General features: G+C 44.7%; 1 protein-coding gene across 1 annotated transcript; it reads left to right on the forward strand.

Annotated features, from left to right (window-relative positions):
- The first annotated feature begins 10,639 nt into the window (after positions 1-10,639).
- LOC135223963 (methyltransferase-like protein 17, mitochondrial) lies at positions 10,640-56,253 on the forward strand. The gene is made up of 8 exons (XM_064262885.1): positions 10,640-10,871; positions 14,157-14,525; positions 16,656-16,675; positions 17,403-17,583; positions 19,114-19,245; positions 29,438-29,573; positions 43,088-43,228; positions 52,903-56,253. The coding sequence occupies exons 1-8, from the start codon at positions 10,640-10,642 to the stop codon at positions 53,732-53,734; spliced, it is 2,043 nt and encodes a 680-aa protein (XP_064118955.1). The 3' UTR covers positions 53,735-56,253.
- Positions 56,254-65,373: the final 9,120 nt, after the last annotated feature.

The following is a 65,373-nucleotide window of genomic DNA, read 5'->3' on the forward strand; positions in this document are numbered from 1 at the left end:
TCGGTCACACTCCCCTATCCTACAAAGAGCAACTTTGCAGAGACGACAGAAGAACCGGGTGTCTCTCCTTCTGCCAATTCATATGGCACCACCCGGCACCGTTTCTGCCTTCGCCCTTCTAAGGCCTCCAGTAGTGTGTTCCCACTGGCTGCAGCCGACACGCAGGGTCCACTACCCGACGAGAAAGCGGTGATGGCTGGGCCGGCAGCAAGAGGGGTCGTCGTCAGCAGGGGCGGCGGCAGCAGGGGCTGGGCGGCGGCAGCAGGGGCGTCGTCAGCAGGGGCGGCGACAGCAGGGGCGTCGTCAGCAGGGGCGTCGGCAGCAGGGGCGTCGTCAGCAGGGGCGTCGTCAGCAGGGGCGGCGGCAGGTCGAGCGAAGTTGGCCCTCCTATCTGCCCTTTCCTCTAGGGGCAGATCTGCAGCTCGGGGCAGGGGGTCAGTTATGGAAGGCCACTCATCAGGATCGAAGTTGATGAGGGCATTCCCGGCTACCTCTAGGAACTGTATGTGGGTCAAACCTCGGAAGATTGTCCCCGTTGGTACCCACAGTACAGTATGTAGGCATTTTGGAGGGCCAACTGAAGGAGTATTTTGAGGAGCTTCTGTGTCCACCTTCTGGTTCTCCTGGCGAAGGGATAGTACTGATGAGCTGATCAAAGAGATCAACTCCTCCCATGTGCCTGTTGTAGTGCCCAATGACAGTAGGCCGCTCGGTACGAAACTCCTCAAACACAACTCGGCCCTGTCGACGTGTCTTCTTCCGCTGTACGATCTCTTCTTGGATGGGTTCATGACTCGTCGTAATCATGGGGACGAGTCGGACACCCTTCAACAGATGACGAAGACAGCGCCCTTTCGCCGCCACTCTGTCTCTCCTCTTGCCAGGTGTTGCGGATGACTAGCGAACCTCTGAGGACATTCGGGGCCCCACGCACCAACCAACCGAAGGGTATACCACTGACGTGAACACCTGCTTCATACAGTTCCTGGGCCAGGGATACTGAGTTTATAATAATTATCCATAAACAGGTGATATCCCTGGTTACGGAAACGTCCCACAAGGTTGAATACAGTGTCACGCAGCGTGAGAAGACCCCAGGTATACACTGAAAAGTCCACAACGTATCCAGTGTTGGCCTCGGTAATGAGAAAGAATTTCACACCATATCTTTGGCATATTCTTGGCTTCTTGGGGTTATACACTTTTATACTAAGACGTCCTTTGTAAGGCATCATCCCCTCATCCAAAGACAGGTTCTTTCCAGGAAATCACGAGATTACTACACCGCTCACGGATATAATCCAACACTGTACGCACTAAAATGAGGCGATCACTGTTATTCCGGGGTATGGCCCTTCGGTTGAAGGCGTTGAAGTACCTGTCCAACGCCAGGAATTATCACGGGACATAAACGCCAGGCACATTCGGCATACATAAAAAATAAATTTCTCCTCCAATATTGTCTGACGTCGACAGCAGGTGTCATACCAAAATAAATGTGAGCCCCAAAAAAATGGGCCATGTCAATGAGGTTGCAACCCCGCCAGTTAATACGACAAGGTCGTCCTCAGCTCATACCGGCAGTAACCGAGCGTAGTCCACCGTCTCGTGTACCAGGTATTCCAGCAATTCCCGCGTTCAGGAAAAGCTGGATGAACCCAAAAAACAGTCAGGGGTACTGGTACGGTCATCCCAGGGGTTGCCGTGTAAGGGTGCATGTTAGGAGGGGTGGGGTCCTCCGTCCACCCCTCGTCACTCTCCGACGCGACCTTCACCTTGGCTGGCGCGACGAGCCGACCTTCTACGTGCCCATGCGCGCGCACGCGCACGGGTGCGGGCACGATGCACACTACCCACCCCCGTTGGCCCATCACCCTCACTTAGGCCCTCACTTTCTGTATCGTCCTCTGCGATAAAGCTTGAGCCCGTATCCCCACCTCCCCCTCCTCCTCAGATTCCCCCCTCGTAAGCACTGAAACCCACTGAATTCGAGCTCACTTTCGGGATGTGAGCCTCGACGGACATTGGGGGCAAATATTCATCCTCACTTTCATCGGGACTGAGTCCTCATCACTCGATGACCATAACCGCCATCAAAATGAGGACTTGCGACATGTTCCCGATCAAGCTCCGAAAGATACTCGTCTATGTCCCTTGGTTGGAGGCCTCCCAAATGCCTACGAATGCCCCTAAGGACGCCCACATGCTTCCTAGGGGTAACCAAAGGCATACGATGTGTTCCTTAAACACTTTCAGCCACACGTGGCCGCACAGAATGCCCTTGAGGCGCGGGGTCATGCTGGGTGCTTGGCCCCTCGCCAGCATCCAGGTCCAAAACTCGCCTTACACGATCCCTTCCGACAGGTAAAACGCGCCTTTCACGGTTCACACATCGTTGAGACATATCTATGAATGTCCTGTAGCAATACAAATGCTCAAAGTCTCGCACAAGTCCAGAAAAACACGCTTTTCACGAAAGATCGCTCTCGGATGGTGCGCTACTGATGCTGGCTGGAGCGAGAAGAAGGGATATCGCGCATGCGCACCTGGGTCACGCTTCAAAACAAAACAAGGCCTTGATCCGTGAACTCCCAGCATCCCCCAAGGCGCGTGATTCAAAAGTTTTAGGCTGGTAGGCCTATAAGTATTTTTCAGCGAATTTAAAAAAAAACTTTCGTATGTCGACGTAAAATACGTCTAGTCGGCGTTTAAGGGTTAATGAGTTATCTGTTGAGGTAAGTGATGTCCCTAGTGTTATAGTGAGTTCGTCTCGGAAGCCGACGCATGGACCCAGCCAAGACAGGTTAGTTGGGGTTTCGGGCTGTTTGGCTGCAAACCTTTCCGTTAATTTTAGTGGGGAAGGGGCCTTAGAGGAGCCTGCACATCCTTCTCGTCATCGGTCTCCGTTGCCGGAGCAGGAGGAGGGAGACACGCAAGAGTTTTTGTCTTCCATTTCGGAAGTTGTTGATCTCATTCGTGGATTTAACAATTTGGAAAGTGGGACTCAGGCTCAGTCGTCTTACACTCCTTGCTGGGAGCCTTGGTGGGAGCTACTCAGGACCCCAAATCATCTCTTCAGCTTCCTTTGTCGGGGCACATTCAGTCGGTCTTGCAGAAGGTTAACGCCTCTCTTTCAGACCGGGACGGTTCGCTTCGCTCTAGGGGCCATACCAAGCTACTACCCACACCTCTCAAGAGACACAGGAAGTACTATACTACGAGCTCTGCTTTTTTGTTGTCGCGCCATCTGAACCCAGATGTTATTCGCCTGAAGCCCGGATTGACTTTGGAGCAGGTGAGGTCAGTGGCTCCATCCTTGTCTCCGCAAGATACCTCAGCATTGGAATCTTCGGCGGCCTCCATGTTGCAGACGGTTTCCTGGATGGACTTCTGGTCTATGGTTATTGCCAAGAGAGCTTCTGAAAGGTTCCCGGAAGGGTTGGTGAGTGCATCCTCGCTTGTCAGTCTGTTCCAGTCCAGGGGCAAGGCGTTTTCATATATGGCTCACCTCAGTGCTAATTTATGAGCTAACCCTCTTCTGGTTAGAAGGAACGCAGCTTTGTCTAGGATGGAGAGATCGCTCAACACCGAGTCCTTGCTGGCATTGAGGAATGGAGATCTGTTGGAGTCCCAATTTTTGTTTCCTCGGACAGAGCTCAAGAATGCGATTGACAGATGCCGGGCTGACACCAAAGACAGACTGATGCACCAGGCCGTGTCTAAGTCGGAGTCTCGTCCTCGGGTAGCTTCTCCTCCTCCCCCTGTCCAGCAGCAGTCAAGGAGATCGTCGCCTGTTAGGCCGTCGAGGACCTCAAGTTCAGTAGGGCCTTCCCGTTCGACTCAGCCCAAGTCAGAAGATCAACGCCCGTTTCGCTCTCGTTCCTTTAAGCCAAGAAGGGGCTCAAGGGCCAGAGGTAAAGTGGGCTGTCGGTAGGTTAGGCGCCTCTCCCTCTCCTGTGCCATAGGTGTGGGGCTGCCTGGCGGGCCATTGGGCCAAGTGGCAGAGTTATGGGGCGGAGAAGTGGGTGGTAGATGTCCTTCGGGTGGATTACCTACTGCCATTCGACTTCTCTCCTCCTCTGTCAGACAAGCCGCAGCTCAGGAAGGAAGTGCAGAAAATGTTGGACAAGGATGCGATAGAGGAAGTGGTGCGTCTGTCCCCGTGGTTTTACAGTCACATCTTCTTGTGCCCAAGGCGTCGGGAGGATGGAGGCCTGTGATCGACTTATCCACCTTGAATCACATCATCAGGAAGACACAGTTCAAGATGGTGTTGGCAGCCGTGAGGGAAGGCGACTTCATGCTGTTGATAGACTTAAGGGACGCATACTTCCAAATCCCTGTTCATCCCACGTCCAGGAAGTTCCTTTGCTTCTCTCTTGGGGACAAGGTCTTTCAGTTCAAAGTCTTGTGCTTCCGGCTGATGACAGCCCCTCAAGTGTTCACTAGGGTCTTCTCTCTTGTCAAGTTGGGCCCATGCTCAGGGGATCCGTTTGCTGAGGTACCTTGATGATTGGTTAGTCTTGGCAGTTTCCAGGGAAAAGCTGCAGCAGGACAGGGATCGTCTACTCCGGTTCTGTCTGGAACTGGGTATATTAGTCAACCAGGAAAAGTCAAACCTTGTACCCAGTCAAAGGATTCTCTACCTGGGCATGGTCATCGATACGACAGTGGCAAAAGTTTTCCTGTCGGATCAGAGATTGGAGGTGGTGGTGCGCAACTTCCTGTCAGAGTCACATCAGTCAGCCCATCAGTGGCAGGTTCTTCTGGGAGTGTTGTCTTTCCTGGAGAAGCTGGTCCCTCATGGGTGTCTTCATCTTCGGTCTCTGCAATGGAGACTGGGAGAATTCTGATCTCCGGCGAGGGACTCTCCCCTGTTAATGGTTCCTCTGTCTCTGGAAGTGATAGAAGACCTTCGTTGGTGGTTGGACAACCAGAATCTGTTGAAGGGTGTCCCTCTGCATTCTCTTCCACTGGACTTCCTTCTGTTCTCAGACACCTCCCTCGCAGGTTGGTGGGCTCATTTAGGCGGCCTCATCGCTTCAGGCGTTTGAAGTTTGGAGGACAAGCAGCAACATATCAACATCTTGGAGCTGAAGGCAGCTTTCCTGGGTCTGAAGGAGTTTTGGAGGAAGGTAGAAGGTCATTCTGTTGTTCTCATGTTGAACAACACCACGGTGGTAGCCTATGTGAACAAACAGGGAGGCCTGGTTTCATGCCAACTTCACACTTTGACCGTCGAGCTTCACCAGTGGGTAGTCAGCAATTCGGTAGAGCTCTCAGCCAGGTATATCCCAGGAAAACGGAATGTGGGTGCGGACAAACTCAGTCGCTGGGAACAGATCCCAGGCACAGAGTGGTCCCTTCATCAAGTGGTGGCAGACAACCTTTTCCAGATTTTGGGGAGACCCATACTGGACCTTTTTGTGACTCGCTTCAACAGGAAGCTGGAGATGTTCTGTTCAGTGGTTCCAGATCCTTTAGCATTGGCGGAGTCGCATTCCAGCATCCCTGGGACAACCTGGAGGTGTATGCCTTCCCTTCGTTTTGTTTGATCCATCAGGTTCTGAGCAGGCTAATGAGTTCACAGGGTCTCAGGATGACTTTGGTGGCCCCCCTGTGTCCTCAGGCGGAATGGTTCCTAGATCTGCTGTCGTTGTTGTCTGAGGTTCCGAGGGAGATTCCCCTTTGGCGATATCTCCTGTGTTAGCCCCCTGAGGAAAGGTTTCACCAGTCAGTAGAATCCCTGTCTCTTCACGGTTGGAGGCTATCAAGTATCTCCTCCGAGTGAGAGGCTTTTCTCAGAGAACAGCTGGGCATATGTCCATCAGTCTTAGAAAGTCAACCTCCACAGTTTTCCAAGGGAAATGGGCGATCTACTGTGATTGGTGTCGTAAACGGGGTGTTTCTCCAGTCGCGACCTCTATTCAGCGAATAGCAGACTTTTTAACATTCCTCAGAGATGAGAAACGTTTGTCCGTTTCTGCCATTAGAGCCTACAGGGTGGCCCTGAGTTTGGTGTTATGCCTTAAGGATATCAACATCTCTTCCTGGGAACTTTCCCTGCTAGTTAAGGGGTTTGAGCAATCGAGTTCTCCTAAAGAGCTCAAGCCTCCAATGTGGGATGTTTCCTTGGTTCTTAAGAGCTTCACTAAGAGCCCATATGAGCCCTTGCGTCATTCATCTGACAGGAACCTGATGCTCAAGACAGTTTTCTCTCTGGCTTTGGCATCTTCCAAGAGGATAGGAGAGCTCCACGGTCTGAGCTATGAGGTGAAGCACACCAGGGGTTGGGGGTCGATGTCCTTCAAATTTGTCCCGGAATTTGTGGCCAAGACCCAAAATCCCTCTGTGCATAATGACAGGTTCACTTAATTTTCCATTCCATCACTGAATGACTGTTGGTGGTGATGCTCAAGAGCTTTTGTTGTGCCCTGTCCAGGCCCTGCATTGCTATCTTAAAAGGACTTGGCACCCTAGACCAGGCTGCTGCAGACTTTTTGTTAGCTCAGGCCATACAAAGAAAGAGGTGTCTAAGAATACTATCTCTTTTTGGATACAGGAAGCCATCAGACAGGTATACTTAACTCTTGATGATTCCACCACCTTGTCTGTGCAGGCTAGAACGCATGATGTTAGAGGTATTGGTCCCTCTCTGGCTTTCAAAAAGAACTTGGCTGTACATAGAGTGCTGAGCGCTGGTACTTGGTTACGTCAGTCCACGTTCACCTCCTTCTATCTTAAGGATGTTGCCCACAGATCTGCAGACACGTTTTCCCTGGGTACTGTGGCGGCTGCCCAACTGGTTGTGTAACTTATGGTTGCCCTTAACAGGGCACTTTTGTATCTTACCTAAGATGATTGTGTGGATGAGAGAATGAGTGAGTTGGCTGGTCTCCTTTCTCTTGTACCTTTCCTTCTTCCTTCAGGCGGTTTAAGGAATAGACACGTCATTTGCTGGACTGGTCTAATACAGGTGAGTAAGGTAGTCATACTGATAGTGTGTCATGTAATATACAAATATCTTACCTGCTATTTGGTAGCATATGCTCCACTCCTTGGCAAGGAGGGGCTGGAAGTAATACAATTCCTGGTGTCTAGGTTTGTTATTGGACAGTCAAAGTTTCTCTTTGGTTCTCTATAGTACAATGGTTATCCCATATATCATTGTACATCACTCAGGTTCTCAGTGGTTAGATATCAATTTATCTAGCTTCTCAATGGGCTTCAGTCCCTCTCCAGAAACCATTTCTTTTGAGAGCTGGACTGGTGGGTAGACCCCCAGCCAGTCTAGAATGTCTTATACTTCCCTTCAAGTATGTATGAGTCTATCCTATTGTTAAGACCAAAGGTTGTTCGTGTATAAACAAATGACACATTTCTTAAGACGATTTGTATTTTCATAGCTACAAACCTGAGGTCTTAACGTTATACTGCCCGCCTCTAGCCCTCCCTCTGTTTGTTAAGTCATCCTGAGTTGGGAAAGACTGGCGTAGCGACGTGGTCCTTGACCACTCCTCACCCGAGCTATGCATGCGGTGCCAGACATCACAAGATTCCTTGATTTCATCTGCTTTTTAACCGGATCCAGTTAGGCGCTAGAAATTATCCTATTGTTAAGACCTCAGGTTTGTAGCTATGAAAAATACAAATTGTCTTAGAAAATTTGGCATTTTTTAAAAATTTTACTTCATATAACATACTGTTTTATTGTTTTACACTCTTAATTTAGCTTATGAACACATTTATAATAGAAAAAAATGTGAAAAGGGGGGAATTTGGGTTGGCTGGAATGAATTACCCTGATTCCTTTTGTTGCCCATGAGAATATTTGTTTCATACTTTGAAGAAATCGTATTTCGAACAGCCTTCTGGAACGGATTAAGCTTGAAGTCTGAGGTACTAGTGTACATGTTTTTTCTAATTGATAAATGTATTTTATTTTATAAAATTATAATTACAGCCCACACAATATCATAACAGATAAGAACTAAAATCAGTAACAAATTCTAAGTATATTTGTTGTAAAAATTTACGTAAATTTACGGAGATCAAAGATGCAGTAACACTTTTGGATATGCATGTCTTTTCTAATATTGCTTTGCACTTTTCTTGATGAAATTATAATTATAACAGACATACTATCGTGAAAGATAAGAACTAAAACTAACAGCAACCCCTGGGTATATTTATGAGCTAATGTATAAAAAGACATCATGTGAGAGAGAGGTAGTACATGCTTCCTTCAAGTCAAGATCACAGCTAACTTTCATGAGCTGACCACTTGATTTTAGCCAGTCTAAAAGGCCTCATACACTGAATGATTGTATAAATGATTGTCTGAACAATTGTCTGTATCGTTTGCAAATACATTGTGTGTGGGCTTGTCTGAATGCATAAGTGGCCTGAGTTTGGTGGTTTGAATGATCTCAGCGGAAATCTGTCATGACCAGGTTGCTGGCTTGCGACTTATGTGTCATACACAGGTCGTTCAATGTATGCATTTGTCTGCCGATACAACATTATCGCGCATGTCTCTTCTTGAGATGATGCCATGTCTTCCAGAGACAAAATCTCTGTTCAGACTGAAATCGATGCAGAGATCGTTCTTAGTGTCTGAATAGTTTGTGTGTTTGTCGAGAACGACCATCGTTCAAAGAATCACTAAGACAGTCGTTCAGTGTATTGGGGCCGTAAAAGTTCGCACGTAATATTGATGCTCACATGAGTGGATCCGTCCACCACCCAAAACCTGTTATTGCTACTCATATGAGGGGATCTGTCCATTAAGAGTTAAGTATATCTGCCAGTGACATTTCCTGCTTTCTTTTCTCCTCCTACTCCTTTGTTACTTGCTTATGCATTTCCCATGGAGGCACAGTCAGGGGATTCTATGAAGCTCCCCATGGTAGTTCTTTCTTCATCTGCCAGGAAAGCCCTGAGTAAGACTGACGGTTGGCTTTTGGAAAAGAGGGATGAGGGCAAAACCATTTTTTGCTTCCAACCTTCCAGACTGTCTGAGAAGGAGACACCTGTTTTACGGCATTGGGGAAGCTCCTTCTCTGGGACTGTGCCTCCTTCCAAGGGGATTTCTCTTGGCTAATATACTTTTCTAAGAGGTCAACCTTTTCTTTAGCAAAAGTTATCTCTCAGCGCCGCTGGTGACGTCACTCCCAGTTTTCTCAGTGTCGTCTTTCCCTGCTACATTGGCGTTGTCGGCTCTGTGCCGTCATCGTTTGCTCCCGTGATGTCATCACTGTCATCCATGTATCCTCTTCCTTCTGTGTGGTCTGCGTCCCCTCTTACGGATCCATCCGAGGCTTTATGTCAGGCGGTTATTAAGAGATTAGACTCTGCTTTGGAGGATAGCTTTGCTGTCTTCTCTGCTGAGAAGGCTGTGAGCAAATGTGTTGCATCGCCTCCCCCCTCTCCTGTCAAGAGGGCGTGTAAGGAAGGAGTGGTCTTCCTCCCCTCCATCACCCCCATCTCCGCCGCGTTGGCATGTCAAGCGTTGGAGCTTTAAGGACTTTGCCTTTGCTTCGTCAATGAGTGAAGAGGGTCACGTCCATGTTCCTGAGAGTGTTAGTGTTTCATCCCCTGTGCAATCTGCTGTGGCTGTGTCGTCCTTTTCTTCGGGACACGAGTGTGTTAGAACCTTGCATGTACGTGCGCATGTTTTTTATTTATCTACTACTTCTGCTCCGGTGCCTATTCGTCGTTGTGAGGACCTTACAGCCCCTGTGAAAAGATTGAAAGTTGTGAATGCAGAAGTGGTGCAGCTGGGGTGTGCCTTCCCCTCCCATGGATGCTGTTCAGGGTTCAACTCCGAGAAATTCTCATTCTGCGTCAAGAGTTAGAGATGCTTCTCCGGTTGTGATTGTTTCGTCACAGGAGTTGGCACATGGCCCCAGTCCAGACAGGTCTTTGGTGTCTGTGTTGGCTGGCACTTCAGGTCCTTTGGCTGCAGGGTCTGCAGATGGTTTGCATGAGGAAGGTGTGTTGGATAAGCATGCATCTTCTTCTCGTCGTCAGTCTCCATTGCCGGAGCAGGAGGAAGGAGACACAAGAGTTTTTGTCTTTCTTTACCGAGGTTGTTGATCTCATTTGTGGGTTCAACAATCTGGAGAGTAGGACTCAGGCTCGGTCGTCTTTCACTCCTACTTGCCTGGAACCCTTGTTGGGGCTTGTTGTCGGTCTTGCAAAAGGTGAGCACTTCTGTGTCAGATCGGGACAGATCTCATTGGTCAAGGGGTTCTTCCAAGTTGCTTCCTCCACCACTCACGAGGCATAGGAAGTATTATGCTACAAACTCTGCCGGCTTTTTGCCTCAACATCTTAACCCAGACGTTATGCATCTTAAGCCAGGGTTGACTTTGGAGCAGGCGAGGTCATTGGTGCAGTCCTTGTCTCCGCAGGATGCCTTGGCTTTGAAGTCTACGGCAGCCTTCCATGTTCCAGTGTCATGGTTAGACTTGTGGTCGACAGCCATTGTCAGGATTACATCTGACAGGACTGCAGAAGGGTTGGTGAGTGCTTCTTCTCTTGCCAGTTTGTTGCAGTCTGGGGGCAAGGCATTTTTATATCTTGCACATCTAGTATCAATTTGTGGGTTAACCTTCTTCTGATCAGAAGAGACATGATGACAAGATCAGTTGGCCCTGAGTCCTTGTTGGGTCTCAGGAATGGGAATCTCTTGGATTCTCAGTTCCTGTTTCCTTGGACTGAGCTGGAGGACGCAATAGACCGGTGGCGAGCTGACACGAAGGACAAGTTGGTGCACCAGGCTGTGTCCAAGTCAGAGTCTCGTTCTTGGAGACGTCCCCCTCCTCCTCCTCCTCCTGTTCAGCAGCAAATGCAGAAATTGTTGCCTAGTTAGCTGTCTAGGAGTATGGTTTCGGCTGGGCCCTCTCATTCGTCATCTCAGCCTAAGTCGGTGGACCAACGCCCCTTTCGGTCTCACTCTTACAGGTATTTGGGTGGGGGCTCCAGGGGTACAAGTAAGGGGGTTGTCGATAGGTTGTGCGCCTCTCCCTCTTATTTGCCATGGGTGGGGGGCTGCAGTGAGCCAAGTGGCAAAGTTACGGGGCAGAGAAGTGGGTAGTCGATGTCCTTCAGGTCGGGTATCTACTACTGTTTGACTTCTCTTCCCCACTCTCGGACAGACCGCTGCTCCGAAGTTCTTAGCTCTCCAGGAGGAAGTGCAAAAAATGCTGGACAAAGGTGCGATAGAGGAAGTGGTGCGTCCTTCTCCGGGGTTTTACAGTTACATCTTGGTGCCAAAGGCGTCAGGGGGTTGGAGACCAGTGATTGACCTGTCCACCTTGAATCTTTTTGTCAGGAAGACGAGGTTCAAGATGGAGGCCCTGCGATCGGTGTTGGCAGCCATGAGGGAAAACAACTTCGTGCTGTCAATAGATCTAAAGGATGCATACTTTCAAATCCCTATTCATCCGTCGTCCAGGAAGTTCCTTCGCTTCTCTCTCGGAGACAAGGTTTTCAAGTTCAAAGTCCTGTGCTTCGGGTTGACCACGTCCTCTCAGGTGTTCACAAGAGTCTTCTCTCTCGTCTCGACTTGGGCTTATGCTCAAATGATCCATTTGCTGAGGTACCTCGACAACTGGTTGGTCTTAACAAGTTCCAGAGAGAAGCTGCTGCAGGACAGAGATTGCCTGCTTCAGTTTTGTCTGGAACTTGGCATCTTAGTGAACCTAGATAAATCAAATCTCGTACCCAGTCAAAGGATTCTTTATCTAAGTATGGTCATCGATATGGCATCTTTGAGGGTTTTCCTGTCAGGTTGGAGAAGTTGCAAGTCGTGGTTCGCGACTTCCTGTCGCAGCCGGATCAGTCAGCTCATCAGTGGCAAGTTCTTCTGGGGATTTTTTATCTTCTCTGAACCAGCCCAAGAAGAGCTGTTGTTAAGCTCAGAGGTCTGTATAAACTAATCCTTTATAATAATAATTTTGTCTTCTCTGGAGAAGCTGGTCCCTCATGGGTGACTTCATCTTCGGTCTCTGCAATGGAGACTAAGGGTGAGGCCACACCAAACGCGGCGAGCGTGGAGGTTGGAGGGAAGAGGTTCCCGCGGCAGTTTGAATCATAGGTATCTTATGCGGGTGGCCACACAAGACTAGCGGGACGGCTCGACCCTCTGCAGTTGCCGCCAGGCGATGTAACATGTTTTAAAATACCGCGGCGGTTCAGGCGTCTTCAACCGAAACAACCCCATTTTCTATATGATTAGGGAGGGACTATGTTACTTGAATGGTTACTTCCCTTTATTGATTATATTGATAACTATGTTGTGAAGTTAGTTCCCGTATTAAGGAACTTTCATTTGTAACCTAGAAATTGTTTAAAGCATATTATCATTGTTAAGTAACTGATATTAGCATAGAAACGATTAAGTTTTAAGCGACTACATTTATTATCTATTCAGTAAAATATCGAGTTAATTATTCCATATCTGTAATGCATGCGTTCCTTTTAAATTACGCAGTTATTTCAGCACCTCTCATTTGTGTACTTTCAGAATGCGTTCAATGAGTTCTTATATAGTCTGAATACTTTCCCAGGGATGAGTTCATCACTGAATTTAAAGTGAATATAGAAAAAGGACCACACTACGTAAATATACCCTCCGACTTGACATGGTCACTAACGTGCAGATGAACTGGCAATCAGTTGCCGAAGTGTCACCTGTTCAGCGGTAGTGGGCTTACTAGAATCATTTAATTGGGGGAGGTGTTTCGGAAGAGAGCTTGGTGGGATCCCTGTGATCCATTCCCAATAAAATTACTTTTTTTCAAGAAATGGATAGGAGTAGAACAAGTGGCCCTCAGATGTTAGCCATCGGTGTCATGCATTCGACCCCCAAAAACTTAAAGGTGCCAACTATTATGCACTCGCCACACAAATAATCCTTGTCCAGCTGCATAGACTTGATAACTATACGAATCCTCAGTGCAGCAGTATCACTTATTTATGAAATATTCGTGGTACTTTGTACTTTCTTTATTAATGTTAACAATGAAGCAAAACTGATTTTTCCTTGTGTTACTTTCTTTTATGTAGTTTCCATTAAACTATTTTGTTTTAAATACCGGTAAATTGTTTTATTTCAACATAATTCAGACAATAATCAATTATACGTCTTATATAATTTGCAATTAATTCTCGCTCTTTTGTTTTTCTAAGTATCTTTAAGGAAGTAACCCTATATGCTGTTAGTTTTGCAATAATGAAAAGTTAAAATCCACATTTTCTTTTCACTTCCCCTAAAGTAATAACTATATGGGAAGTAAAAAAACATATATATGGATTTTAACCTTTTATTATCACAAAATTCACTGCCAAGCAAAGAACCAAAAGACCTTTGGGTTATACGTACTCTATCGTCAAGTTTGACACTTACGATTTCTATTAAAGGCAATTTCCTATCCAAACGTTACTTTGCAAAGAAGTATATCTTAGACTGCTGAGAGTGACGCGCGGGAGGGAAGGAGGGAGGGTGGCGTTTCTGGTGTGGCCATGTGTAGTTTTGACGCTGCTCTCCCGCCCGAGACGCGCCTGCAACCTCGACGCTCCCCGCGCCCGGTGTGGCCTCACCCTATGGGACTTCTGGTCTTCGGCGGGGAACTCACCCCTGATAAGGGTACCTCTGTCCCTAGAAGTGAGAGATCTTCATTGGTGATTGGACGATTAGAATCTCTTGAAGGGTGTTCCTCTGCATTCTTTGCCACTGGACTTCCTTCTGTTTCCAGATTCCTCCCTCACAGGTTGGGGCGCCCATTTAGGCGGCCTCATTATGCATTTGGAGTTTGGAGAACAAACAGCAACATATCAATGTCTTAGAGTTAAAGGCAGCCTTTCTGGGTCTGAAGGAATTTTGGGAGACATGAGAACAACATTCTGTTGTTCTCATGTCGGACAACACCATGGTGGTCGCTTATGTGAACAAGCAGGGGGAACTGGTTTTGCATCAACTTTACGCTTTGGCAGTCGAGGTTCACCATTGGGTGGTCAGCAATTTGGTGGAGCTCTCAGCTAGGTAATATCCCAAGCAAAAGGAATGTGGTCGTGGACAAGCTCAGTCATAGGGATTCCTAGGCACAGAGTGGTCCATTCATCAGGTCATGGCGGACTGGCTTTTCCAGGTTTGGGGGAGACCTATGCTGGACCTCTTTGCGACCCAGTTCAACAAGAAACTGGAGATATTCTGTTTGGTGGCTCCAGATCTGGCATTAGTGGAGGATGTGTTCCAACATCCCTTGGACAACCTGGAGATGTACGCCTTCCCTCTGTTTTGTTTGATCTGCCAAGTGCTGAACAGGACGATGAGCTCACAGAATCTCAGGATGACAGTAGCTCCTCTGTGGCTGCAGGCGGAATGGTTTCCGGATCTTCTGTCATTGTTGTTGGAGGTGCCGAGGGAGATTCCCCTGTGGCAGCTGTCAAGTATCTCCTCCGAGCAAGAGGCTTTTCTCAGAAGACAGCAGGACATTTTTTCCAGCAATCTCATACAGGTGGGTTGAGGAATAGACACATCATTTGATTGACTGGTCTGATTCAGGTGAGTAAGGTAGTCATACTGGTAGTTTGGTTGCTTTGTGTTCAAATAGTCAAACCCTCTATTCAGTAGCATATACTCCACACTCTAGCAAGGGGGAGTGTGGAATGATAACGAAACCTGATGCATTGGTTTGTTATTGAACAGTCAGAATGTCTCTTTAGTTCCCTATTGCAATGAATCTTCCCATATATCATTGTATGTAACCCAGTTGGCTGAGTTGTTGGATATCAGTTTATCTAGCTTCTCATGGGCATTAGTCCCTTTCCTGTAGATATTTCTTTTGGAGCTGGACTTGTGGGTTGGCCCCCAGCTGGTTTAAGATGTCTGTATCTCCCACCAAGTATAAGTATCTTATTGTTAAGACCAAAGGTTTGTTTGCGTATGAAAAAGACAATTTGTATTTTTCATAGGTACAAACCTGAGGTCTTAACGTTTTACTGCCCACATCTAGCCGCCCCTCTGTCATTTTATGACATCCTGAGTTGGGAAAGACTAAACGCGATAGCAAGAGTGCGTGGTCTTTGACCAGTTTTCACTTGATATACGCATGCATTGCCAGATCTCACAGATTCCTTGCTTTTCAATCTCTGATTGTTTAACCGGATCCAGCTAGGCACTAGAAAATTACCTATTGTTAAGACCTCAGGTTTGTAGCTATGAAAAAACAAATTGTCTTAGAAAATTTGTCATTTTAGTTCCATGGAGTTAGCTCACTTCCCCAAGAGTGTTTTCAAAGTATTTGAGGTGCTCAGCTTCCTTGTTTGGGCAGTGGGCACTTCTGCACGTGAAGTTAAGGACAGTCCCATTCTTCCTGATGGTAGTTCTGGCAACTGGTTGGGAGACCTCTCGTATCGACAATGGGATCATAGATAGATCTCATTAATTAGCCTCTCGGTATACGAAAGATGTACTGAAGAAGAGGGAACTTTAACTGTGTACTGAAGAAGAGGGAACTTTGGTGTTCCTACACCATATATCTCAAGCAAAAATTATATTTTATAATAACATGAGGTTTTATACATATTTACCTAGTAATTACATATCAGGAACAAATATCGATGATCTAGTGGTGAGAAAAGAAGGGTCAACTTCTAAGAGGTAGTTAACCCCCATAAGATAAGGGGGTTAACTACCTCTTAGAAGTTGACCCTTCTTTTCTCACCACTAGATCATCGATATTTGTTCCTGATATGTAATTACTAGGTAAATATGTATAAAACCTCATGTTATTATAAAATATAATTTTTGCTCAAGATATATGGCAAGGACAATGGAACCCAATAAGTGATAAAAAAATGAGAAAAACTTCAAAGGTAATATCACTTTAGAAGCTTAGCAAAATGCCCATACTATGAATATTTATGTAACATGATTTTTTATAACAAGTGATTACCAACTATAGTGTGATGATTACCTGGTCCTGTTGACAGTGAGAAATTTGTCAATTAAATACCCTAATCTAGGGAACCTTAGAAGTGCTTTTCTTCAAGGTTCAGAGTGAGAATGGCAGTTGCAGTCTTGCCAAGTTCCTCAAAGAAGTTGTGTATGATACCAGCAGCATTCTTTAATATACTACTTCATAAGCTGGGTCAACTGCAAAAGATCTAATTTTTTTATATATTTAGTTGTTGCCCTTTAGTTGACATGTGTTATTAACCACTGGCAATATGTCACTAGACAGTAGAAAACATAATTATTCATTCATGTAGATGTAAAGTGCAGTACAGTTAATAAAAATTTCCATGACCCCTTTTGCTGTACCTGTTAAGCAAGTGTGGGATGTGCTTGGTTAGTTTACTCTGACCATTGTGTCCTGTTTTCTGGTTGATCACTCTATTGGACGGCCCCTCTTGTCTACAGAAGACAGGATCCGGAAGTTGTCCTCATTGATGTAGTCTCTGTAAGTTTCAACTGCTTCTGCTCAGTTGGAGCTTTCCTGTATGCTTTTCCTGTTAGATTTTGGTGGGACACGTTATCAGTAGTCAGCCCACTGGAATCGATTGCTGGTTCCTAAAACCTTCTTAATTTTAAGGTAGGCAGATTCTGGCTTTATTCCTAGTCCTCCTTTCTGTTGTGTTTTCAGATGATATCCTTCATCACATGGTTAGTCAGATGCATTTTCCTCAGTGCAGTGGTGAGTACAGCTGTATTCCATGTTAAATCTGGGTTTTGACCGTGCTGCTCAACTCCTTGTTCACTAAGCTTTGGAATCCTTGCTAGTTTAAATCTCAATATTTGAATTGTGCCACTGGTTCCATTAACCTGTCTGGATTGTGATGCTATTTTGGTTTCTTATACAGCAAATGTATTTTTTTTTTAGATAAATTTCTTTTTTAATACAGGCTCAAAATTAATATTGTCCTGCTGACCAGTTCTGTTGAATGCTTTCAGTTATCACCTAGACTACACAGAAAGTAAGGTATCTTTCTTATCAGGAGCCCTTATGGTACATGTGCAGTTGTATCTATCCAGCGAATAGAGATTCTTTTTTTTTTATTTAAGAATTATGTATTTAAGATTCATGAGGACTACCAATGTTGGCTAATATGAATGGTGTGTTTTTATTTGTTTTATAATTACTTATTTCCTATTTGGTACAAAAACTGTTATGCATATGAAGTCTTACTTCCCAACTCTCAAGACGGAATTTGGACCAAAACAGTAGTTTTCAGAGCCAGTTTGGTAATGAGACATTCAAAACGGGACCCTCTTGGGCTAACACCAACAACATGGAGCCAGTGGCCATTATGTGATTGACTGCCTAATCAGTTTTGGTTGTTTTCCAATAAAAGACTTTCCCTTTGTTTTATTATTAAATCTTTTTTTTCAGGGTATAACCTCCAAAGTAAAGAGACCCTTGGCATCAAAATTTGCTTTTGATCTTGACGAAGATGTCGGCAAGGCTATGGAATCTGGATCCCTAAAAGCACGTCACCATCCAGGCCAACAGACTGTGAAATGTGTTTCACTTCCATCCGAATTACTGAAAGCAATGTCTCATGTTCTTGCAGGTTAGGATTAATTGACTAGAGATTTGCTTTTCTTTTGTTCATTCACTTGAAGAAAATTATTAACATAGTTTTAAATTATGTTTGCTTTGGTATATTTCTGTTCAAAACAGTCACTCAGCTGTTATTACATATGACTTTCAAGTATGATGTTGACTAGGTTTTAGTTTAACCCTTACAGGCCAGGCTAAATATATACAGTAACAATAACCTAAATCTGGCAAACTAAGGTCAGCTAGTTAAAATAAAAAAAAAAAACACTTGAAAGAGGATGATATGCAAATGCGCATGTTATAAGAAAAAATAAGAAAAATTCCCATGTCTTCCCCAGGAAGTTGAAAGTAAACATATCCAGTCCAGTGCTGGGTCTCTTTTCCAAGACACTCATTAAGATACACTAATTTTTTGCTAGTTTTACATGTACTTTGTAATATTCTTTTTACATACTTTATTCTGTAAAATTAAATCAGGAATAGTCCCTGAGTATACTTATGGACAAATATTTACAAGATTTACTGGTATGGGGGAGATGTTGCACCTTTTAGTGAGTTATACATGTTTTTTCTAATATTTCTTGTACTACTTTACATTGCAAAATTACAATTACAGTTGACATACTATTGAGAAAAATAAGGACTAAAACTAGCAACAATCCCTCATTATATTTAAAGGCAAATATATATGAGATGTACTGGGACGGGGAGGTGTAGTGCATTTCCCCATGAAATTTCAAGTCAAACCATTCTCTCTTGTATCCTGAGCTGAGGTGTAGGTAATGCCATCTAGTCATTCATGGCCCATTCAAGTACTAATTTGAACATTTTCTCGCAAAAGTTGTTCAAATATTTTGCTGCAATATATTAATTATCATATGATAGAAACTGCTTTACCACTCATGCAATTTTTACTCATCATGGGATGTATGCCACTGCAAAAGGGGTTAAACTAAATGTGTAGTGGACTTTGATCATAACTGCTTAGGATTAAATATATTGGGCTTATCCATATCTGAGATGCAACAGTTTAGGCTTCATTATGTAATTTTTGTGTTAGTGGATACAGAAACTTTTAAAGATGTTTATCATCTGATGTTTTTAGGTCACCAATTCTATATACAGGCAGTCCCTGCCATATGACGGGGGTTCTGTTCTTAAGACCTTGCTTAAGCCAGAAAATCATAAAAAATCCAAAAAAAAATTTACTTTTAATGGTTTGGGTGTATTAACAACTATGTAAATTGCATTTTTATTGCATTTTTCATCCAAAAAACCTTCAAATATTGGTTATTTTACATTTTTTTAGTCATATTTCTTCCGTCAGATTGGCATCATAAGCATCATAACCCTAGAACATGCGTCGTAAACCTGGAAATAATTTCTGGTGAATATAATTGAAAAGCGTCATAACCTCGGAACATCATAAGCCGAGGACTGCCTGTATAGAACAGAAAGGGTCCATATCTTCATTTTGTAATGAAAATCCTTGATCTGATGTTAAATTATTCATGTAATATGACTGGTGTTAAATTTTCAGATTATCCAGGAAAACTGCTTGAATTTGATGCTGCAAAACTATCGAGATACATTTGGTCTCGTCAGCTTCCGTTAGAAGGTATCGAATATGATGAAAAATTAAAACAGGTTAAAGAAATGGTAATCAGTCAAGGTAAGGAAAGTGTGCTCTGGATTTTAGCTAATAAGTGTAGACTAGATTTTATAAAAAAAAAAAAAAAAATTTTCTCATTTTTTAAAAAATCATTGATGCGCGCGCGTGTGTGTGTGTACACGTGTTTGTGAGAATTTTTGAGGTGAAACTTACCCTCTATCATTTGCAACTACTTTGCTGAGGTTTGACAAAGTGTTGAAATTGAAATAACTGTTAACTAATGCTCCGTATAGTTACCCCTATTTTTTGGAAAGTAGGGGTAAGACAGCGATAAAACTGGCCAGTTGTGTGGACAAGTGCTTTGAATTTTGGATTGGTTTTTCTTTTGTTAGGGGATTGGATCATCTGGATTTTAGTTTATTATTGGGATTATGGATTCTTCGTCTCAATCTTCTTTGTCTAAATCTGTTAGATTTTCTAAGATAAGCAGTTATAAGACCAAATTATGTTCATTGAAATGTGATTTGTTTGAAATATTCATTGACCATCGAGGTGTAACCATTTTTATCATTGCAAAAGTTGGTGTTTGGAAGAGATAGAGAGAATTAATATTTAAAGAATTAAACGAGAGAACAGACTTAGAAATAGGTAAAGACAACAGCTAGTCTTGAATTTAGGTCTTCTTTAGAATTAACACTTGGTCAAGACAACAGAGAGATTGGTCTGTAGATCCTTCTCTAGTGAATATACATCCTTTTGCCCCCCAAAATTTCTGGAAGCCCATATTTTCTATAACTATCCTTTTCATGGAACTGTACTTACAAAATAATAAATAATTATTGTTTTTTGTTAAGTCAAAGTATATAACATAAATAACAAATAAAGTAATATGCATGTTATTGTTAACATAAATGAATCAATCGATAAAACTGAAGAAATATTCTTGAATTTCAGTGCAAACTTTAAACTTAAAGTAAAATTCTGTTAACCAAAGTTATTACTTTGAATAACATCTAATCAGGTAGAGGGCATAGATCATATACCCAATTTTTCATCTTAATATAACCAAAATAACATTTTCTAATATTTCATCTTGTGTATACCTATATATGCAATGACATTTATTGAAGAAAAGATCCAGTTTTGGGGAAAACAACCCTCCCCCCCATGAGTAGATGTAATGCTGTCAGATATTTATTTGATTAAAATTAGAATTTATTTTCTTTAACAAATTTGAGTCTTGCAAGGAATGTGTTTAGTGCTTTGGCAGGGACAGTGTCCCCTTGTTCCTTTGGCCACTCCATGGATGCAGCCTTGCTTACCATCTTGGTGCTCCCTACTGACAGGCCTGCTAATCCTGGGATTTCCAGACAAGGACTAACTTCTCAGAATTGAGATTGTGCCCTCTGTTGCCTGCCTTTGTGGACAAGTATATGTTGCACTTGCCTAAGAACAGATGTGGTAGTGTGAAAAGGTGTAGACCATCATGTTTGACCCTATTGTCCCGCTGCTATTATGTAGATTTGTATGAGCTAGGTAATCAGTCACAATCTGTAGTGTCATTAAGGCCATGGGAGTTGCTGAAGTCACATGAGAAGGCATCATCGAGGCCTTATGAGAAGGCATCATTGAGACCATGTGAGGTGTCACTGAGTCTGCATGAGGTATCATCGAGTCCACGCTAGGTGTCGGTGCGTACAGTATCATTGAGGCTGTGCAGTGGAGTGCATCAAGTTTCTCCAGTTTCAGAGGTTAAGTCACCAAGGAATAAGGTTTCTCACCTGGCATCTGCTAATTGTACTCCATCCCATTTTGAGAAAGAGATTTCAACTTATAAGTTTCTACAGGGTGGATTACGACAACTTTAGCTCCTGGTCTTGCAAGACAATCTGGTTCTAGGACGACTACGGTCTCCTAAGAGGAATACTCTTATAGGGCCGGTTCTTTCCGTCACTGTTCTCCTTCACCTCCTCTACAGGGTTTGGATAAGGAAGAGGAACACTTGGACTCTTTCCTCTTAAGTTTTTAAGGGACTGGTTCAGTTGTGAGTGGACATATATCCACAGTTCTTTTCAGTTGAGCCTTTTAAGATGCTTTACTCCTAGTATCCTCTAGGTTGGGGCCTGACTCTTTGCCTCTCCTGTCTTTTTAGCTGTCAGATTTTGTACATGTGAAATATAAATTGATCATAAATGTTTTACCTAAGAAAATCTCTTAAGGGTCTCTTTTGTCTCCCAACCTGCCCACTAGGAAGGCTGTGGTAACCAACATAGGACGGTTGAGTTTTTCTCCGTTTCTCCTGTGGATGGTTCCTTGCTGACCATGATTTTTCCTGCCAGGAGAGATGTAATTGTGTCAGGTAAGTTACATTTCTCAATTTAAGTGGCTGAGAATATGTATGAGAGATTGGCTAACACCTTCAAAGCATGTCTTTTAGTGGAATCATGCTGAACACTGTTGATCAAGGGTTGAAGGAGTTTGATCATTTTGACCAGTGATCCTTTTGATAAGGACTCAAGGTTTTTTGCTTCCATAGACAAGGTATTTGATGTGATAGGGGAATTCTCATATCAATATTGGCATCTTCAGTCTCCCTCCTTAACAAACCATTGTTAGTTTTAGTTCCTGCCATTGGGAAGATGGTAGATGACAAGCAATGCACATCTCAGTGTGTAATAGTACTTGAAGTATGTATGTATGTTGGTACTCAGTGTCCTTTAGTTATGGTCAGTAAAAGTTAATTATTGTGTCCGAGTATTGTACTAAAAGTTAATTTTGTACATGCAACTTCCCCGGCAGATATATACTTAGCTTATGTCTCTGACGTCAGCTAAGTATATATCTGCCGGGTAAGTATGTACAAAACTTTATTGTATTCTAACAATATCATTTTTGTGTTAACCACCGGTTATATAATTTTAGTAATGATATGCATATCAGCAATTCTCAATAGCATATGATAGGTTTCGAGGTATGCCGGTATCGTGGTATCATGTGTGATCTGTTGATGGTAATGGATTAATTGAACTAATTACAATTTTCCTTGCAGAGAACTTAAAGTGTAAGAGAGAGAATTGTGCTTAGTATTTTGACTTGCTGTTTTGAGTTTTGTTCAAGGTTGGAGAACAGTTTGTGATATAAGCACCTAAACAAATGTATATTGCATATAAAAAATATGTATATATTGTGAAAATTTCATTTATTATGCTACTAGCACTCCTGCTGCCCAGCTGGCCTGTTGCCAACTCTCTCCCCACACCAATTTTCTGTCCTTCTACTGGCCCTCATTAATTTTTTCTCCACCTGCTCTTGCACATGGCTCCCTTGCTTCCTTCCCATGCCATTGCCAGTCTTGTGTCTGGGGTAACATGTTAACCTTGTAACTAAGTGAAGTGTTGTGTAGTAGAGAAGATGCTTGCTCGTCCCTCAATTCTCCTAGACAAAGGTCACTGTCATACTCCCGTAAGGTCTAAACCTGGGAGGAGACATACCAGAAGTCCAAGGGAGGTCAGGTGTTTACACAGGTAGGCACCCCCCCTCAGTCGAGCTTGTTGCTGGTTCCAGGCATCGACACAGTCACTGGAAAGGCGTCTTAATGGATGTGTAGTGGAGGAGGTCGCTATCTGGCCCTATCAATTCTCCTAAACCCAGTCCCTGTCAGACTCCCCTAAACCAGTGAGGAGATGTACTGTGGGTCCATAGGAGTCCAAAAAGGATTAGCCCCTGGATAGCTGCCCCTTAGTTGAGCCTGCTGTCTGCAGGTGCCAACAGACGACCATTGGAGAGGTATCCATAAGGATGTTCGTTTATTCGAGTGACACTCCAGTGTAAACAAAGCACTGATGGTGCTTTTTCTAGTGAATCTCAGTCGTTGAAGAGGCATTTTTAGAGTTGAAAATGAGTGCCTGAGCTCTGAGAGCAACCGCTAGTGCCCAAGCCTCCGAGAGCAGCCGCTAGCGCCCTAGCCTCTGAGAGCGGCTGCTAGCGCCCAAGCCTCGAAGAGTGGCTGCTAGCTCCCGAACCTCTTAACACGTCATGGAATGCGGTGCGTGGTCGGTGACCAGCTCCCACCTCATATGTGCAGGAGTTGCCAGATCTCACAGACTCCTTGCTATACAATCTTTGATTGTTTTAACTGGTTCCCAGCTGGTGTGTTATGATTGATTATCCTATTGTTAAAGCCTCAGGTTTGTTAGCCATGAAAAACAAATTGATTTAAAATTTTTCATTTTTTATCTGTTTCAGCTTTGCATAGAGTTATAAACGAGCCGAATTGTGCCCTTTTGTGTCGTCAATGAGTGTCTCACATGACTGGTCTTTGCAGACAGGGATTTTGGTGGATGAATTATTGAAAGCTGTCACCTCTATGGGGATTTGGGAGCCTGACTGTTATTTTTTTAGGAGAAAGACGAATGTTTTCTGTTACTCCCTCTGATGTTTAGACAGAATAGTCCTCCTGGTTGAAGTTCTTGTCAAGATTTTGGAGTGAGATCTTTTTGTCTTAATATCAGGAGCAGGGGCTAAGAAATAGGAGTCTTGCAAATGTTGCCAGCCTCAGCCACCTAACAAGAGAATCACAGCTACTTTCAGAAGTTATAGTATATGCTCAGTCATTATGTCCTTAAGATTGATGATATTTTCTCTCCTGAATGCTCTTTATGGATAGTCTTTCTTGAGCTCCAGACTGAAGGGTATTGAAAGCTGTCACCTTTATGGGGAGTTGGGAGCGTGACTGTTGTTTTTTAAGGAGTAAGACAAATGTTTAATGTTACTCCCTCTGATGTTTAGACAGAATAGTCCTCCTGGTTGAAGTTCTTGTCAAGATTTTGGAGTGAGATCTTTTTGTCTTAATATCAGGAGCAGGGGCTAAGAAACAGGAGACTTGCAAGTGTCGCCAGCCTCAGCCACCTAACAAGAGAATCATAGCTACTTTCAGAAGTTTTATATGCTTAGTCATTTTTTCCTTTAGATTGATGATATCTTCTCTCCTGAATGCTCTTTTATGGATAGTCTTTCTTGGGCTCCAGACTGAAGGTAGCACTACGAATCTTTCCATTAGAGCATTGTGTTTCACTGAAGCAGAAGTTATTACGTACTCCTGGTTGGGTTCTAGAACCTTATTTATCCAATGGCCTGGCTTTAGTGTCTCTTATGGACTTTCCAAGTTTCTGTTAAACATGTTAGATATTAGTTTCACCCAAGTACAGTGCCGCATATATTTTCAGTCTGTGCAAGGTGTTTTCAAGTCACACTGGGCATTATCGTATAGGAAGTTGATCCCACTCAGATGGCCATGTGTCAGTTGCTGCCAAGTATCAACAGGGTCATCAACTAGTTCATTTAGTTTTCTGGAGTCAGCACAGTGTTCTGCAATTTGTTTGGTTTTCGGAGACAAACCATACAGTCCTGTCATCCATTCTCTGAGGTGCTGGAATGCAGTTTCTGGTTATTAAGGTACTTTGTTTTCGTATCCACATACAGACCCTGTAATATGCCTCAGACTCGTCTCATGAGACAGAGTCAGCTGGTTTAGGACTTCAGGCTTCAATAACTATTGCACAAACTTTCTCGAGTCTACGCTCTGCTTTCATCTGTTTTCTTTTCTTGCCAGGAACTTCAGCCTGTCCAGCAAGACCAGCAGGGACAGGGTATCTTAGCTGGGCTCTACTGTCTCTTTCCCAGGACCTGAATTTTCAGTCTGAGCTCTGGTGGTAGTTGTCTGAATTTTAGTCATCTGGAAGAGGGCCCTCATCATGAAACTAGCCTTAGAATACTAATCACCCCTTGTTCTAGTTGAGGTAGCCCACTCAGGGATCCAGGATTTGTTTTTTAGGATGTATCCCCGGGAAAACAGAATCTTCTCAGATATGCCGGGATAGCCTAGACTGAGGTATTCCTTTAGACATTACCACAGTTATTACACTTTTACTTTAACACTTGCATACAAGTGAAGAGAGTTTTCCTGTGAATGATCAGTCGAGTTTTCTCTGGTCTAACTGGAATTTCTGGCAGAGAAACAGAACCATCAGAAACCCACTCATACTCTTGAGTAGACCTGGATTTCCCTGATATGTTGAATTATGTGCTATCTATGGGGCAGGCTGACCTTGGCTGTCTTCCACCTTAAAGGAACAGTAAAAAGGGCCTTAGACACCATTTTATAAGATTGTTTCTACTTGTACTGCTATGCTCTTCCACCGTTTGATATGGTCAGGGAAGGGCTAGATTTTTTCGGACTCATCAAAACTTTATTACGTCCCTTGTTACTCCATTCTGAGTTCCAATTATGGTTCTTGGTTTGCTGTAAGGGATTGATGAATTACCCTAGAATCCCTCCACCTTTTGTACCTTCTTGAACAATCACTTCAGAGACACCATTAAGGATGGTATGCTCACACGTGGAGAGGCTTGGGGGTATCTAGGTGTTAACAGAAAGGAAGGGCCTTTTTTCAGAGCTCCCACTTAAGTAGAGGTGCTCCTGGCTTAACTGCCATGCTGCTAAAGGTTAAGTTGAGCAACAACCAGAGGCAGTATGCTACTGTAGGCTCTCTCAACTAGTCAAGAACATAAGTATTGTACTCAGTGCTAGCAAGTCTTTCTGCTTCATTTCATTGTATCACTTAATGTTTTGGAGTAGAATATGTCCATGTATCCCACTTCGTTCACTGTAGAATCAGCTAAGTAATTACTGAGTAAGTTACTTATATAAAAATGACATTTTTTTTATAAAATAAAATTTGATTTAATACTTACCCAGTAATTACGGATAGAGCCCTCTCACGTCCCCAAAGATGGACATATGGCATAAATGGAATGAAGTGGTCTGCTAGTAGTACTTGGTATTCCCGTTGCTGGGTGGGTCCTATAACCTGCACTAAATCTGTAAAGTGTTACTTGCTAATTTTTTTTAATTTTCAAGCTCCCGAGGCAAGAAATTGTTAGCTAAGTAATTACTGCATAAGTACCGTATATACTCGCATATCATGCGACTTTTGAAACCTAATTTTGAAGCTAATTTTAAAGGGGTCGCATCATACACGCGGTATAAAATTAGCGTACCTTCTATGCTTTCCCAAATCGGCAGATTGCGATAGTTACTACCGGAGGAAAACAGTAGATCTTTTAAAAAGTCATGCTTTACTTGTACTTTACTATATCCAGTGATATTGTATGCATTCTCATATTACTATTGTATTTTAAAATACAAAAGAGCGATCGTGAGCCATTTGCATTATTTTGGTTTTTGTTTTACTCGGTAAAAGAAACATTTGTTACTTGAACTATTATTTTTATTTTAGGATACGCAGTCAAGTGAAAATTTATTAAAGTAAAAAAAATGCATAAAATTAATCAACCTAAAATCCTCCAAAGTCGCTCACTCCGTGTCCGTATCATCAAATACTGCTCTGAATTCTTCGCCATCAAGGCAGTCATATTCGTCATCTTCCAGATCTTTTGATCATTTCATCTTCATATGGAAGGTATAGTCTTGCCACCGTGGCGAGCTCTGGCGTGGCTTTTAAAGATCTTGCCCTTATGCTGAATTTTACAATAACAACAACTGCCCGTGTTTGACAGACCTTTGAATGTCCTTGAGACAAACCCGAGGCTATAATTATAAGATTATAAGGGGTTTTCATTCCCAGGTACTTTAATCTCCTTCCTATTCGGCCCTGCTCTCTCTCTCACCTAAATCCTCAGCTGTCCAAGCGAGAGCTTTTTTTATGGGACAGCATAGGCCCTGCCATTTCGCAATTTTCCATACCTAATTATTTTGTATACAATTGCCCTTTCTCGGCTGTGAAGTTGATGTCTATCCATGGCTGTGAGATGACCAGGAATAACTTGTAGTGGGTGTCAAAGTCACTCCACACTTCAGTCAGGCCAAAACTTTGCCATATCGCATTCAAGCAATATTCAGTCATTGTTTCTTATCTATTATTTTGTCAGAGAGAGAGAGAGAGAGAGGAGAGGGAGAGAGAGAGAGAGAGAGAGAGAAAGAGGGAGAGAGAGAATCTGTTTGTATACGATTGTTTATTTTCTCACTCGTCAAACTTACTCTGTTATGCTTTATTTCATATTTCCTTGCTCACCAATTTATTCTATACCTACGATATTAAGAAATCAAGATATGTGTAGAAGGGAGAACTGCCTCCAGGCTGTACAGTCAGTATGGATTTAAAGGCACGTGGAACTGGTTGAAATATTTGCAACAGCACCAAAATGAGATGCCATGGTATAGAAAATCTGACTCCGTTTCTTGTTATTACATAAAAAAACTTTATCAATCGTGAACTTACGTAATTTATCTAGAATTCTGCGTAACGGAAAAGATAATATTTGATATCTGTAATGGGAGAAATGGTTTTATCTCTGTTGTTGTTATAAATTTGGCAGATATGCGATCAAACACGTGGGAGGACCAAAACAGTTGTTGTTAGTCGCCGGGGATATAAAGGTTGTGACCAGCAGACAGAAAGATTAACATTTTTCCAGAGATTAAAGAGCTGAATTTTGTTTTAAAGCTATGTCAACCACTTTAGTAAATAGGTATCATCTTCTAAAGAAATTGTTTTTCTTTTCTTTTTGCGGAAGAATCTTCAAACCATTTTGCATTCAAAGTAATGAGAAGGAATCATTCTATTCTTCATGTAATCAGTAAAATTACTTACACTAATAAAAACTAAAACTACGTATTGTATGCAAAACACACACATCACCGTTAGCTTCGCGTGTAAACGTTCATTCTAAGAAATTCACAGAGTAGTAATAACTAACACCTGATTGGTTGGTTGGTAGCCATGGAGATCTGTTATCCAATGAATGCCCTCTGCTTCTGTTCTATTTATAGACATATGCCGTGGAGGGCACTAGTTTTGAACGTTACCATGTTCGTGATTTTCTGACTGCTGACGGCAAAAATTACTCAATAATTTTCTTTATATAATTATTTCTTCGTGAAAACAATAATATAATATGAGTAATTTTAAACTTTAATGTATAGTGGTATGAAAAATACCAGTGTGTCGTAGCGATGCGTCATCAATATATGGTATGAAAATCCCACATGGTGTTGTAGCGATACGTAATCATGAAGTACAAATCCTTTTCCCGGACCATCCTCAAAATTTTACGACTCTTCAACTTCAAGATCGATATGCGAAAAATATATTATATAGTCATACTTATTGTTAAAAATTCACAAGTTGAACTGCAAAACATTATTATATTTGATTGTCATGTACATATATTTTTTTTGCGTTTTACGGAATGTTTGTTTTGAAAATAATAGCTATTAGTGAACATATGATATTAATCGTCCCACTATTTTGTTATAGGTGATCTTAGTTATCTCACATTCATTTAACAGTATTATATTAATATTTTATTTAAATAAACTGTAATTAATAAATAACAATAATGAAAAACATAAAGGGAAAAAATGTTTTTCCTGCAGTAGTGATGTTTGCTTGATTATACATCTGACCTCACATTTCCGAAATCTGAAAAATTCCAAAAACCGAAACATCGGAATGTGTGTACTGCACATTTTTTTAAACACGCACACAATGTCTACACATTTACCGATACCCGTTGGTGAAAGATTCAAATTACAGTATTTATTCCTGAGAGAGAGAGAGAGAGAGAGAGAGAGAGAGAGAGAGAGAGAGAGAGAATGATTTACGACTCAAAGGTGTGTTATTTTTACAATTATTTTATTATCTTGGGATTCTTTTTTAATCTTGAGATTTTCTATTAAATTCTCGAGATTAGTAAGAAAATTACCGTAACTTGACTAGCAGCAGCACACATCTGAATGACTCGGCCATTAGCACGCCAAACCACCAACCTTATGAACTGACGCTCTCGGAAAAGGAACTCGCATGATACATGAGATACATGACAAAACCACTGTTTATTGGTGAAAATTTGGGGGTCGCATGATATGTGAGATCGCACGTACTCGAGTATATTACGGTATTATGTAAAATTTTATTTTATAAAAATTTCCTTTTTTTTAATGTGGAGTGTATAAGGATTTCTGCAGACGAGTGAAATGCTATGTAAAAGTATGTAATGGTGTTGTATGGAAAAAATTTTTTGTAAAATACATTTTCTGTTCAGCTGTTATTGACTTCTGCAGCTACTCTTATCATAGAAAGGTTGTTATTTCTTTGTAAATAAAAGTAGTTACATAAAACCTCAAATTTTGTAGAATCTCATGTTTTACTGATTATTTTATGTCTTTCAGAGAAAATTGATCCATTGTCACCAGAAATATCCCCAGAAGAAAGAAAGCAATTACTAGATGTTCGGCAATCAAAAATAAATCATAAAATGAAAACTGGAGTATACAGTTGGAAAGCTATCAATTATAATAATTACAAGTAAGGAGAGTTGTTGTTAACTTTGGTAATGTGTTATTTCACATAAATGACTTACCAAACAATTACATTAGCTGTAAGCTTTCTTACCTGGCAGTCGAAAATTCAAATTTCCTGGCGGCGGCGGAGCTGCCATCATTCGTGTAGGTGATACAGGTCATGCCCACTTTCCGGAATACCCGCTACTGCTGAGCTAATTATTGTCAATTTGTTTTCTGCCGTCCATGGAGTAACACCTTTGGTTTTTTGTTGCAGTCGACTTTCGTCGCCATTTTGGATTGTATCTTTTTGGTGATGTACTATTTCTTGGTTGGTTTTTTTGCCTCATCAATTAGCTGCCTTGTTATTAGCAGGTTATTGCGAAGATGTCTGATGCTAGTTCATCGTCAGTTAGGTTTTGCAGCAGTGGCTGCAAAACTATATCAGCTAAACTATGTTATGATCTGCACTCCAAATGTATTAAATTTAGGGGTAGGGGTGCTGAAGCAAGGAATTAACTTGTGATGAGTGCCGTAGTTGAGATGAACAAGGTTGGAAGACTTTTCAAGCTCATTTGGATAAAATGGACAAAGATAGGAAAAGGAAAGCAGCTCTACAGCGGGTAGTAAAGCTAGAGTAGAGACAACTCCTGTGCCTTTAGAGGCGAACAAACCGTCACTATCTTCTCCCCTTTTATCTAATATTTCTCCTATCGATACCAGTTACTCCAGTCCAGGTATCCCATGTTTCTGATTCTAACACCATTTCCATGTTAAGAGTCCAAAATGGGCAAGAAATATGAGTTGTTGGCAAAATCCGTTATGGATTTAGGGATGTCTTTTCGTGCCTTTGTAGAGAAGTCAAGTGAAAAGGCCAGTGTTGGGCCAAGCGTCAGTGTCGTGTCGAAGGGAGACTTGGATGGGGTTTGCCAACGGTCAGTCGCCGACTTGTCGACGTAGCTTCTTCAGCTTATTCTAGTCTGTTAAGGTTCCTTTACAGACATATCCGGATTGTTTTGAGCCAGCTTCGCCTCCTTCTCCTCCGTCGATGTTCGTGAAGGAGAGGAGATCAGTACCTTTGAGTTTACCAAAACCAGTTCTCTCTCATTCCTCGAAGAAAGCACTGAAGGAAGTAGAAGAGTGGCCTGCTAAGAAGATGGAGTCAGGCAAGGCTTCGTTCGCCTACTCTCCGTCAAAGCTGCAGAATAAAACCTACAGGTTTTATGCAACAGGAGAGGTTCCTTCCTTGGGAGTATCTGCTTCCTCCCAAGGAGACTTCTCCGGCCTCGTGGATTCGCACAGAAGAGCAGCGTTCTCGGCTGCGAAAGTGTTGTTCTCTTCACCCGAGTTGGCTCACCTGGTGGAGAACTAGTACAAAGTGATTGAAGTCTCCAGTTTTCTGGATTGGACAATTGCAGCGTTAGCCAGAAAAATAGAAGATTGCCAGTCTCTGGATGAAGATTTTTCTGCGGACTGGCTCAATGTTTTGTCCTGTGCGTACAGGGCAGTTAGAGATGGTTCAGGGGAGTTGGCCGCTCTATTTACTATGGGAGTACTCAAGGAGAGAGAACGGTGGTGCTCCTTCACATCTCGAGGAGTAACCACGAACCAAAAATCAGCTTTGTTGTTCTCCCCCTTGAGTAAGTCTCACCTGTTCCCAGAAGAAACTATTTAACAGGTACAGGCAGTCCCCGGGTTACGACAGTCTCGGCTTACGACATTCTGAGGTTACGACGCTTTTCAATTATATTCATCAGAAATTATTTCCAGGGTTACGACGCATGTTCCAGGGTTACAACACATGTTCCAGAGTTACGACGCCTACAAATGCTGATCTGGCAGATGAAATATGACATCAAAAATGCAAAATAATTAATATTTAAAGGTTTTTTTAATGAAAAATGCAATAAGAATGAAGTTTACATAGTTTTGAATGCACCTAAAGCATTAAAAGTAAGGTTTTCTTAGGATTTTTGACAATGTTCCGGCTTACGACGATTTTCAGCTTATGACGCGTCTCAAGAACGGAACCCCCGTCGTAACCCGGGGACTGCCTGTACTGTCGGACCTAGAGAAAGAGTCTACTAATAACCTTCTTTCTCAGTCAGCGAAAAGGCCTAAGGAACCTCCAGCGATGGGAGCTAAAGCTTCCCCTCTACAAAAGCACCCCTTTCGAGGAGGCAAGTCGAGGTGGCAGCATAGACCAAGGACTAACCTACGAACTACTTCTAAGTCTACCAAGAAACCTCCCTTTAAAACAGCAGAGAAATGAACGAAAGGTCCTTCACACACCTGTGGGGCTGAGACTCCACGACTACTGGGAGGAAGGGAGTCTAAGAGGAGCAGAACAGTGGGTAATACAGGTACTTCGAGAGAGATATGTGATCCCATTTACGCAGGATCCACCACTGTCCAATACACCTGTCTGTTTGACAGCATACTTGACAGGGTCAACAAGAGCTTTGGCTTTAGCCAAAGAAATAGAAGAACTCATCAGTAAAGAAGCCATAGAGTAGGTATCAGACAAGAACTCCCCAGGATTCTACAACAGGCTCTTCGTAGTCCCCAAGGCATCAAGGAGATGGAGACCTATGTTGGACGTAAGCTCTCTGAACTTCTTTGTCCGGAAGACAAAATTCTGAATGGAAACCAGTTGATCGATGATGTCGGCCATCCAACCGTGTGACTGAATGGTAACTCTCGACATGAAGGATGCATACTTCCATGTCCCCATCCATCAGAACTCCAGGGTTGTTCCTGAGATTCGTCTTCAAGAAGAGTCTTCCAGTTCAGAGCCCTCTGCTTCGGACTGTCAACCGCCCCTCAAGTATTTACTTGGATTCTCGCTCCCCTAGGAAAATGGCTGCATTTGATGGGGATCAACACAGCTTTTTACTTAGACGATTGGCTCCTGAGAGCCAGATCCAGTCATCGGTGTGTGAAGGACTTAAAGAAGACACTTATTTTGACACAACAATTGGGTATTCTAATAAACACAGAGAAGTCCCAATTGATTCCAACTCAGAGGATTCTCTTTTTAGGGATGATACTAGACTCTAGCTTTTCGGGCTTTTCTCTCCCCAAAGAGGATAGAGTCGTGCCTGTCGACAGTCCAACAATTTTTTTTTCACCCGTCCTACTCAGCCCTCGAATGGATGAGCCCTCCCCGGGACCCTGGCTTAAGTTGAGTTGTCAGGTTAGGACGCCTACACGTTAGGTCACTTCAGTTCTTCCTGAAGTGACAGCAGATGGGGAGCCCTTCCAGGAGACGAGAGTATCAGGTCTGTGGACAAAACGAGAAAAGACCTTACACATCAATGTGAAAGAATTGAAAGCCATCCTCTTAGGACTACAAGCGTTCGACCCTATTGTCACTGAAAGGAACATAACGATCTATTCGAACAACACCACAGCATTGTCATACGTACTGAAGCAGGGAGGGACCCATTGATTCTCTCTTAACAAGATAGCCGAAGATCTCCTCACCAGGACGAACGAGAAGAGGATCACCCTTTTTCCAAGATTCGTCCAAGGAAAAATGAACGTTATTGCAGACGAACTGAGTCGTGTGAATCAGGTTTTGCCGAGAGAATGGACTCTGAACAAGAGATTGTGTCAGTACCTCTGGAAGCTTTGGGGAAGACCATCAATATACTTGTTCGCCACATTAAGGAACAATCACCTCCCTATTTTCTGTTCTCCAATTCCAGAACCACTAGCGTGGAGAACAGATTCAATGCTGCTAGATTGGACAGGACTAGACATTTATGCTTTTCCACCCTTCAAGATGATAAGAGAGGTATTAAACAAGCTTCAATCACACCAGAATGTGACAATGACCCTAGCAGCTCCATTCTGGCCCAGGAAAGAGTGGTTCCCAGACCTTCTCAGTCTGCTAGTGGATTTTCCCAGACTACTTCCACAAAATCCATTGCTTCTAAGACAACCCCATTTCAACCAATATCACCAAGGATTGTCTACTCTGGCCCTGACAGGATTCAGACTGTCAGGAACCTCGTCAGAGCAAAAGGTTTTTCGCGAAGGGCGTCAGAAGCTATTGCTAGCTGCAGAAAAAAGGTCTTCTGCCAAGCTCTTCCATTTCAAGTGGAGAGTCTTTAGGTCAAGGTGCAAATGACATAGATATCTTATTCTGAAACATCTATAACAGAAATTGAGGAATTTTTGTTATTTCTGAGGGACTCCAAGAAGTTGGCCACTTAGACTATTAAAGGATATAGGGCCATGCTTACATCAGTATTGAAGCATAGAGGCCTCAACATCTCGTCAAATCAGGACATCAGCGACCTGATCAGATCCTTTAGTTCCTCCAAAATATTCAAGCCTGAAGAAGTGGAATGGAATTTGGATGTAGTTTTAAGGTGGCTCTCTGGTCCTCAATTAGAACCATTGAATTCTCTGTGTTATCACACCTCAAAAAGCCCTAGGCTATACTCACCCCAACTGCTTACTTCAATAGTTAAAACACCAAAGATGTGTTACCTAGCAAAACACTTATAGGCTAACAGCCTATTTTAATACTAATTTAAACACCTAATATACCTTAGACTATCATATGGGTACTCACTATTGATTGGCCCATGCTATCCTACTAGGTTGAAGATACACATGTACTTATTGCAACTTTACATTTTATGACTAACAATGGCTGCTCCTATTAGTAGTAGTAGAAGGGTGTTGTCATTGAAACGGCTCCATTGCTTACTTTATGCCTCCTTTGTTTGTGTGTGTGTTTAAGTTATATATCTATAATGTCACAAATCTTTTATAAATTTTTCCCCTTCATCAGATCAGCAAACAAAAGTATGTTAGCTAACAATTCCTTTCTATTTTCATGATTTGGCTGCTGCACGAACTCAAAGTACATAATATATGTACATAATTTATCTATTTCGTGAATGAACATATTTATGATAAAAAATATGATTTACTGTAATGATTACAGCACCCAACTATAATATTAATGTATAAACAGCAAATTACAGCAATAAAAATCTATTTTTGTCTTTTGTTTATGTATAGAATCAGCTGATGGACGTTTATTACCGAAAGAATTATTTTGGAAAACAATTTATTTGCTAAAAGGAAGGAATTTATTAATTGAATTATTATTTTTTTAACTTTGTACAATGAAGTTTATGATACAGTAATTCATATTTGTTCCGATACGTAATACAAACCATCGGTCCTTTAACAATAGGAAGTAGCTAGCGGCAGCTGGAACGGTCGTAAGCTTCGAACAAGGGGAGAACGGTAGTTAACTGCTTGTCCGATCGTCGCGCGCCGCGCGACTGGGAGGTAAACAAATCACTTTTGCTTTCGGCCGTGTGAGGATAGGACGTGCTCGTCATCGCTCTGCCCGCTTTGTCGTTTGCTTTGAGTATCAGCCCTCTTTTTCCTTGTGTAATTGAGAGTGTATGCTTGTAAGTACATTTACATTTCTTTTTTCATTGTAATAATGAGTGATCAAGAAATGGAGATTTCGCCGCGCCCCCCAGTCGCCCGTAGAGTGTGTCCCGGGCTGGAGGGGCGTAAATGCGGCGGATTCAGATCATTTGTGGATGTGGATCCACACGAGGTTTGTACTCGGTGTCGGGGGCGAGAATGCTCCCGCACCGAGCCATGTGTAACATGTATGAATTGGTCCGAGGCGCAATGGGTGCTGTACGAGGGCAGGAAGAGACTTAGGCCGCCAAAGAAGTCATCGGAAAGTCCAGTGACTCCTTTGGTAACGGACACTTCGTCTTCTTTCCTGCCCCCCGGCCAGCCCCCATGTTTCGCGCCTTCCCCTGCGGGGGGGGTAGCGGAGTCCTTCTCCTCTCTCGATCCGTCGAGTGTGGAGGAGGGCGCCCGCTACCCGGACGTCCAGTTGTATTCGGGGTCTTCCGTCTGCTCTGGGTGGGGTTCTTCTCCCCCCAGGCGCGAGGAAACCCCTCTGACTAACCCGACTGTTGCTTTCGCTGGGACTGCAGGGAGTGCCTAGTATACAGGGGTTGATTCAGCGGTTGGCGGGGTCGGCAGTGGTCACTCATGGTACGGTAACCACTACCACTACCACAATATCTACACCAGCTTATGATATGCCACCGCACTTGGTGTATACACCACATGTAATGACGGTGACACCCACGGCTGCAATACACAAACCTATTACTGCCGTACCAAAGAGGACGGTGCCACCGCCACCTGGGTTCTTTGTGTTGCCGACCCCGGACTTCCGCTGCCCCAAGAGTACCCACCTAGACCTGCCGCCAGTGCCGAGAATGACGGTAGCTGCCGACAGGACGCCTGGCTCTCCTGCGGTGCCTGCCGTGCCTGCCGTACCTGTTGCTGTCCCTGCTGCTCCTTCCCTTTCAGATAATGTGCATGCTGTTCCTGCTGTTCCTGCTGTTCCTGGACCTGTTCCTGTTGTTCCTGCTGTTGGTGGTGCTGTCACAGTCTCAGGTCTTTCCGGACAGGTGCAGTCGGGCCCTGTTGCTTCGGCAACTGCCCCGGCTCCCTCCTGGATGGAAGACCTGACGTCTGTCCTGCGGAGCCTGGCGAAGAAGAAGAGGAAGAAGAGGAAGGTGTCGTCGTCGTCTTCGTCGTCTGCTGCCTCCTCTTCCCCTTCGACTTCTAAGGCTAAACAGCCGAAGAAGAAGAAGGCTGCCTCCTCCCCCCCTAAGAAGACTCCTTCGGGATCTTCTAAGGGCCCGTCTCGCTCAGGCGAGTCGGGGAGCTCTTCTGCTGGTTCCCTCCTGTTTCCTTCGGGAACGGGGCCCGTCTCTTCCTCTGCAAAGAAGAAGACGACGGGGACCAGAGGTGTACCAGCCTCGGCTGGTACGTCCTCACCTGGTGTTAGCGGTCCTGCCGCTAAACCAGGTTCCGTCTCGGCCGCTTCTCGTTCGCGAGAAGTACCGAGTGGACGCTCTTCCACGGGAGACCGTCCAGCCAAAGTCTTGACGTCCGAGCTCGCTCGCCGTCAAGACAGCGGCGCGGAGCAGAAGACTGGCGAGAGTCGTGCACACGACTCTCGCCAGGCCAGTGGACGCTCTCAGCAGCGACCAACGGCTGCTCGGGTTGACGTGACGGTCGCTGACCAGCCACGGGTTGAGGCGAGGAAGGGGTCCCCGCGGCCGTCGGTACCAGCCACGGCTGGTACCAGCGGCTCGACGCGCCGAGAGGACGCTGGCCGGTCTCGCCGCGACAGAGAGCCTAAGGCAGGTCACCTGACCGCCGCTCCATATGGGACCGGGCGGAGACGGTGACCAGCAACGCTCGCCTGACGCTAGAGATCAGCCTCGACGTTCTCGGCCGAGCCTCTCGCCCCAGGCGAGCGGCAAGGCTAGGCCTGCTGCTCGATCGCCACCGCGGGTTGACGATCAGCAGCAGCCCTCCAGCACGCTGGTCCTGCCAGCGAGCAGAGGGGGAGCGTCAGGTCTGCCTCTCCCGTACCTTCAACCTCCTCGGGCTATACCGGGAGGAGCGAGGTACCGAGGAGTGATCACGAGAGGTGCGCCGCTCGCGATCCCGCTATGACGCCGTATGGCTCAGGCACGGTTTTAGGACCGACCAGAACATACGCGCAAGTAGTTGGAGGTGACCGTCAGGGGTCTGCCGCTGTTCCTCTTTCTGAAGGAGGAGTATCACGGGACCTGTTCTTGCTGGAGGGACTGGACGGTCCTACTCCACAAGACGCAGTAACTCCCGAGATACAGAGGAACTTTGCAGAGGTCATTAAGCTGATTCGTCAGCATAATGACCTTGCGGAAGGATCGCCGCTACCACGGCAGAGCCCACGTCCCGGCTCGAATCATTTTGGGGTTCCTAGAGGGAACCCAAAATGATGGTGGGGTTACCGCGATCAGAGCTTGCAGACTCAGTCCTGGATCAAGTTGAGAATCTCGTCTCAGGAACGGGAGGATTCGCTGAAATCCGGACGGTCTTCTAAGCTGCTTCCTCCCCCTCTACAGCGTCAGAGGCGATTCTACTGCCTTCGGAAGACCCGATACTGCCGAAACAGGTTAACCCGGAGTTAGCGAGGCTGACTCCAGGTGTGTCCCTGCAGCAGCTCCTGTCGGAGAACCTCTGGTTCTCGCAGCAGGAGGCACTTGCCCTGGAATCTACCGCTATGGCAGCGTTCCAGGCAGTCTCTTGGTTGGATTTGTGGTCCCTCACAATATCCAAAGTAGCGGCCGGCTCTGGGAGTTCTGCTCTCGAAGACGACGCTTCTTTCAGGAGACTGTGCCAGTCTGGAGGAAGAGCAATCTCTTACCTCGCCCATCAGACTGCTAACCTGTGGGCCAACTTGGTTCTTCGACGTAGGGACGCAGTCCTACCCGAGTGACCAAGGGGGCCGGGCGTGAGGCGGCACTCGGGCTTCGCAATGGACCCATTAGGAGTTCCCCAGCTCTCTTTCCCGGAGAGATGGTGGACGCTGCGGTGGAAAGGCGGCGCACTGATGACAGTGACCGCTTAGTTCACCAGGCAGTCTCAAAGGTTACTGGGCAATCTCGAGCGACTGCGGCCAAGCCAAAGAGCTTGGCTAGCGCTTCCACGGCGGCGAAGACGGTTGCACCGTCCAAGCCCCGTGTGAAGACTCCTGCTGTTTCGACGTCTGCTAAAGGAGGCCGTAACCATCCCTCCTCCCAACCCTCCTTTCCCCGAGGAGGTGGTGGGAAGAAGTCGAAACGAGGAGGGAAAACGCTAGGGACGGCGTTCCCCCTCACCTGCTGCCGGAAGTGGGGGGGTGTGCCTGGCGAGCCATTGGGCGACTTGGCAGCGCTACGGCGCCGAGAACTGGATAGTAGACGTCCTTCGGGAGGGATATCTACTACCCTTCGAGTCTCGGCCCCCCCTCATCTCCAAACCGGTCCATCTACAGACCTATGTCCGGGGATCAGCAAAGGACAACGCTCTTCGACAGGAGATCAAGACCATGCTGGCGAAACGAGCTGTAGAAATCGTGGAGGACCAGTCACCGGGCTTTTACAGCCGCCTCTTCCTAGTGGAGAAGGCATCGGGGGGCTGGCGTCCGGTGATAGACCTCTCTCCCCTGAACCGCTTCGTTCGCACGACGCGGTTCACGATGGAGTCGGCACGCTCGGTGCTCGACTTGATCAGGGGGAACGATTTCATGCTTTCAGTGGACTTGAAGGACGCGTATTTTCAAATACCCATCCAGCAGTCCTCCAGAAAGTACCTCCGCTTCATCTTCGACGGGACGGTGTACCAATTCAGGGCACTTTGTTTCGGTCTCTCAACCGCCCCACAGGTGTTCACGCGAGTGTTCACTCTGGTGTCAGCTTGGGCCCATTCGCACGGGATACGTCTTCTGAGGTATCTCGACGATTGGCTAGTCCTGGCGAGCTCCCGCTCGCAGTTGCTACAGGACAGAGATCGACTCCTCAAGTTTTGTCGCGATCTGGGGATCGTGATAAACTACGAGAAGTCCGATCTCGAACCCAAGCAGAAGATGAAGTACCTGGGTATGCTGATAGATACGGTAGCAGGGCAGGTCTTTCCCGCAGACTTGCGTATCAGCAAATTCAGGGAGGCAGCCGGCCGGTTCCTGTCTCGGCAGGAACAGGCAACACAGCAATGGCAAGTCGTGATCGGCCATCTGTCGTCACTCGAGAAGTTAGTCCCTCACGGGCGTCTTCACCTGCGGTCTCTCCAGTGGAGGCTAAGGGAGAGTTGGTCTCAGGCCAAGGATCCTCCTTACTTTCCCGTGGCTCTCACGGACAAGGTGAGGCAGGACCTAGCCTGGTGGCTCGACGACAAGAACCTCTTAAGAGGAGTGCCTATACACACTCCCCCCCCGGAGATGCTTCTGTTCTCAGACGCATCGACCGAGGGATGGGGCGCACACCTGGAGGAGTTGCTGACTGCAGGTGTGTGGGACCATCACGAAAAGCACCTTCACATCAATGTCCTGGAACTCAAGGCGGCGTTCAACGCTCTCCGAGAGTTTCAGGACCGCTTGGTGGACACTCAGTGGTGTTGATGTGCGACAACACCACAGTAGTGGCATATGTCAACAAGCAGGGGGGGCTAGTGTCTCTTCCGCTCCATCATTTGACGGTGCAGGTGCACGAGTGGGCCACGGCTCACTCGATAGAGCTGTCAGCACGCTACATTCCAGGCAAGAGGAATGTAGTAGCAGACAAGCTCAGCCGTCGGGATCAGGTGATAGGGACCGAATGGTCTCTACACCAAGACGTGGCGGAAAGGCTCTTCAACCTGTGGGGGCGACCGGTCGTAGACCTGTTCGCCACCCGGCACAACAGAAAACTTCAGGTTTTCTTTTCAGCCGTGCCGGACCCATGGGGCAGCTGCAGAGGACGCTCTCCAACACCCCTGGGACAACCTCTTCGCCTACGCCTTTCCTCCCTTCTGTCTGATTCGGAAAGTGATCAGTCGAGCGCTGGTCACTCCCAATCTCAGAATGATCCTGGTGGCTCCCAAACGGCCTCAAGCCGTTTGGTATCCGGACCTGCTGGCTCTTCTTGCGGACGCACTGAGAGAGCTACCCAGTTGGCACAACCTTCTAGCCCAGCCACACGTAGAACGGTACCACCAAGCAGTCCAGTCCTTCAACTTCACGGCTGGCTGTTATCCACCATCTCTTGCGAACGAGAGGCTTTTCTCGTAGCGCAGCAACAGAGATGGCTGGACACGTCCGACAGTCCTCTGCAGCTGTGTACCAGGGGAAGTGGGCCGTCTTCTGTGGTTGGTGTCGTAGACAGGGTCTGTCTCCTCTCAGAGCCACTCTTCAGCAGGTAGCGGATTTCCTCGTGTTTCTTCCGCCGAGAGAAGCTCCTCTCAGTACCCACAGTTAAAGGATATAGAGCAGCACTGGCGCTCGTCCTAAAAACTTCGATGGGGACTGGACATCTCGAATTCGTTCGAGATCTCCTTGCTAATGAGGAGCTTCGAAAGGTCTTGCCCACCCAGGGAACTCAGGTGGCCCCCCTGCGTGGGATGTGACTCTGCGTCCTTAGGAGTTTGACTCGAAGACCCTTCGAGCCACTCCGAGAGTCGTCAGACAGGGATCTGACCCTCAAGACCCTCTTCTTGCTGGCCCTGGCATCGGCGAAGAGAGTAGGGGAACTACATGGTCTTTCTTATGATGTTAAACACACCAGAGGCTGGGGATCTGTGACGCTCGATTTCGTCCCGAACTTCGTAGCCAAGACTCAGAATCCGTCGATCCCTGACGACAGGTTCGAGTCTTTCACGATCCCCTCCCTTCTGGACTTCACCGATAACGATGCGGATGAGATGCTGCTTTGTCCTGTGAGGGCGCTACGGCGCTATCTGAAGAGAACTCGACACCTCAGGCCTGAGTGTCGACGCCTCTTCGTTAGCACTGGGGTTACCAAGAAAGAAGTTTCCAAGAACACGCTTTCTTTCTGGCTGCGTGAGGTGATCAGGAGAGCGTACGAGGCTGATGGTAGCGACGACATCCGTACGCTCCGACCGAGAGCCCACGAAGTCAGAGGTATCGGACCCTCCTTAGCGTTCCGTAAGAACTTCTCCGTGGCGCAGGTCCTGAAGGCAGGTGTCTGGGCCAACCAGACCACCTTCACGTCCTTCTACCTTCGGGATATTGCCCACAAGTCCTTGGATACTTTTTCCTTGGGATCCCTGTGGTGGCTGCTCAACACGTTGTGTAAGCTTACCCAGCACCCGAGCAGGCAGAACAGCATCGATTCCTGGTATGACTGGGAGAATGAATGTGCGAATGAGAGAGTGACTGGCTTCTCTTCACCATCTTTCTCTACCTCTACCTGTGGGCAGAGGGATACGGTCGTTACCACGCTGGAAGGGAGTCAGATGCAGGTAAGCTATTCAACAGAGCTCCATCCTATCTCTTTAATTAGAGATAGGAGTGTATATCCACCACTTTCTCCAACAAGGGGGAGAAAGTGGATGCCTACATGAGACAAACCCATTACCTTATATTTGCTCATGTACAGGAAAAAGTTCTTACAATGCTGGTACGAAGAGATACGCTTGCCTCTCTCTTAGTACTCGGCCCAGAGGTCTGACCATTGATCCTGCGGTGCACACCCCGATCAATCGGACAGAGGCTTGGATCCCTCCCTCGCTCTTACGACCAGGGAGGCATTCCAGGGATGGACGAACACCAGTCTGTTCATCAAAAGACTCAGATTCCTCCCACCAAGAAGTGAGTCTTCCTATTGTTAAAGGACCGATGGTTTGTATACGTATCGGAACAAATGACAATTTGTCGAAAATTGCATTTTTCCTAACTATACAAACCTGAGGTCCTTTACATATAGTCCCTCCTCATGCCACCCCTCACTCTGCGTATTTTGCATGGGCCAAAAGCAAAAGTGATCGGACAAGCAGTTAACTACCGTTCTCCCCTTGTTCGAAGCTTACGACCGTTCCAGCTGCCGCTAGCTACTTCCTATTGTTAAAGGACCTCAGGTTTGTATAGTTAGGAAAAATGCAATTTTCGACAAATTGTCATTTCTTTGAGAGAGAGAGAGAGAGAGAGAGAGAGAGAGAGAGAGAGAGAGAGAGAGAGAGAGAGAGAGATTAGGATGTCTCAAAGATTTATGACTGAGCTCCATTCTTGCCCTTTTCATTTGGGTATAGAAGTGTATATCCATCCCTTCCCTAACAGGGTGGGAAGTGGTCACTAGCATGAGACAAAGTCGACAATGTATATTTGTCTTCTTGCTTCCGACCATAAGTTCTTGTTTGCTATTCATAAGAGGCCATGCTTGCCTCCCTCTTATGAATAGGTCCAGAGATCTGACCATTGGTCTTGCAGTTCTTATACTCCGATCAATCGGCCAGAGGCTAGGTTCCTCCTCCCCCACCCCTTGCTCTTACAACCAGGGAGGGAACCTTGGTTGGGCAAGCACCAGTCTGTTCACAAGACTCAGATTCCTCCCACCAATCAGTGAAGTCTTCCTTATGTAAAGGACGAATGGTTTGTATAACGTGTAGGAACAAATCACAAGTTTTTAAAGTAAATTGTATTTTTCGTAACTATACAAACCTGCGGTCCTTTACATATAGGCCCACCTCATGCCACCCCTCAATCTGTTCACGGGCCTAAAACAAAGTGGAATGTTTACGTCCAGTCAGGTGGGACTCCTGACTATCGGACGAGCAGTTACTGCCTAAATACCTTGTTATTAGAATCTAATGACTGAGTTCCAGGTGGCACTGAAAGTAATTCCTTACGTAAAGGACCTCAGGTTTGTAAAGTTAGGAAAAATACAATTTACTTTCAAAAATTGTGGTATTAAGTGTACATATTAGTTTCTTGCCATGAAGGGTTGACTAGTAAATTTTGGGTATTTTCTGGCATTTTGTATTTATCTGGATTGTTCTTATTGCGTTTTACAATAATTTTCCTTATGTCTATCATACAACAACATCCAGAAAATACTGTGATCACTTCTGGCTATCAGTCATATGAATATTCATTGTAGTTGATGTTTATTGGACGTTAATCATAATGTAGCATTGTAGTAATTGTTCTTGTTTTAATTACAGTTCAGCGTTATACCTTGTGAATCGATTTTGCCCAGACTATGCTGCACTGTTGAAAGTGTTTACAGAGATTAGGAAGAGAGATCCTCAGTTTTCTCCAGTGACTATGTTTGATTTTGGATCAGGAGTTGGAACAGGCACCTGGTAAGTAGTATATTTGAGTACTGTATTTGGTATCTCTGGTAGAAGTTACATTTTACATATTTATGTCAGCTCCTAATAAGGAGAGCAATGTTATGAATTTTTTCATTGCTTTTTATAAAGATCGTGCACTTTTATAGAACAAGGTCAAAAAAATCTGTGAACCTGCCAAGGTAGATTCTTTGGAATAGAATGTTCAATGAGAAAGCATTTGTTAGGGATGTGAATCACTGAATGACAAGATAACATTGACATGAAATAGTAGTTGAGAAGTGATTGTCATGTAAATGAAGGGCCTAGAGCATGATGACTTCAGCATTACATCCATCCTAAAAGTTGCAAGTGTTTAGAGCCATAACACTTTGAAGAAAACTGAATGAACACTGGTACTTGGCAATGTGACATGCTGCATCTCAACAAAATGTAGATGGGGTTGCTCTGCTAAACAGGTTGTTTGTACTTATTTTAGTCTCAGACATTAAAGGCTTCAGTGGACTCTGCCGGTTATAACAAGGCTTGCAGTAGATGGCCAAGTAAAATACTTTTTGGCTATGTTTATCATAATTGCTACTATTGGAATGAAGGATGCTGCTATCATTCACAGTAGAGAGTAAAATTCCATGAATGTTAGCTTATGTATTTGGAGCATATGACATTAGTATAATCATCCCTGTAGCATACAGAACTTACAAGCAATACGTACCTAGTTTCCTCGCATGGTTGGATAATTTTTTCTGTACTGAATAAAGAAATTTTGGCATCAAGCAACTGATAAGCATGAAGAAATCCTCAGAATAGTAAATGCAGAGGTCTGGAAAAACTAACCCCTATTAATAGTAATAACCAAAGCATAGTGAATCCTAGAGGGATAGAATAGTCATCAGTAAGTCAGCAAGTTCCTTATGTTTGAAAATTAGCTTAAAGAAGATTGGATACGTATCTAGTGGCAGAGTTATTGTGAATTCAGCTGGCTAGATGTAAAAGTATACCTCAAGTTATCTAATTTTTCCTATCTGCTAGCACTAAAACTTTTATGGAAAATTTCTTCCTGTGTGAATTTGAAGCTTTACCTTTATATAGGAGTATGCCCCAGATGATTAATGGGTGATTGGTTGGTGAATGTGAGAAACCTCCTCTTCACTAGCCCTAAGCCAGCACTTTTGTGTTGCCATGGTGAAACATGAATATCCAGTACTCATCTCTGACAGCCTTATTGAAGCTATTACTAGTTGAGTATTTTGTTGAATTTGGACGGCAAAGTAGTTTTGATATAGATGTTTCTAAATTGAGTAGTTGAATAACATTGATGTATAGATCATGAGTGGATGTTTGAGGCTGATATATGCCCTCCATTACAATTGATCCTCACTGGTTTTGTACACATAGCAGGAATAGGACTTCCATCCCAGACTTCGTTCAAGAAGTGAGGTAGCTGGTCCCCCTAGCTTTGGAATAGATTTGGCAAGGAGTGCAGAAAAGCAAGACTATGCCAGTATCTTTGACCCCGTTGAACCATTTGGTTCCTTCTGATCACACTGCCCTCTTTCTGGGGCACCTCCTGCTTGTTCTACCCTGGCTCCTTATAAAAATGGGTACATTTTCAAAGATAATGGTCTTGCATGATCTCCAACATTGGCAGTATGTGAGCATGTGCTTAGCTTTCCCCAAGTAAGATTGGTGCATATACAGTGGTACCTTGAGATACAAAATTAATCCGTTCTGAGGCGGCCTTCGTATCATGAGCTTTTCGTATCTTGGACCGCATTTTACTTGTAAAATGGCTAATCCGTTCCAATCCTTCCAAAATTTCATAATAAAGCTAAATTGACCTATAAACAATGAAATACTACAACAATTTGGACCATTCAATACCTAACTTAATACGTACTGCTAATATACCTGTAAATAAAGTGTATTAGTGTACATGGTATACAAGAAATACTGTATGTACATACGTACGTATGTAGTAAAATGTGGAACCTTACCTTTCGAGTGAGGCTATCTCCGAAAGTGGCGACAGAGGAGGATGACAAACAGCAGATACGTACACTTAACTTTACGAAACACATAAAAAAATGTAAGGAAAACAAACTAAACTTTACAAAACACATTAACAAAACTGTAACAGTGAACTTTACAAAAAACTTAAAATTAATTTTTTTTTTTTTTTTTTTTTTTTTTTTTTTTACAAAATTCAACTTCTTCACCACTTTCAACTTTCTGTTTTTTAGTATCACTTGGTTCTTCCTTTTTGCTTACTAATACTCCTACTAAAGGCCTCTTTAGAAAATAACTATCCAAGGAAGATTGCATTTGCCTACTTTTGACAATGTTCCTGAAACGACTTAGGCAAACGTCATCACACTGTGCAAGCATACGACCTGTGTAAGCCTTTTCGGGGTGTCTCTTTTCTACGAATGATTGCACCTTATGAAAAGCAGCTAGAGCCTCCTTAATTTCTGCCGTTGTCATAGAGTCGTTGTCCTCCTCCTCGCCGCTGCCAGAGAACTCCTCTTGAACGACGTTATGTTGCATGGCCTCCAACTCCTTCAGGTCATCCATCAAGAAGGTCATTGATGTCGTCCTCGTCGACGACCAGCCCCACGGACTTGCCGAGTGCAACAATCTCGTCAAGATCTGGTTGCGAAACAGTTTCAGGATCGTCAACTGTTCCTGAATCTGCAGCACCAGCTTCGCCCACGTAGAATCCCTCGAAGTCTCGGGCGGATATGGCATCAGGCCAGAGTTTCCTCCACAAGGAATTCAAGGTTCGCCTCGAAACCTCCTGTCAAGCTTGGTCGATGAGTCGGATGCATATGACAATGTCGAAATGCTTCTTCCAAAATTCACACAAGGTGAGGTTTGTGGTATTGGTGATGTCAAAACATCTCTTAAAAAGATGTTTCGTATACAGCTTCTTGAAGTTCGATATCACTTGCTGGTCCATGGGCTGGAGGAGAGGGGTGGTGTTAGGCGAAAGATAAAGAACCTTGATGAAGGAATACTCCGCTAGGATATCTTCCTCGAGGCCAGGAGGGTGGGCAGGGGCATTGTCCAACACCAGTAGACATTTCAGAGGGAGGCACTTCCCTTCCAAGAATTTCTTCACTGTCGGGCCGAAACACAGATTTACCCACTCGGTGAACAAAAGCCTCGTTACCCAGGCTTTTGCATTGGCCCTCCACATCACTGGAAGCTTCTCCTTAAGCATTTTGTGGGCCTTGAAGGCTCGAGGAGTCTCCGAATGATACACAAGTAGGGGCTTCACCTTGCAATCCCCACTGGCATTGAAACAAAGTGTGAGCATAAGCCTGTCTTTCATAGGCTTATGCCCAGGTAGCTTCTCTTCCTCCATGATCTACGTCCGACAAGACATTTTTTTCCAAAAAAGGCCAGTCTCATCACAGTTGAAAACTTACTGAGAACTGTAGCTTTCGTTGATCATCATCTCATCGAACGTCTTTTTAAAGGCTTCGGCCGCTTTCGTGTCCAAGCTGGCCGCCTCCCCATGCCGCACCACCGAATGGATGCCAGTCTGTTTACGGAATTTCTCGAACCACCCATGCAAAGCCTTGAAGTCTGGGGTTGGCGTTGATGTCCCTTCTCCGTCGTCTTTGGCCTGGGCAATCAAATCGCCGAAAATAGCGCTGGCCTTTGTGGCAGATTGCCATCTCCGTTATTGTATCGCCAGTGATTTCTTTGTCTTTTATCCACACAAGAAGAAGCCTTTCCATCTCATCGGGCATGTGGGTCCTCTTGCTGGACAAAATAGTGACGCCCTTGGAAGGTGTAGCTGCTTTGATGACATCCTTCGGCTTAAGGATGGTGCCTATTGTCGATGGATTTCGGCCGTATTCCTTAGCGATCACACTCAATCGCATACCAGCTTCATACTTCTTGATAATCTCCATCTTCGTCTCCAAAGAGAGCATCCTCTTCTTTCCGTGAATTTCAAGTTTCTTGGGACCCATGACTACGTATTCGCTGTACGTAATTATGTTATGTAGTACATATACATATGTAGTAAAGTTCTCACACAACACGATAAAGTATTGCCGTCTCCGTTATCGTATCGCCAGTGATTTTTGTCTTTTATCCACACAAGAAGAAGCCTTTCCATCTCATCGTGCACGTGGGTCCTCTTGCTGGACAAAATAGTGACGCCCTTGGAAGGTGTAGCTGCTTTGATGACATCCTTCTGCTTAAGGATGGTCCCTATTGTCGACGGATTTCGGCCGTATTCCTTGGTGATCACACTCAATCGCATACCAGCTTCATACTTCTTGATAATCTCCATCTTCGTCTCCAAAGAGAGCATCCTCTTCTTTCCGTGAACTTCAAGTTTCTTGGGACCCATGACTACGTATATACTGTACGTAATTATGTTATGTAGTACATATATGTATGTAGTAAAGTTCTCACACAACACGATAAAGTATACTACAATGAAATCACTAATGAATTTACGTTAATAAACGAAATAATTAGAACGAACGAATACCGCGTGCGTACGATACCGATGATGCCGTGAAGTGACCGAAGAAGCACGCCGCTACGTAGATGCATCATGGGAGAGATGCTGACCAATAGGAGAGAAGGATCTCATGGCAGTGACTAGCATCAGGAACCAATGGGAGAGCGGGAGGATGGTGGTGAGCCTACTAAGTTGGCGGCGCGCGAGTTTCAAAATTGTTATCGGTGGTCTGGGCAAATCTCGGACTTTACAGCAACAACTTTTCGTATCTTGAGCAATTTTTGTATGTAGAGCTGTAAAATTTTTCGTATTTGCTTTCGTATCTCGAGTTTTTCATAAGTAGAGCCTTTCGTATCTTGAGGTACCACTGTATTATGGATTCTTTGGCATACCTGAAAAGGATGGGGCCTTCTCTGAACATCAGACAAGAACCTTCCTTCATAATGTTCCTGAATTGCTTAATTTCAGCTAAGAGGTCTTCCATTCCTAACTTTTCTTGCTTTTCATGTGGAGGAGCTCAGTGTAATTGAGCTTGCAGTTGCTGTGGTATTGCATGTGAGAAATACCCCTGCAATGAAGACAAGTAGTACTCCTTACTGTTGTCTTCCTATCTCAACCTCATGCACTGCTGTCATGGAGAGAGTAAGACTTGTGGCAGAAGTAAACCGAAGAAATGCAGTTTCCTCCTCCTCCTCCTTGTTGAGCTCTTTCTCCTCTTTCTCTTGTTCTACCCTTTCTTTCTTAGCAATAAGGTCGTTGGGCTCCAATTGAGGACACATTCTGGCCACAGTTTTCTCCAAGCAGAGTTCATTGTCCTGGAAGTCACTCCCTGCCAAGCCTTATTTATAAGGCTTATGCAATTGAAGATATTTAAGTAATTCTTCCAGGGCTCTCTTAAGATCAATTCAGTGTCTGAGGTCACTGAAAAGCACCTTTGAAACAGATGTACAGGTTTTTGAAGTTTGAAATGACTTGCTGGTCCATGTGATGGATAGGAGGAGTGGTATTAGGGAGCAAGAACTTCACTGTTATGAAACTAAACTTCTCCAATAATTAGTCTTCCAAACCTGGAGGATGGTGAAGAAGGTTGTCCATTACCAGGGGGCACTTGAGTGGCAATTGATTTTCCAGGAGGTATTTCTTCACACTTGGACCAAACACTTTGTTGACCCACTCAATGAAATTTTGCTTTGTAATCCATGCTGTTTTGTTAGCCTTCCACATCACACACAATTTACTCTTGATAACATTGTTTTTCTTGAACACTTGGGGAGTTTCAGAGTGATACACCAGTAAAGGCTTCACTTTGAAATCCCCACTAGTGTTTCCACAGAACAAAAAGAGAGTTAGCCTATCTTTCATAGACTTTTGTCTTGGCACTGCATTTTCCTCCTGTATGATGTAGGTCCTCTTTGGCATTTTTTTCAAAAAAGGCCTGTTTCATCACAATTGAAGACTTGTTGGTGGAGGGATCCTTCAACCTCTATGAATATCCTGATTTCATCCAAACTTGCAGCCTCCCCATGTCTTACTTCACTGTGTATGACAGTTCGCCTTTTCAATTTGTCGAACCAGCCTCTGCTGTTCCTTAAATTCACAAACAGCAGTACTCTTAGGAATTTTTTTATCAAGATCCAACACTGTCTCCTGGTCTCCCAGTAACTGTTGTTATTCATTGATCCACACCAACAGCAACTCAACATCAGCTATTTGCAATCTCTGTTTTATTAATGAAGTTACCCCTTTTACAACATCAGCTTCCTTGATTTCTTTATCTTTCCAGGATGGAGCTGGTCATTGTACATTCTGGAGATCTGCCATGCTTATACCACTTTCGTACTTTGATACTAGTTCTTTCTTAAATTCAATCATGTTTCTCATCAGTACTGAAGGGGTAGCACTCAGAACTTTCTTTGGCCCCATGGTGGCTTATTTAGTAGTTGCACTTGATCAAAAAGCACAAAAAACAATCAACACATGGGGTGATGCAGATGAACATGTGGGTTGATGCTTACTCAGTGAGAAACAAAGGCAGACTGGGTCACAAGAACACATGGGATGCATTGTTTGGGAACTAGATGAGACGTCAAAGTCATGCGGTGTACCTGGACCAGGGATGGAGCATTTCCAGCTGTACAATATCTAAGTGGTTGTATGAAATCCAGGATAAAATTTTGACGAAAAAAGTCTCTGAAAATGCGGGCATACGAAATCTGAGGTTTGACTGTACGTATATGCAAAATATATAAAGCAGTCCCCGGCTTACAACGGGTCAGCTTACGACGTTCCGAGGTTACGACACTTTTCAGTTATGTTTATCAGAAATTATTTCCAGGTTTACAACGCATGTTCCAGGGTTACGATGCTTACAACGCTGATCTGTTGGAAGAAATATGACTCTAAAAATGCAAAATAATCAATAATTGAAGACTTTTTGATGAAAAATGCAATAAAAATACAGTTTACGTAGTTTTTAATACACCCAAAGCATTAAAAGTAAAGGTTTTCTTAAAGTTTTTGACGATTTTCCGGCATACAATGATTCTCGGCTTACGACGCGTCTCAAGAATGGAACCCGCGTCGTAAGCCAGGGACTGCCTGTATATAGTTCATAAAACTGAAAAACATTGCTTGGATGGTTATCAGTGCTGCACAGGTGGAAAGAAGCGTTGGTTATGTTGCTTAAGATTATTGTGGTGTTGGTAGGCCAGGAAAAGAGCTTAGGGGGAGAGGCTAGCATTTGACTTAAGAGCTTCATGGCTGTTATTGGTGTAAATGAACTGTGGCAGGATCACAAGCAAAGCAAAGCAAAGCAAAACAAAGCAAAGAAGATTTCCCCACTTTTACGTTAGTCTGTCCAGCTACCAAAATTTCCCCCTGCCACACTTTCCTCTTTACGTTACTAATTACTAACAGGACTACGTATTGGTTTAACAAGGTAAAACACAAAAACTCTCAAAAACCTTGTACTCACCAACTCTTGACACAATCAGGGCGAGACGCTATGCTGTCCACTGGATACAGTCGCTGAGACACAAACTCATCCACTAGCACCCAACACCAGACCAACAACTGCCAAATACAACATGACAAATCACTACACAAACAAACACCAAGATTTTTCAAAAACTTGAAAAAAAACACAACAAATCACTAACACAAACAAACACCATCAGTATCAAGATTTCTCAACAACTCAAAAAACATCAAACACAACAGACACTCACCACCTCAAGATCCATCAGATTGACACAAGCACAACAAACTCAATTACTCAATATACAATAAAAAAAACATACAATGACAACTGACCACCAGTAACTTTCTTCAAATACTGCCCTGACTGACGGACTGCCAAATACAGACTGATCTTCTCACTCCCTCAAGGCTCCGCGACCAAATCCCCAGACGAACCCAACTGCTCGCCAACACACCATTCTCTCTCTCTCTCTCTCTCTCTCTCTCTCTCTCTCTCTCTCTCTCTCTCTCTCTCTCTCTCTCTCTCTCTCTCCTCCATAACACTTCGTTGCTTGACATGTCATCAAACGTCACTGTTTTCATCACTTCTAATTGGTAGAGACCTATATTTCATCACTACAATAATGTATGGTAGAAGGTGTGTGGGTGGGTGAGCACTTGATATTTTTGTCAATCTTGGCTAAAATATCATTTTTTTGCTTTTGAATAGCTGCTAGAGGTATGCATCATGATAACATCATGAAAATTCCCTTCTCCAATTGGCTACATTAGATTATCAATGCATTGTAGCCAACCACTCTTTATGTCTTTATTTTGTTGCTCATCAGTCCTCATTGTTTATGTTCAGAACAGTTGCTATGTGATCATGCATCTCATTGCTTTCTCTTCTACAAGTGGCTTTTGTTAGGATCCTGCAGTACTGCAGGTGTTATTGCTGTGTGTGTGTAATGGCGTGTGTGTGCCTTGTATGACCTTACCACCAGTATACTAAGAAGGCCAGGAAGTTGCGGACCCTTCACCATCCCCTTCATCAGTCACTCAGTCATACAGCTTTGAAATACAGGTGAAACTTTGGCACCCTTTGCTGACATGCAAGGTTCATTCAACCAGCAAACTGATGTCTGTCTACTGCCTCTCAATGACCTGGACCCTCTAGGCACCCCAATGCCTCTTCTGACCAGAGTACAGGAGGTACAGGACCTTGGCGATACATTAGGGTTGTAGGAGGTGGGGGACAAAGAGGAGGACTTCTAAACCTCTTCACAAGTTTTTAAAAATTCTAGCCATTGTATGCATTTTTGGCACAATTAATGAGAGAGAAAAAGTTTTGTTTTTAACTGTATTTTTTATTGTGTAGACAAAATAGGAAAAGGAACGTTACCCATATGATAAAGCAATGTTTACTGTTTGTATTGTGTGGTGGGTATTGCATTTGTTAGTTTGTTCTTATTATACATTGCACATAAATTATTTTATTTTAAAAAGACTAAATAAGAAAAAAGTGTTAATCATGTTTCACAAAAATATTCTACTGAAAGGTAGTGTACTTAACCATTTTAACAGTACCTACCATAATGTGTGTTGTGTATAAGCATAAAGCATATGTACGTCTTGTTTCATATATAGAAAATTAAGGTACTTAATTTAGGTTTATCAAGTGTTTAGTTTAAAGTGTGTTGGCTCTTGTTTAAAAAATATGTAGTGTATACGGTTATTCAGTAGTATTGACAAGGTATGGGAGGTAAGGGTATGAAGTTAGAATTTTACACCCATGGAGTGTTCTTATTTATCTTATCTGGAAATTTCCTTTAGCAGGCAGGGCCTTAGATTTATTATGCTGTATATTGGAGAGATGCTGTAAGTGCTTTGCCAGAAAATGGTAGTTGAAATAATAAAGTACAGGAAAAGAGACATGAATGTCAATGAACATGCCATATTCAGAGGTTAAGTTAGGTGTATTAACCTCACTCCTATAGGTCAGTAAATCAGTTGTATGCTGTATCATTTCCTTAATGGTAGATTCAAGATATTGAATATGTAACAGGAGATTTTTTCTTTAAAAGTTAATGTTAGAAATAAACTGAAGCACTAAAACATATTAATCTTTAAAGTTATTTTTAACAGTTCAGGGTTTCCATTTTGCGATGCAAGAGTCAAAATAAGGATGTTGATGTTATTACACCTAGTAAACAAAGACTAAATCTTACTTTTGTCTATTTCACAGGGCAATGGATAGTATTTGGCCACGATCTTGTAAAGAAGTTGTTTGTATTGATGCCAGTGAAGAAATTAACACACTGGCAGATAGATTGTTGCGAGGAGGAAATATCACAGATGAACGTCAGATTCGACCAGGAGGAACTTTCTTCAAACAGTATCTACCAATGTCTGATGTACTTAAGTATGATTTAGTCCTTGCATCTCGGTCATTGTTTGAGCTTCCAAATATGGAATCTCGTCTGAGAACTTTAGACGTATTATGGCGAAAAACTGAAGGTTACCTTGTTGTTATAGAAGCTGGAACAAATGCTGGTTATAAAGCAGTTCTTGAAGCACGAGACTACATTCTTCAGTTGGGCAAAGGTGCTGAAGAAGAATCGAATAACTTGCAAGGTCATGTGTTTGCCCCCTGCCCCCATGAAGAATTTTGCCCTAGATATCTAGATGGCACATATATCCCATGTAATTTCGAAGTCCCCTATAAACCACTTAATTTTTCTAAAAATGTAGATGTTTCAAAAGAAATATTTAGCTATGTAGTGTTAAAAAAAGGAAAAAGTGAAGATACAAAAAATTATCCTCGTTTGGTAAAAGATCCCATGTTACGGAAAAAGCACATTATTTGCAAGGTTTGCACAAAGCATGGTACCCTCAAAGAGTTGGTTGCCACAAAGAAGAAACACAGTAAAGAGTGTTACAATGTAATGAAACACTCAAAACTAGGTGATTTGCTACCAATAATGATATCAGACTTTGAAAATGCCTGTTCAACACCAAATGATGTTAGTGATGACTCAGACTTGTCAGATGATGATAAATGTGAAGTAAAAGTGTGAGGATGGCTATAGTTTATTAGTTATTAGTGATGACCCAGACTTGTCAGATGATGATAAATGTGAAGTAAAAGTGTGAGGATGGCTACAGTTTAGCAGTTATCAGATTGTAAATTTTGATAAAAATGGGATTATCTAATTTTGTCCCTCTTCTAATTTTCTCCCTCCTACTATCTTCCCACAAATGTTTGAAATATATCAATTCTTCTATAGCCTCCTCAATACTTTGAACTTCTGCTTTAATGGTAGATTTTGCTACTCCTGGATTTTCTGGACTTCCATCATATGGGACTTCTCTTACCATCTGTCAAGAATATAATATAACCCAATTGAGTATGGTCATTTATATTCCCAAATGAAGCATCTGCATATGCTTCCCAATAAATCTTTTCTTCTTCCGGCTCGCTTATTGTAACTTCTTCCATTATGTTCTTAGTTTTTATCACAATTTTGATAAGCTGCTTCTTATCTTAAGTCATTCCTTCTTTAAAGGCTTTACTTAATTCACTAACATCGTTTGATATTTTGGGCATGGTATGTACTGATATCCAATTCAGCTGTCTTACCACTGATCTATACTCTGTTAATTCCTTTTGTCCTAACACACTATTACCTGTAAATCTTCTAGCTTCTGGTTCTCTTATAGAATTTATATACTGCCACTGATTAAGACAAAATCTATTCTCCTTCTGCTGTACTATTACTCCTATATACTACTTCTACTTGCAATTTCCCTTTCAATTCCCCAATGATTTCCTTTAAAAATCCTTCAGTTCCTCCATAGCAGAATTCGTCTACATGTGTACACAAAATATCTGTCAATTGTTCCGATACGTAATACAAACCATCGGTCCTTTAACAATAGGAAGTAGCTAGCGGCAGCTGGAACGGTCGTAAGCTTCGAACAAGGGGAGAACGGTAGTTAACTGGCGCGCGACTGGGAGGTAAACAAATCACTTTTGCTTTCGGCCGCGGCTGTGAAGGACGTGTTCGTCATCGCTCTCTGCCCGCTTCATCGTCGTATGCTTTGTTTATATTGTGTTTTCTACTAATGGTTTGTTTGACTTGAAAATGAAACTGTAAGTACACTGTTTTCATTTTCATTACTTAATTATGAACCAACATGGAGCTATCGCCGTAGATGCGGCGATTTCCTCTCTTTTCATGAATTGAACCCTTGAATTATGTCTCGGTGCCGAGGGCGGGCGCGCTCGCGCCGAGTCATGTATTTTGGGCGAAAGTGTGTAATTGAAAGATGTAAGTACTCTTTTCATTATATTTTTGCCCTGTGCGTTCGTTACCGAGAGTGTGATTGCGCTCGGCACGAGCCTTTTATTTTGTATAATAGAATGCAATGAAAGTGGATTCGCAATTGCAATATTCTTTTCATTTTCATTTATTTATTTGCATGAAATTTAATTTGGATCAATTTTCGTTCTTACCCGGGAATTGATCCTTACGATTATTTTATGTGAAAGTGAAATCGCAAGTGCAGTATTCTGTTTCATTTTCATATATATTTTATGATAGCATCATATTATTTGGATCAAGTTTCCGTTCTTACCCGGGAATTGATCTTTCCCCTTTAAGTTCTATGAAGTGAATCGCAAGGGCAGTATTCTGTTTCATTTTCATATTACTTTTCACTGCTGTGCGGGGGTAGGGGAAGCGAAGGTCTGCCAGGAAGTCGTCGGAAAGCTCTCCCGCGACTCCCTTGGTATCCGATTCTTCGTCTTCCTTCCTGCCCCCCGCTCAGCTTCTTCGTTGTATTTTGTATTTGGGGTCTTCCTTGCGTTCGGGGTGGGGCATGTCTTCCCCCCGTGCGTGAGGGAACCCCTCTTACTAATCTATCTATGTTACCGCAGGTGCTACATCCGTGGGAGACGACCTTGGACAGGTATGGACCAGCGGCGGCAGGGCGTGCCTAGCATCCACGGGCTGCTGCAGCGTCTAGCGAGGTCTGGGGCGGTCTCCACTACTACCACGGCCGCTTATGCTGCTCCCCCCCCTCCTGGTCTACACTCCCCATGCTGTGTCGGTGACGCCGTCTGCCACTACTAGGGCCGCCGCCGTACCGAGGTGGGGTTGCCGCCGCCACCTGTTTTCTTCGTGTTGCCTGCCCCAGACTTCCGCTGTTCCAGCAGCTCGCCTCTGGACCGGCCGCCAGTACCCAGGTTCCGCTGGCTGCCGATGATTCTACGAGGCGATCGCTGGGCCTGCCGTACCTGCCGCTGATGTGATTCCCGCTGTTGGCTTGGCTGTCCCTTCTGGGTCTACCGCTGCCGCTGTTCCTGCCGCTCCTGAGCTGGTTGCTGTTCCTGTCGCTCCTGGTTCCTGAGCCTGTCCATGCTGGTCCTGCCCACGGTGTGTCTTCCCCAGTCCCAGGTCCTTCCGGACAGGTGCAGTCGGGCCGTGTTGCTTCGGCAATAGCCCCGGCTCCGGCCTGGATGGAGGACCTGACGACTGTCCTGCGTGAGCTGACGAGGAAGAGGAGAAGAGGAAGCTGTCATCTTCGTCTTCATCGTCTGTGCTGCTGCTCTTCCCTTCGACTTCTAAGGCCCATAAGCCGAAGAAGAAGAAGGCTGCCTTCCCCCTAAGAAGTCTCCTTCGGGAACTTCTAAGGGCCCGTCCACCCCGGTGGGACGGGGGGTCCTTCTGCTGGTCCTCCTGCTCCTTCGGGAGCGGGGCCCGTCTCCCCTAAGGAAGAGATAGACGGGGACCAGAGGAGTATCGGTTAGCTCTGGTACTTCCTCGCCTGGTGCTAGCGGCGATGCCGCTACGCCAGGTTCCGGCTCGGTCTCCGTTCGCGAGAGATCCCGAGTGTACGTTCTCCCTCGGGAGACCGTGCAGCCAAGTTTCGGCGCCAGAGTTCGCTCGGCGCCAAGACGCGGCACGGAGCAGAAGGCTGGTGAGAGACGCTCAGGTGACTCTTGCCAGGCCAGCGGCCGCTCTTGCAGCGACCCGCTGGTAACCCGGGTTTTCCCCCCTAAGAAGGCTCCTTCGGGACCTTCTAAGGGCCCGTCTCGCTCCGGCGATTCGGGGAGCTCTTCTGCTGGTCCTCCTGCTCCCTCGGGAACAGGGCCCGTCTTTTCTTCTACCAAGGAGAAGAAGACGGGGACCAGAGGAGAACCAGCTTCGGCTGGCACTTCCTCGCCTGGTTCTAGCGGTTCTGCCGCCAAACCAGGATCCGCCTCGGCTTCTCGTTAGCGAGAAGTACCGAGTGGACGGTCTCCCGCGGGAGACCGTCCAGCCAAAGTCTTGACACCCGAGCTCGCTCGCCGCCAAGACCGAAGCGCGGAGCAGAAGACTGGCGAGTGTCGTGCAGACGACTCTCGCTAGGCCAGTGGACGCTCTCGCAGCGACCAGCTGGCTGCTCGGGTTGACGTGACGGTCGCTGACCAGCCACGGGTTGAGGCGAGGAAGGGGTCCCCGCGGCCGTCGGTACCAGCCACGGCTGGTACCAGCGGCTCGACGCGCCGAGAGGACGCTCGCCGGTCTCACCGCGACAACGAGCCTAGCAGGTCACCTGACGCCGCTCCCATCGGGACCGGGCGGAGACGGTAACCAGCAACAGCTCGCCTGACGCTAGAGATCAGCGTCGACGTTCTCAGCCGAGCCTCTCGCCCCAGGCGAGCGGCAAGGCTAGGCCTGCTGCTCGATCGCCACCGTGGGTTGACGATCAGCAGCAGCCCTCCAAGCACGCTGGTCCTGCCAGCGAGCTAGGAGGGAGCGTCAGGTCTGCCTCTCCTGTACCTTCAACCTCCTCGGGCTACACCGGGAGGAGCGAGGTACCTATGAGTGATCGCGAGAGGTGCGCCGCTCGCGATCCCGCTATGACGCCGTATGGACCAGGCACGGTTCTAGGACCGACCAGGACATACGCGCAAGTAGCTGGAGGCGACCGTCAGGGGTCTGCCGCTGTTCCTCCTTCTGAAGGAGGAGTATCTCGGGATCTGTTCTTGTTGGAGGGACTGGACGGTCCTACTCCGCAAGACGCGGTTACTCCCGAGATACAGAGGAATTTGCAGAAGTCATTAAGCTGATTCGTCAGCATAATGACCTTGCGGAAGGATTGCCGCTCCCACCAGCAGAGCCCACGTCTCTGCTCGAGTCGTTTTGGGGCCCGAGAGGGAACCCAAACCGACGGTGGGTCTGCCGCGATCGGAGCTTGCTGATTCTGTCTCGAACCAGAGTCTCTCGTCTCCGGACAAGAAGGCTCTCTCAGTTCTGGCCGGTCGATCAAGCTACTTCCACCTCCTCTACTGCGACAGCGGCGTTTCTACGTGTCTTCGGACACCGTATTTAAATACTCCTTCGGTCCTCCTGAGAGGTTTCGACCTCGACGAGGACTGGAATGAGTCGGAGGACGGTATCGGCTCTCTCCTGTCAGGTGTCGATCAGCCCCACCCAGACGACGTTCACAGTGGCGGCAGACCCTTACCTACAGTGAGAGTTCGTAACCCTCCGCGGGAAAACGTTTTCTCCTGACGATACGTTTCCCAGACTCTGAGAGGCCATCGCCGCAAGGCGATGGCTGCTCCTACTCTTCTCCAACTGCTAGTTCCACTGGGAAGGCGAGCGAGTATCCAATTCCTCCCCCATTCCCTCTCTCCTTACGGCTACGAGGGAAAGGGGAGGGATCCTACAGAGATTTCTCTGTAGGATCCCACGTTCGGGACTGCGCTACCGGGGGACCTTCGGGTCCTACCTGACGTAAGCCCGGTCGTTGAGGAGGAATCCTGCCCCATTCTCGATTTCTACGGGAATCGAGAGGACCACCAGCCGATATCGTTTGACGAATTCGGTGGGGTTTCGCAGACTGCTTAGAATTCTACGGAATTTCTAGCGCATTCAGTGTTCGAGTTTTTTACGATCTCCAAACACTTACGCGAGAGCACGGTCCAAAGTGAGCGAGACGAGAATCCCCGATATGTTACACGATAATCGGGAACCTCGCCTATGCTCGAATTCCTGGAATTTCTAGCATTGGGAAGAAGACTGCTGCTGAAAGAAACTATATCACAGTAGGCGACCAACCTGGAATAGAGAGGATCGGACGGGAATATCCAGTTTGGCTTGAACTATCGTCTTAGTATTCTGTTCACCATTGAAGCTTTCCTTCGAGGAAGACTTCTCCTTCACTCTCTTTGATAGAGATCGAAGGTGGTCGATCTCCAATCCTTATTTTGTTTTCTTGAAGGAAAGAATTTAGGATGGAGATCGTTGTTCAGAATCCTACAAATATACTACGTATATTAACCTCGCGACATGATTCTACTAATCAGTTGAATTGTCCGAGGGGTAGGCGCATATCCTAGTTAATCTACGGATTGCGACTTATAAGAGAAGTATTCTAATTGAACTGCAACTCGGGGTTGCCTGCAACCTCCCAGGAGTTTTCAGTTTCAATTTTATATACTTATGGTTTTGTCACGACAACACCATTTCAACTTTTATATTTACCGAAATTCGTTTCGCCTAAATATAATTGCTCAAGCATATCTTTTATGCTCGGTAGTTCTAGCCGAACGCATTCCTTCGTGGAATAATGGATTACCTGGCAACTCAGGATGACGAGTCAGCGAGAGCTCAGGCTCAACTACTGCGTATTGAACTGCCTGATAGCAGCTCAGTATCAGCTGGGCCTCCGAGATTCACGGTCATGTATGTCTCTCTCTCCCCTGCTTTGATTGACTACCGAAACCGTATCTCTGCCCAACAATCATGGACTTAGGTCTCTGATTAACGGGGATTCTCGCAATAATGAAGGACCATCTACTGCTGTGACGCTAGATTCCATCGCCTTCGACATTGCGAGAATTTTCAACAGAGATATCTCTTGGACTCTTTCATCTTTCTGTTTACCGCACGGTAACAGAAGTCTGTACAAGTCTCCCGCTGCATCGCACTGCGATAATGCGAATGATTTTGCAGACATCTGAGTTTGTCTTCAAAATATCTCGTATTCGTAGGTGTACAATTGTTCATTGTTCAACCCGAATTACAAGATGTGTCAGAAGACATCGCCTACTCTCCGACCTGACAGCTCTTCTTCCAAATGTTCAGCCCATGAGAAGCAGTTCTTCAGGCGGCTTTCCCCTGTGTTTTCATTACTGAAGAACGCCCCGCTTTCATTGCAACTACGACTTCTCACCGGACAGCAATGAAATAGCGGTTAGCGTTTTCAGTCATTTGTAAGCACAGGTTATGAATCTTGAGAATCCTTCTCTCGATTCATCTGTGAAGACGTAGGTTGCATTCAATATCTACCTTCGTCTTCAACGGTACATAGTGTTGTTTCTCCTTAGCTGAGATTCAACAACCATGAGATGTTTTACCTTCAGGGACCTCGGTCTCTAGAAGGCAATTGACTTTCGCCTGTTGGGCACATGCCTTAAGAGAATCATCACCTCGCTGTCCGGCATTGGTGACAAACAAATACATTATTTGTTTGGTCTCTCGGCATAACCCTTTAAAGGCGAAGGTCACGTGACTTACTCGGATGCTTTGACAACTTGCCTCCTACCGAACGCAGTCAGTCGGCAGCTGTCAGAGCGCCCGAGTCAGTTACGAACTACGCTGTTGACTTAGTTCGGTTGTTATAAAGCAACCATTACTTCGTTTTAATAGCTTGTCACAGTACCCATACCATTGACACCCACCATGGAGTGTCGGTGTCCTATCCACTACCGAGAACTTCGCTGCATGGGGATAGGAGGATGCGAAGAGACTTCGTGGCAAACGGACAGACCAGTATGGGTACTGGACATCACCGAAGTAGAGAAGAAGGATAGGTCATGCGACTATTTCCTTCTTTTCCTCTGAGGAACTGCATGACTTCTCCTGCGAAGTCAAGCATCCAGGGGATGGGGATCCGTGACGCTCGATTTCGTACCGAACTTCGTAGCGAAGACTCAGAACCCTTCGGTCCCTGACGATTGGTTCGAGTCGTTCACAATCCCCTCCCTAATGGACTTCACCGCCTTCGATGCGAAGGAGATGCTGCCTTGTCCGCAAGAACTTCTCCGTGGCGCAGGTACTGAAGGCAGGGGTCTGGTCCAACCAGACCACATGCCCTTCCTTCTACCTTCGGGATATTGCCCACAGGTCCTTGGATCTTTCCTTGGGACCCGTGGTGGCTGCTCAACACGTTGTGTAGCTAACCCAGACCCTCGCAGGCTGAACAGCATCGAGTCCTGGTGTGACCGTAGAATGGATGAGTGAATGAGAGTGTGACTGGCTCCTCTTCCCATCTTTTTCTTCCCCTCTACCTGTGGTTAGAGGGACACGGTCGTCACCCTGCTGGATAAGGACAAGATGCAGGTGAGCTACTCAACAGAGCCCCATCCTATCCCTTTCACTAGGGATAGGAGCGTATATCCACCACTTCCTCCAACAAGGGGGAGGAAGTGGATGCCAGCTTGAGACAACCCATACTTTATGTTGCCTCTTGCAAACAGGAACAAGTTCTTGCTTGCTGGTACGAAGAGATACGCTTGCCTCTCTCTTAGTACTCGGCCCAGAGGTCTGACCATTGATCCTGCGGTGCACACCCCGATCAATCGGACAGAGGCTTGGATCCCTCCCTCGCTCTTACGACCAGGGAGGCATTCCAGGGATGGACGAACACCAGTCTGTTCATCAAAAGACTCAGATTCCTCCCACCAAGAAGTGAGTCTTCCTATTGTTAAAGGACCGATGGTTTGTATTACGTATCGGAACAAATGACAATTTGTCGAAAATTGCATTTTTCCTAACTATACAAACCTGAGGTCCTTTACATATAGTCCCTCCTCATGCCACCCCTCACTCTGCGTATTTTGCATGGGCCAAAAGCAAAAGTGATTTGTTTACCTCCCAGGCGCGACTGTCGGACAAGCAGTTAACTACCGTTCTCCCCTTGTTCGAAGCTTACGACCGTTCCAGCTGCCGCTAGCTACTTCCTCTTGTTAAAGGACCTCAGGTTTGTATAGTTAGGAAAAATGCAATTTTCGACAAATTGTCATTTTATTGTCTTTTCTCCAAAAGAATATATTAGGTTCTAATGTACTTCTCTCGCCTTTAAGCTCCACTACTTTTACCACCTTACAATACCATGCTTTCGCTTTGTTCTTGATCCCATAAACAGATTTCTGCAATTTCTGTAATCCACTCCAACCATCTTCCCTAGGTGGCATTAACTATACTTCTCTTTGTATTTCATCACCCCGTAAATATGAAGTTTTAACATCTAATGTACTATAACAATACCAATCTTTCAGTTTTATTATTGTCAAACAAAATTTTGAAATTCCAGCATTGCATGTAGGAGCATCTCTTTTCTCATTCAAGCCATCTCATCTTCAAAACCTCTAGCTACCAATCTTACTTTACATATCCTTTCTCCCCCTTTTACTATCCGTCATGTAAGTATATATCTTTTTGGCCAATGTCCTTTACCTCCTCATATAGCTTATTTTCTCTCCAACTTTGCTAGTTCTTTTTCTTTAGCTTCCATTACGCTTCTATTTTCAAATCCTGGCAACACCTCTTCTTCATTTTCAGTTTTTTCTACATGACTATAATCCCTTAAGTTAACCCATCCCTTGTTACCTGACTGTGAGTCTTATACATTGTACAAATCAGCCCAAGATTTGCTTGATCTTTATCCTGCAAGATTTAATATAGTCCATTCATCTACTTGTCCTGTATCATTGTTTACAGCTCTAACTCTATTTCCCTTTTTGAATTTGGGTATCTCTTCTATTAATTCACTTCTAGTAACTCACTTTCCTCATCATCTTCAACTGTTTCTTCTACCACATCTCTTTTTATAGCCTCTTCTGTGTCTTCATTCCTTCTCCAGCTCACTATTATCTCCTTTCCTTCCTGCCTATCCACATTCCCTTCATGAGGGGCATAGGATATACCTTTGTTCATATGCAGAACAAAGCTTCGGTCTTAACAATAGGATATTTCCAAGCGCAGGTGGTAAACCGGTTAATACAATCAGAGATTGTAAGCAAGGAATCTGTGAGATCTGGCAACGCCTGCTTATACAAAGTGAGATCTGGTCGAAGACTGCGTCTCACCCCATGATAACCAGTCTTTTCCTAACCGCCTTGGAGAGTAGACGCTTACGATTTGCTCTCCTTCCAAGCCAGTTGTGTTTTGCCCATGTTCTTTCTTTCCAGTGTGATTGAGTGTTTGTGTTTAGGATTATGGCTTCCTCTGAAACTACTCATCCTCGCCAGCGTGTGTGCAGGCATCTGAGGATTTCCTTGCTCAAGGTTTTTAGCATCTGTGGTAACGGACCCGCACGACACTTCCAGTAGGTGTAGAGCTAACTTTTGTACTATAACGAATCTTTGTTCCGAGTGTTTTGCCTGGCCTAACTCTCAGTGGAAGCTGTTTTACTGGAAGAAGGAGCATTGGAGAGTTTCTACTCTTCCTTCTTTGGAAGGCTTTGCTTCTACGTGTAACGAGTCGTTGGCTCCTTCTTTGTTTGTAGCTAATTCTGTTGTTCCTGTGTCTCCTTCCTTTTCTTCCATTGATTCATCGATGGAAGTATCGGGGATGCCACAGGCTGATGTTTTTTGTAATGTTACCTCTTCTTCTTCAGGATCCAATGCTCGTCCCGAAGGTGGGGAGGCTTCCTCATCACGATCTTGCCTTTCAGATTCGGAGACTTCCAAAATGACAGCGGTTTGGGTATCGCTTGGGCTTCGGGGCACTCCCTCCTCGGAAGGCTTGCTGATGCATTTCATGTAGTCCCTCTCCCCCCCTCCCCAAGCTTCCGCTGTCCTCCCGCCTCCCCCTGGCCTCTTCTATGCTAGGTCACGCGGTCAGCCATCTTGTGAGTCAACTCCGCTAGCGAGGCCATCAACTAGCTCTGGTCATATGGAGAGCGTGACGTCACTCCCAGCTTCGTCTCGGTCCATGACTTCAGTAGTAGCAGCCACTCACCCTTTTGTCACTGTGACGTCATCGTTGCCTGTTATGACGCCATCTTCCACGCTCGCTGATCCGTCAGAGGTCTTGTTTCAGGCAGGCTTCAAGCGGCTGGACTCTGTTTTGGATGAGAAGTTATCGATGTTCGCTGTGCAGGAGTCTGTGCAGAAGTGGAAGGCCTCGCCTCCTCCCCCGGCGACGAAGAGATCTCATGGTGAAGAAGTCTCTTCTTCTTCATCTTCGTCTTCGTCTCACACTTCTTGGAGAGTTAAGGACTTTGCGATTTCTCCTTCTCCAAGCAGAGGGAGTGTTTCGCCTTCTCCTCACATCTGTGTTTCTCCTCTTGTCCGTGATTGTCTTACCAAGAGAAGCTCTTCTCCTGCCTGTACATCTTGGACTAACATTCAAGATTCTGGCAAGGGTTCTGCAGGAAGGAGTCTTCCTCGTCATCTATGCTCAACAAAGTCGCCTCTGTTCAGGCTAATATCCCTACATCGTCATCTATTCACGCTCACATACCTACTCTTGGACGTGTTCGTGACTGTAAGAGTGTTGAGCCTTTGTCGTCTGTACACATGATCATCTTAAACTTTCTTTGATTATGCCTACAGTCTGTTCACACAATCCCTTGCGTCAGGGAGATTCCAGTGCTTTGGCCAATACTTTAATATTCAATCTTTTTGCCATCCTTACTTTTTAGTTTTAAAATTCTCCCCCATTGTCTGACATTTTGGTAGGGGCTCCAAGTATAGGAAACCAACCATCAAAAAGTGTTTTTATTATAGTTTCTGGTTTCTTATCTTTTATCCAAAAAGCCTGACAATACCTCATTTGCATATCTGCTATTACCAAGAACTGTCTCTCTTCTATCTCTCCCATATTCATTTTTACGCCAAGAAAATCCTACTACTGGTTTAGCTGGGTTTCTTTTGTTGTATCTTTTACATACCTCACAACTTGCAACCATGTCTGTTAGTAACTTTTTTATTTCCTCCTTTCCTTCCTCTATCAAACCATCACTCCATTGGGCTTCCTCGGTTAGCTTCCATATTTTATCTCCACTTCTGTGACCAAAGTGTAGATGTAACTTCACCATTGCGCCTTTAATTTCCCTCAGGCTCTTTCCCTTCCTCCTCCTTATTGGTAATCTTAAATTACCCTGTTTGTCTTCTCTTAACTTTACCTTCATTTTTCCTAATATCTATTATAACACAATTTTCTTCAAATTTATTGTCATCCCCATTTTGTCATGGTTTTCTTACCTATTAACCACAGTTTATCACCCTGCAAAATTTCTATCTTCAAATAAAACTTCTTGTTTTTCAATACCACTGGCATTTTCATTACTTCTTTGGACCTATATGATGACTCACCAAAGTTAAATACATTATTAGACTCTGTCCTAGTATCCTTCATTCTCCTCAACTCTTTTTGACTCAATGCGTGCTAGTCACAATTCCCAGCAAACTGTCGATTTACATCCTGTGTCTAAAATTGCATCAACCTCTTCCCATGACTCTTCCTCTATTTTACTAACTTCTACATAAATTCTTTCTCTTCTGACCCTGTTTCTGTTTTCTGCTTATTTTCTTCTTCTTTTTTTGTTTCTGTTTTCTTCCAATTTTGAAAATTCTGAGGACAATCCCTTGCTCAATGCTATTCCAATTGACACATTGCACATAATGTTATTTTCCCTTCTTTATTTATAGGAT

The sequence above is a fragment of the Macrobrachium nipponense genome, chromosome 10 (genome assembly GCF_015104395.2).
Source record: "Macrobrachium nipponense isolate FS-2020 chromosome 10, ASM1510439v2, whole genome shotgun sequence".
Taxonomy (NCBI): Eukaryota; Metazoa; Arthropoda; class Malacostraca; order Decapoda; family Palaemonidae; genus Macrobrachium; species Macrobrachium nipponense.

What these genes read in the sequence shown, in the direction of transcription:
- LOC135223963 (XM_064262885.1), top strand. Translation starts at nt 10,640, where the DNA reads ATGACAAGATCAGTTGGCCCTGAGTCCTTGTTGGGTCTCAGGAATGGG. An exon ending in TTTCCAGCAATCTCATACAG is followed by an intron (nt 14,526 to 16,655) that starts GTGGGTTGAGGA and finishes TTGTGTTTTCAG; the next exon opens with ATGATATCCTTCATCACATG. An exon ending in AATGTCTCATGTTCTTGCAG is followed by an intron (nt 17,584 to 19,113) that starts GTTAGGATTAAT and finishes TTAAATTTTCAG; the next exon opens with ATTATCCAGGAAAACTGCTT.